A 72,089-nucleotide genomic window follows, 5' to 3' on the forward strand; every position below is an offset into this window, starting at 1 on the left:
GGGGGATCCAACAACCTTTTCTGGCTTCTCAGGCAGACACACACACACACACACACACACACACACACACACACACACGTTTTGTTTTGTTCTTAATAAGGGTAACAATTGTGATTGCTTCTGATTAGACTCAGTCAATAAACTTCTTGCCACCTGAGTTCAGGTCCTCAGCACCCACATACAAAGTCCAGTTCAGTATCCTGTACCTGAAACCCCAGGGATAGGGAGGCAGAGACAAGATCCTGGGGCTGTTGGCCAAAGCAGTATGCTTCAGCTTCCACGAGAAACCATCTCAAAAACTAAGGCAGAGAGGAACTGGGGGAGACAACTCAATATCAACCTTTGGCCCCCCTAAATGCATGTGCACATCTGCACATAAACACTCATGCATGAACACATACAAACGAGATTATGGGTAATGGCTATAAAGTATCAACCAAGAACCTGAGATACCTATGGTAAGAGCATAGAGGTTGGTCGGTGTCTCTGAGGTGACACCTGATGGTCTCAGTGGCTTTATGCTGTAGTCAGGCAGTGCCACCTAATATTGGGGGTTGCTGGAAAAATCCCAAATCTTAACTCAATCGTTATCCTTTCTAACACCCTCAGTCCTAGTACAGCTGCAGGGTCAGGATCTTAAAGGATGGTCTTTCAGTTGGATGGAGTCGGGGCTTGATTCTGAGGTGCCGCTTGACGACAATTGTCAGGCCAGTCTGCTCCAAGTCAGGCAGACTGATGTGGCCAGACAACATTGAACGAAGCATGTGGCCAGAGCTAACCTGCATTGAGTCTTGTTAGAATGTGCTTGTAAGAAAGGGTTGACATTCAGTGTAACTAAGTCTAAACCCCAGCCAAGACTGAACTCAGATCATTTGCATGCTGTTTCTTCTATTGGTTTTTAATCCAACACCTACAAGAGCCACCAAACAATGACAACAAAGACCACAATACACAGCCAGGCGAGTTCTTGCTGGCTTCTTACTGCTAAAGACAGATTAAAAAGGCATTGTTTTCTCTGACATACAAAGTATCTAGTCTCTGACATACAAAGTATCTAGCCACTGGCGTCCATTAAACTTGAGTGAAGCACAAGAGTACTGAAGGGGTGGGGGTATGCTTGAGGAGAAATTTGCATACACATTTCCATTAGGGTTAAAGACATTTAAATCCACATTACGGCTCGGCAGGCAGAATAATGAATGCGCTATTATGGATGAGGTTTAGCGTGTGTTGCCACTGCCTTTGGCGGGTTCAAGTCTTGCTCGGGCTGTAATTTTCAGTGACGCGGTTTTTTCCTCATGCATAGGGTAATAGGCTTTAACCTTCTAAGCTTTCCTGCCAGCCCTTCCCCCCCCTGCTGCGCCATTATATTGAACTTGCAAGCAGGAAGCTCTGTCCAGCTCGCCCAGATTACCGAGGCAATAGACCCGCTGAGGGGGCTGGTGTCAGGATAAGTGTTAGAGAGGGAGCTGCCCCATCTTGGCATGCTGTTCTCATCTTATTAAATACAGCTTTGTGGAAGCAGGGAGCCTGCCTCTCAGTCACACTGGCTCAAGCCTGGTCCAACTGCTGCTGTCAGACAATATGAGAATGGGAAGCACCAGAGCTAACGGCAGGTGCTGCTTCCCACGTGACAAACACAAGTCAGAGGGGCTCTTATTATGAGACTGACTTCATGAGCTGCTTGCGAGCGTGTTTTAGCTTGCTCTTCTAGACGCTTCTCTGAGGCCAAGATCCAATTGAGAAAGCCCAGTGCTTTGGGGGAAATGAAACAAACAGGTTCCCTTACAGTAGCGGCTGGACTCTCTTAGGGCATATAAGTCGAAGGACTGCTGCTGCCCTCCACCTTCCAGTTTCAAGTTCCCTTGGATCTTTCTGTTTTTAAAATATTACATTTTATTAATTCTTTGCAAATTAATTAATGCAAGCACACAATGTATTTTGATCCTAGTCACTTCCCACATCCCCTCCATCCCTTAACTCCTCCCAGATTCACTTTCCACTGCTCCATCCCACCCCCAAATACTCTTTCTCTCTCTCTTTCTTTCTTTCTTTCTTTCTTTCTTTCTTTCTTTCTTTCTTTCTTTCTAATGATCCACCGTGTCCAATTTTTGTTGCCCAAAAAATCAGGGGTGTGGAGCCAGTCAGTGGGTCTTCCTTAAATTCCAGAGTTAACAGTAGTAGCCTGCAAATCTTTCGAGGCATAATCTTAACTCCTCCTTGTCTCAGTATAGCAAGGCAAAGGCAGGGTGTAGACAGACGCAAACGCGAAAACGAACGGATCGAGGTGGAAATAAGTCAATGTTCGGGTTTGAGAGTCTCTGTCTTACTCCAAACATTTACCTTCACGCATGGTTTGGTTAAACATTGCTGCAGAATACATAGGCCACTACATTTAGCAGCTTGCAGCATTGGCCACTGTTTACCACGTGAAGTGGAAGTGTCCCGCAGACTGAGAACACTTTTTTCCCCAGTAGATGGAGCTGTTTGGGGAGGCTTTTGAATAAGGACTTTCATTGGGAGATGTGCGACCATAGAGTGGTAGAGGTGGGCTTAGTGGTTTGACCTTAACTCCCTACTTCCTGGTTGACACCATAAGGCAGTTACCACAGGCTCCCATCACCACAGAACAACCTGTCACCATGTCTGCCACATAGTGATGGGCTGTAACCCCTCAAAGCATGAGACAAAAGAAGGAAATGGAGGAGGAGGGGGAAGGGGGAGGGGGAGGGGGGGAGAACCTTCCTCCCTTAAGTTGTTTCTGTAAGCTATAAAAAAAAAAAAGTAAATGCTACCATTTTCTCTCTGTGCTGGCATCTAAGGGTGAGGCTTGGAAGAATTAAGGTGGCCTAAGGCTCAGTAGAGATGGAACTCTCTCACACAGGGTCTCTTCTACAGTTGTGATCAGATCATGGATGAGACCAGGACACCCAAAATTCTCTTTAAAGTCTTACTAGGGCTGGTGAGATTGATCACGGAGTTCTCAGTGGTTCTCAACTATCCTAATGCTGTGACCCTTTAATACACTTCCTCATGGTGTGGTGACCCCCGACCATAAAATTATTTTTGTGGTGACTGTAATTTTGCTAGTGTTATGAGTCATAATGTAAATGTGTGTTTTCCAGTGGTCTTAGGGGATCCCGTGAAAGGGTTATTTGACCCTGCCCCCAAAAGGGGTTGCAACCCACAAGTTGCGCCCCTGCTTTAGAGGATTTAGTATTTCTCCACGCTTCCTCACTCTGTAAAGTGCTCCTGTCCCACGTGTCTCACATCCTACTTCTCTTCTCCAGCAGAACACTGGCTTGTTTTCTGAGCTTCCTTCCTGTGCTGATCCACATGACTCCATCACTGCTGTACTGGGAATTAGTGTTGTGAATGTTGTATTACTCACTGGCCTACCACACAAAACACAGTTGGCTGTTTGCAACTTTCTCCTCTAACAAGATATACATGGAGATAGATAGATGATAGATAGGTAGATAGATGAGAGAGAGATGATTGATAGGTAGATGATAGATAGATAATAGATTAGAAACATATATGAGAATCCAGTTCCCGCCTACCAAGTGAGTATTAAAAGAGGTTTACAAAAAAATGTATAATTTCCACATGGATTTCTTTTATTTTGGAGGTGATTTTCATTTCTTCCTTTAAAGTCATTGAGATGATCAGTATTGAGAAAATCGAATTCATTGCTTTTATTTTTTATGAATAGATACCTTTAAATCCAGCTTTAATTTCTAATTTAACAAATACTAATAAATAAAACTTATGTAAGCAAAACCCCTTCAAGAATCCTCTGGGGTAAGGACTGTGGGAGGGGGGCAGTGAGGGGGTGTAAAGTGAATGAGTAAAAATTAAAATTAAATTAAAACGAAGAGAACCCACACTGGCTATTAGGATTATAAAGTCGGCGAGAGAGTCAGCACATGGCTACTTGCCGCCGAGCCTGACAACCCAGTTCAGTCCTGAAGATTTACGTAGCTGAAATAAAGGATGGCTCCATGAATCTTCCTCTGAACTGCACATGACACATAGACACACGCATGCAAAGATAAATTAACGACTGACTAAATAAATGTAATTTTAAATGAAAGAATATAAGAGATCCTTGAGCCAGGCAGTGGTAGCACACACCTTTAATTCCAGCACTCGGGAAGCAAAGGCAGGTGGATTGCTGTGAGTTCCAGGCTATTCTGGTCTACAGAGTAAGTTCCAGGATAGCCAGGGCTACACAGAGACACCCAGTCTTGAAAAATCAAAGGGGGAAAAAGATTGTTGAGAGCAAAATGTTGGGGAGCCTTTGAACCTCTTGTGGAGGGGGCTGTGGGTGCCTGAGGACATCTCCCCTTCTCTTGGATAAGCATTGTAGGTACAATCTTCCAGAGTGATTAAATTAATCAACATTCCCTTCACCTAGGAGAGGTCTGCACACTCCACACAAGTAACAAAATGTGGGATTTTGTCTATACTTCATTTTTTATTGTTTTTTTTGTTGTTGTTGTTGTTCTTTTTTTCGGAGCTGGGGACTGAACCCAGGGCCTTGCGCTTCCTAGGCAAGCGCTCTACCACTGAGCTAAATCCCCAGCCCCTTATTTTTTATTGTTTTACGTGTGTGTGTGTGTGTGTGTGTGTGTGTGTGTGTGTGTGTGTGAGTGCGTGGCTTGCCACTTGTACATGGGCACGTGCTAAGGCCAGAGGGTGCCTGATTCCCCGTAATTGGAGTTAAAGGCAGCAGTGAACAGCCCCTTGAGTGAGCCCGGAACTGAACTCAAGTCCTCTGCAGGACCAGCTCACACGTTTAACTGTGGCTCCCTGTGGTGGTTTGAATCGGTGTGGCCCCCCTAGACTCAGGTGCTTGAATGCTTGGCCCACCATGGACGGCACTAATAGGAGGGCCTTGCTGGAGGAAGTGCATCACTGTGGGGGTGGGCTTTGAGGCCTCCTATGGCTTAAACACTGCCCAGGGTGCAATTCCAGCCTCCTCCTGGCTGCCTACAGAAGACAGTCCCCTCCTGGCTGCCTTTGGATCAAGATGTAGAACTCTCCGCTCCTCCAGCACCATATCTGCCTGGATGCCGCCATGCTTCCTACCATGATGATAATGGACAGAACCTCTGAAACTGTGAGCCAGCCCCAATTAAATGCTTGCTTTTATAAGAGTTGCCTTGGTCCTGAGGTCTCTTCCCAGCAACCAAACCCTCAGACACGCCCTCTCTCTAACCTCTCTGTTCATTGTTTTGAAAATTGTCCTTGGCTGCCAGGGGTGGGGGTGAGTGCTATAGGGGGGGTGTGAAGATCAAGGACAACGTGAAGGAACCATCTTTCTCCTTCCATTCTGTAGGTCTCAGGGATTTACCTCAGCTGGGGGGACGGCACCTCCATCTGCACCGCCGTCAAACCAGCCCCCACACTTGTCCTCACAGCCGTTCTATTGGCTTTACCTGGAGCTGAAAAACCTTTTCTGGGCTAAAAGCTGGCACGTGTTTTTCGTTGATGTTGTTGTGTGTTTGTTTTATCGCTTGTTTTAATGGAAAAAAAAAACCCTCAGGGAGAGAGTCATAGATGATCAAGCTTGTTCCTTTCACTGACTAATAATGAAGATGAAGGCCCAAGCGTGAGGTGGTGATCGTGAGGCAGTGCATACGAGAGAACACAGCCTCATCTCGTCAAGCCATAGAGCTCATTCCCTTGACCTGACTGTTGCTGAGTGGGCTAACCTACAGCAAGTATGTTGACACACCAAACGGCGTGGTTAGGATAAGGCTCAATCATGGGAAAGAGGTCCAATGAATGTGTGGGCCAATCCCACTAATTCTGAAGGACTTTAAACCCCCACGAGTCTGAGCTTGTCCTTGGCAATAATGCTAACAATAGAATGTGCACTTCAAAGTGGATGCCAGAGATGAATAGGACTGAAATAGTTTGTTTACTTATTAAAATAACAAGACAGCTTGTTCCTCGAGGAGTTTGTTCCAAACCAGGGAATGTTTCTCTCCCTACCTCCAATGATCAAGAAGGCCTGGGAGGTTTTCGAGTATTGGCTGTTCAGGATGTTGAGTTGTGCAGTATAATGATTCCCACCAGAATGTGGGGGGAAAGCGGCTTTGGAAGTCGGTGTAACATGATAATTCTTCCCCAAGGCCAATTATTTATAACTCTCCTCCGTGGCCTCCTCACCAGCTCCTGCCTCCAGGTTCCTGCTGGCTGTGAGTTCCTATCCTTTGATGATGAAGAGTGTGGTGATTTGAATGAAAACAGCCCTCATGTGTTTGCAGCAGGGACACTGTTAGGAGGTCTGGTCTTGTTGGCATAGGTTTGTCACTGAAGGTGGGCTTTGAGGTTTCAGACTCTCAAGCCAGGCCCAGCGTCATTCTCTCTTCCTGCTGCCTTTGATCCACATGTCAGACTCTTGGCTGCCTCTCCAGTATTATTTCTGCTCACATGCTGCCATGCCTTACACCATGAAGACAATGGACTAAGCCCCTGAACGACAAGCCAGCCCCAGTTAAACTCTTTCCTTTATAGGAGTGCCGTGGTCATGGCATATCTTCAGAGCAATAGAAACCTTAGCATGTAGGCCACAGAAATCCTCTCCTCCCTAACTTGCTTTTTGGGCATGGTGTTTCAGCATAGCAATAGCGACCTAAACTAAGACAGTGCTTGTCCCTCTTTCCACCCAGTGGACAAAAAGACTGTGAAGGAAGTCTTTGCAGCCTCGGGATAGGAGAGAACTATGGGAGGGAAGGGACAGGGACCCACTTCCCACATCAGAGAGGTACAGAGTAAGAGATAAGGCTGCACAGTGTTAGGTCAGTGAGTTCCTGGCACTGTGTAGCATCGTTCTTCCTTGGGCTCATTCTGCAGGAAGCCCCTTCCAGCTCTCTGTAAACTGGTCAGAGCACTGGCCTTGGTGCCCTTAGGCGCTAAGTAAATGTTACTATGAAGAAAGAAAATTGTTGATTGTTTTTTTTTTTTAAAAAAGTGTTAGTTGAGGATATGGCTCTAGAGTAACCAATGCTAGAGGAAGCAACTGTAACCTCCTTTCTTTTCAAAAGTATCCTCCTGTGGGCCTGTTAAGAATTCCAACAGCTGGGGGAAAGGGATGTCTAAAGATTCTTATTATCAATCTGTCATTTCTCTTTTCCATCTCAACTCCTCCCCTTTCAGTGATTTTGTTGCTGTTATGGTAGCAAATGATATCACCCCCTACGCCCCAAAACATTGAAACCAAACCAAGCAGAACAGTAACCATATTTTTAAAAAAAATACTCCCTGGATATTAGTTGAATCCGAGAAAGGCAGTGTCTAGCCGTGCAAACACTAAAGACAGAATGAATTTTTGGAAAGTGCTGTACAGGCTAACCCCGTGTATTCACTGACTCTCACCTCCTTAATAACCCACAAACTCAAGCCTTCTCACAGAAAGCCCAGCAGTCTCACCCCACTTCTCCACCAAGAGTTCCCAGCCAAGAGCTGTAATGAGGTCTCCCGGAGGGCCGGCCCCCATTGTGCTCACTGAAGATGTTGCATATCTGTTGAGCGAGACTCGCCGGACTCAGTTCTCAGGGTGATTCGGTGCATTTCCATCTCTTGTCATTGTTGTTTTGAGTTTGTTTTTCAATTAATCCTCTATCCCAAGACATGTGCTAATCTGCAGTGGGCCCTTGCTCCTGGTGTGAATTACCTGATTTTTACTGTCTCTGAAAACACCGTATGTGTTTGTAAAACATTACTGACGTGCTGGGTAGTGTCAGCCCGAAGTGAAAGACTGCGTGCTGGGGAGGAGGCCAGAATTAACTCACTGTGTTTCAGGTAAATCAACAAGAATTGGAATGGAGACTGGTTTAGTTCTACTCATTTCTAGAGAAATCAGTGTAAATTATGGTAGAACGGTGATTATGTCAGATATTTTATGAAGCTATGGGTTTTCATAATAATTTAAATGACAGCGAGTGATGCTTAGTCCACAGATGAAAGCATGTCTGGGGTCGGTAGGGGAGATGGAGAGACGGCCCAGTGGTTGAGGCACTTGCTGCTAGTCCAGAGGACTCGAGTTGTTTGGCTGCCAGCACCCACATCAGTTGACTCCCAACCACTTGAATCCCTGCTCCAGGGAACTGGACCCCCGTTTCTGGCTTCTACAGACACAGATACACATCATTAAAAATAAATCATTTATTTTTAAAGACTAGGTGTTCAGATGTTAAAGAAAGACTGCTCGGATCCATAATTCTAACACTTGGGAAACTAAACAGGAGGATCACAAGTAACCAACTTGGGTTAACATCGTGAGACCACACATACACACACACACACACACACACACACACACACACACACACACACACACAATCAGTTCCAAAGGGGGAGAAACTATGCTGTTTTCTGGAAAACAGATACAATTAGAGATCTGCTGATCCAGTGAGATAACCCTGAAGGATGTGTATAGCATGCACTCTGTTGTTTACGGAGCCCAGATTTTATAAAAAAAAAAAAAAAAAGCAAAAACAAAAGCCCATTTTATATGTGTGTGTGCGTATAGCAACTCAGAGCAAGTATGGAAACACGCTGTGGATTTTGCACTGTGTTTCAGGAAATTGATAGAAATCCAGTAGCTGTGTTTTCCTGTGTATATGTGTGTGTGAGGGGGAGGGCATGTACACATCAGTGCAGGTGCCCTCGGAGGACAATAAAAATAAAAAAGCCAGTTTACAGATCCCCGAGCTAGATTTCCAGTGACTGTGACCCAGCCGATTTAAATGGTAGGAAGTAAACTCTGGTGCTCAGCAATAGTGTGTGTCCTCTTAGCCACTGAGCAGCTCTGCATCCCTAACACACAGTCGTCTTGTGGTTGTGTTTTAAACAATGAGAGCCACCAGCTACCCAACCTGTACGGCTGAAAAGAACAGCACAGGGTAGACTAGAGACAGACGGGAGGAGGTCCTTTCTACTCCTCTTTCCACACAGTGGACAAAGAGACTGTGAAGGAAGTCTCTGCAGCCTTGGGATAGGAGAGAACTCTGGGAGGGAAGGGACAGGGACCCACTTCCCACATCAGAAATGTATAAAGTAAGAGATAAGGCTGCACGGTGTTAGGTCAGTGAGCTACTGACCAACATGGGCGCAGGGAACTGATCTCCTCTTGACCTCTAGATCACGAACCACATCACCCGCCTCCCTTTCCACACTCTCGGGAGTCTAACACACTCACGCTACGCAAAGAATCTTCAAAATCCTCAAAGATCTTCAAAACTCTAGATGTCTTGGACGGTCTGGGAAATAGTTCCTGTGAGGAGGGAAGCTGGCTCTAAGTTCCAGTTACCTTCACGTCCTTCATGAGTCTCCCGCGTCAGAGAGCAAGTCATGGCTCTACCACTGAAGGCTTCATCACTGTAGGGATAATCACAGCTGGTGCCTGTGTGCCCTGGTCTAGATGTGGGCCAATCTTAAGTTCTTGCATCCTCACATTCCCCCCCTTGGGACAGGAGCTGTGGTTTTCACGTGCATTTTACAGTCGAGGGAACAACAGAAAGTCAAAGGGTAAAGCTAGGCTCATGTGTCCCTACCGTGGTAGACTTACAGGAACATGTGACCGTGCTCATGGCCACTGGGGATCTAGATTCAGGACCTCACACCCACTTAACAAACCCTCTCACTCACTGAACCAACGCCAACCCGTCATTGATTACCTGTGGTTAGCTTCTCTCTTAAGAACTTGACAAGCCCAAAGAATGCATAATCTCTCCGCCTGGTTTCCGTGTTCTATTTAAATCAGGGAGCAGATGTCACCTGTTTAAATACGAACCAGGTTGGCCTCAGCACGCTGGTGAGGGCGGACCACAGAGGTTAAGGAAGCTGAAGCTGCTCGATTCTGGGTGTAACTGTGCTCCTTTGAGGTCTCACTTCCCAATTCCCACAGTCCTTCTCCAAAGAGGAAGAGACAACCCTCCGAAATCTGGGGGCTCAACTCATCTTCCCACCCCCACCAACCCCCAACCAGTCATTTTCCGACAGATATGTCTTCATCAACGCACACCCAAGTTATGGCACCAGGCGGACAGCAAGTTATTTTTAGAAGAGTACTGTATACAATGGGGTTTTAGGGGGGCAGGGGGTTGGAAATGAGAACAAAAAGGAACAGACAATTGCTTTGGGGGACGGCACAGATTAGTACATCATTGCATACTAACAAAGTGCTAATTGCCCCTTTTGACCACGGGCCCAGTTTACAAAGCTTGTGCACAAATGTGCCCTGTGCACTAAATTACAAAACTAACGCTGCATTATTTCTCAGTGCAGCTTGCAAATTCTTGTAGGGCAGGATGTATTAGCATTCATTAAATCAGAGAGACACGGAGAAGAGGAGGGCGGGCGGGAGGGAGGAGAGACAAGAGACAGACAGAGAGACAGAGAGAGGAACAGGTCAACTAATCTTTCGGATCACCAGTGTCGCGACTGTGCACGGACACCACCATTCGGAGCAAACAGCACCTATTTTCTGGACTTGTGCAACGCAGTTTCAAACCAGCGGCGAATAGAAAACTAAAACGTAGCAGCTAAACAATGAGTTAGCATTAATTTTAGCCACCACGTGCTTTGCCGTATGTGCGTGCGTGACGCCACCACGTGCTTTGCCGTACGTAGGTGCATGCGTGACCCCTTACTGAGGGGTGACCAAGCCAAACAGCGTATTCCCCAAAGCAGCAGAGGAATTGCCAAAGGGCAAGGAGGGGTTCACCTACAGAGAGCAAGGGAGGGTTTGGTGCGACGACGGGGGCTCTTAATTTGTACGGCAAAATGTCCCTGAGACATCTCCTAAATACAAAGAAGTAGGCTCAGTCCATACCGATAACGGATGTGCTTAGAGTTTCAAACCTCAGCACCTCAGAAGACCTAGGGATCAACAATTCTGCCATTTCACAGATGTCTGTGGAGTGACTGTTTCTGAGCTAGCCCGGGGCGGATTCACACAGCCTGTCTGCCTTGGCTGGTGCGGCAGGAGACGCAGGTGTGTGGGCATCTTGGCCCCGTGCTGAGTTTGCTCCCTGCAGGGTTATCTCCGGGAGCCGTGGCCTCCGCTGTGCTGTTCGCAGCTAGGCTTTTACTTGAGTTGTTTAGCTTTAGGAACCACCATACTGATGGAGGCTGGGCATTTCTTCCAGCAGTGAATAAGCATGCCTTTCCCTGTGTCCTTGTCAACAAGTGTGGTTTTTCCGAACAGTAGCCATTTTGACTGCGGTCGGGCGGGATCTCCGTGTAGCTTTGGCTTCCATTCCCTTTATGGCTAAGGATGGTCCATTACTGTTCATGCGTCTGATGGCTGTTCTTGGTTGCCGCCTTGACTACGCCTTGAATTCACTAAAATTTCAAACCACGAGGCACGCCCGTGAGGGACTTTTGGTAAATTGGATCACTTGAGACAGGAAGACCCACCCTAAATCTGGGCCACCCCTTCTCCTGGCAGCCAAAGGAAGGGACAGGAAGATAGAAGTTTTTGTTCTCTGTCTGCTTGCCCACACTCTGGTTGATAAATCAGTTCCTTCACTGGTGTTAGAGCTTGATTTTCCTTCGGGATTCTAAACATTCAACCTTGAGGAGTGAACAGCTACTGATCTCTTGGTTTCCCAGCAGTAGAGAGCCAGTGTTGGAATAGCATGTAAGCCACTCTAATAACTCTAATAAATTCTCTCTCTCTCTCTCTCTCTCTCTCTCTCTCTCTCTCTCTCTCTGTCTCTCTGCCTCTGTCTCTGTCTGTGTGTGTGTGTGTGTGTGTTTATATATTCTATCAGTTCTCTTCCTCGAGGGTCCCTTAACACATGCATTAAAAACTGTATACTTTCTTATTTATTGACTGGATCATTTGTCCTTTGGTGTTTACTGGCCAATTTTTTCTTCCATTCTGTAGGCTGTGCCTTCACTCTGGTAATTGCTTCTTTGATCACACAGAGGCTCCTAAACGTGATGCTGTTTCAGTGGACCCCACACACTGCTTTGTAGCTTTTGAGGCAGTTAAAGGGCCACTCCTGCCCCTGTGTTCTTATGTTTCCTTCCCTCTTCTCTGGCACCTCCAGCATTTCAGGGTAGTGTGCAGGCTTTCTCTTCAGTTTGAAGTGAATTTTTGTGAGTGCTAAGAAACATGAACCTAATGTCAACCTCCATCGTGTAGATATCCAGCTTCCTTGCAAACATTTGTTGGAGAAGCCTCTTCTACAAGTTTTTTCTGTTTTTTTTTCAGGATCTGTTTGGGGCACCCTTGCCTAAAATTAAACTGTGGCTGTGTTGATCTGGAGTCCTTCACTTTATTCTGTTAATCTACATGTCTATTTTTTCTACAAATACTATGGGATCTTTAACACTCAGCTTAGAACTGTGTCTGGCCAATTTTGGTCCTGTATGTTTATGTATAAGTTTTTTTTTCTTTTTTTCTTTTTTCTTTTTTTTCGGAGCTGGGGACCGAACCCAGGGCCTTGCACTACCACTGAGCTAAATCCCCAACCCCTATGTATAAGTTTTAAGAGTGTTTTTCTGGTACTGTGCAGAGCGTTTTTGGAATTTTGGTTGGAGATTGTGTTGAATCTACACACCACATTTTTGGTAATATAACGGCTTCACGATATTAATTCTTCCAATTCATGAGCACGAAGGGCCTCTTCACATCTTCTAGTGTCTTATTTCAGAAAGACTTTTTAGCATAGAAAAAAGTGCACACGTGCGTGTATGTGTGCGTGTGCATGTGTCGTTTGTTTTGTTCCATTATTTCTTGGAGGCTAGGCAGACGGGATTGTTTTCCCCCCATTTGGTTTCTCAGAATACCCATTATTAGTATATTAAACAGCTACCGACTTTCGCCTGTTTATTTTGTATCCTGTTACTCAGCTGAAAGGATTTATCAGTTCTAACAGTCTTCTGGCAAAGCATTTAGAGTCACTCCAGGAAAAGGACAAGTCGTCTGCAAATAGGGCTGATTCTATGACTCTCTCTCCTGTTTGTCTCCCCTGCATTTGTTTCACTTACTGGTTGGCCTTGACTAAGATTCCAGGCACTGGATGGAGGGAGTGCAGAAGGGGCACCCTTGTGTCCTTCCTGATCGTAGTGAGGTTGTCCTTGGGGAAGGATTGGTGGGGTGATGTCTTTAATGCATGTGGTGGTTCTGCAAAGTTGCTTTCATGAGCGCTGCCTACTAAAGCTATTGGGCAGATTTCAAAGCTCAGCAGGATTCATTCCCCCCTCCCCTGAGGCTCAGCTCTGGACAGTTGGGGCTGAATTTAACAGCATGGAGGAAACACTGCTGCTGAAATTGGATTGAGCCTCCTCCTCCTCTGATGTAATCAACATGAATATAGGTCCAAATCAAATGGATGACTACTTTCAAAGAAAACTGGACTCCTTCAGTTAACACTGGAAGGAAGGACGTGGCCCCGTGTAGCTTGGTTTCAGGGATCAGAAGTTAGGATATTACTAGGCAGGCTTACAGTTATGAATATAGCGTTTCTTTAAGAGTGCCTTAATTTGTGTGCCAGTGTGTACGTGCATACACACATGCGTGTGGTCGGTCACAGAGGCCAGAGAAGGCATTGGATGCCTGGAGCTGGAGTTACAGGCAATTGTGGGCCTTTCGGTATGGGCTATGAGAGCAAACCCAAGAACTCAGGTCGTCTAGAAGAGCATCAAGTGCTCTTTAACCATCATCCCTACCCCATGAAAAGAACTTTGTAAAACCAGCCCAGTTTTCTGCCCAAGAGAGCCAGTTATGGCTTGAGAGAGAAGTGTGTGTCTGTTTCTAGCTTACTAAATATCTGGGACTATTGTCTGAAACACAGATTTAGGTCACAGAGTTTTAAGACGGAGCAGAAAGCAGACCTTGGACATCAGACCTGGGTAGGAAATGTACCTCCTGGTTTCGTTGGAGTTGAAAAATTATGAAAGGTTAAGGGTTTTATTAGGAACTGAGCCATTCAATTGGGTGGTTTGAGGTTTCACTATCCTTTTTGTTTGTTGGTTGGTTGTAATGAGAGTCTCAGGAAGCCTAGGCTGGTCTCAAACTCACAATGTACTGACGACCTTTGAAATTTGAATCCTGCCTCTGTCTCCTGAGTGCTGGGGGTTAGGGGCAAGCACCACCACATTCATTTAATGCAGTACTGTGGACGGAAGCCAGGCCGCCCACACTAGACAAGCACTCCAGCGATTGAACTACATCCCCAACCTCTGACTGAAGTTTTATAACAATTAAATGATCAGGTCTCTGTAAAGTCCTGCTTCTTTGTCTTTAGAAGTGGGTGAGGAGAAAAACAGACATGGTATGCACTCATTTATAAGTGGATATTAGCCCAAATGCTTGAATTACCCTAAATGCACAGAACACATGAAACTCGAGAAGGATGACCAAAATGCGGATGCTTCACTCCTTCTTTAAAAGGGGAACAAGAATAGGGGAGGGGATAGGGAGGCAAGGTTTAGAACAGAGACTGAAGGAACGCCCATTCGGAGCCTGCCTCACATGTGGCCCATACATATACAGCCACCAAACTAGATAAGATGGATGAAGCTAAGAAGCTCAGGCTAATAGGAACCGGATGTAGATCTCTCCTGAGAGACACAGCCAGAATACAGCAAATACAGAGGCGAACGCCAGCAGCAAACCACTGAACTGAGAACGGGACCCCCGTTGAAGGAATCAGAGAAAGGACTGGAAGAGCTTGAGGGAGCTCGAGACCCCATATGAACAACAATGCCAAGCAACCAGAGCTTCCAGGGACTAAGCCACTACCTAAAGACTATACATGGACTGACCCTGGACTCTGACCTCATAGGTAGCAATGAATAGCCTAGTAAGAGCACCAGTGGAAGGGGAAGCCCTGGGTCCTGCTAAGACTGAACCCCCAGTGAACGTGATTGTTGGGGGGAGGGCAGCAATGGATAGGGAGGGGAACACTCATATAGAAGGGGAGGGGGAGGGGGGGGATGTTGGCCTGGAAACCAGGAAAGGGAATAACAATTGAAATGTAAATAAGAAATACCCAATTTAATAAAGATGGAGAAAAAAAGAAGTGGGTGAGGGACGAACTGGGAGAAGGAAGTAGCCTTTACCTTCAGTTTCCTTGCAAAATAATATCTATTCTCTCTCTCTTTTTTAATGAGATTCTGAATTTTTTCTTGTTATCCAGGCCTTAAGATAAAATGATTTTTTTTTAAGAAAGAAAATGACAAAATCTGAATATTTGAAATCATAAATTGCCCGCTTGGGTTCTTGAGCAATATTACCTGGTAAAGGATCTGGGATAATCTGGATCCGTGGTGTGGTTACACTGGCCACAGAGCCACAGCCACGTCGACGTACAGCTGCTAAGATCTGTAGGAAGAAGCGCACACGTGGACAGAGACCTGACTCTGGGATTGGCCATCTCTTATGGGGCTTCCCACTCACGGTGGCTTCCCACTCACCGCCTCTGTTTGCTTTCGCTCCTGAAGCTTTTAATGACATTCTGAAACTCTCAGCTACAATGTAGCAAATGGGAAATTTCTGTCTCAAGCATCTCCCTGTTTCCCTTTGTCTGGTGTGTGGTCCTCATAGCAGGCGGATGCTAAACTGTCACATTGGGCTTGTTAGTCAAATTATGGTGATTAATGCAAACAGCCAACATGAACTTTGAGCAGTTCTGATGCTCCACAGCCCACGTGCTGGCAGGACGCCATCCTCCCACATCTCCTAAGCGACTCAGACACCTTTCAACACCAAGGAAGCTCGTCCTCAAGCACAGAGCCCGGTGACTTGTAACTGACTCAGACACCTTTCAAAACCCAAAGACAGCTTCCTGGGATTTGATATAAATGTGACGGCCAAGGTCCTTTCAGAAGATAACATTAATGAGGATATTTGAAACCACATGGCTTCAGGTGAAACGCTGTCTTCTCACAGCCCTCCCGCAGGCAGGAGGCTGTGCCTTCCTAGAGCTTTGGAAACACGGTGAAGCTTCCACTGCCCTTCGGTCCTTGTGTGGGCATTTCCTTTAAGTGGCTTTTGCATTTCATTAGTGCATATTCATTGTATACAGTGGTATGTCTCTCGGTATACACGGTCTCTCAAGTATTTCATGCACTTGGAAAGTCACGTCACCCCTCTTAGTTGCTCTCCCACTTCCCCTCCTCCTAGTCTCCTCTGTCCCTAACCCAACCACCTTCTTCTATCATTCATAGATGTTTGTGTACCTATGGTATGAGACATATGTCTTCTCTCTCTCTCTCTCTCTCTCTCTCTCTCTCTATATATATATATATATATATATATATATATATATATATACACTTTCAATTCTATAAAGAATTATATGAATCATGAAAAATAGGCTATTTATCTTTCTGTACATGATTTATTTCATTTAAGTTGATCTCCAGTTGCATATATTTTCTACTATGCAACTGAGTAAAAAATTCTGTTGCTTTTTTACTTTTTGAGCCAAAACTTAGACCACCATATGACCAAGCTATATTACTTCTAGGTATATACCTGAAGGGCACACCCATCTCCATTTCGATACTGGTCTCTGTAGTCACATTGTGGAGTCAGCTAAGGTGTCTGTCAGCAAGGGGGTGGGCTTTAACACAGTAACAGCCCCACCTGCACTCCTGGAGCATCTTCCTGGAATGGTGGACTTATGAGTGTCCACCGCTTTCTTAGACTGAAACAGATATTTTCAAAATTAATAAGAACACTTTCTAGGGGCTGGGGATTTAGCTCAGTGGTAGAGCGCTTACCTAGGAAGCGCAAGGCCCTGGGTTCGGTCCCCAGCTCCGAAAAAAAGAACCAAAAAAAAAAAAAAAAAAAAAAAAAAAGAACACTTTCTAGAAGCTTGGAGAGTGCTTATGATATCGTAAAGACATCCGAAGTCTGAAATTCTCCAGAGACTGTAACTCTCAACCTTGTGAACTAATATGAACTTTGAGCTTTTGCCAAAAGGGATTTCCTGTCGAAAAAGAAACCCAACTATGACAAAAACGTTCCATCAACACAAACTAAAGTGTTTTTTTCTTAAACCAGGGTATCCCCACCGACACACTGCTCTAGAAGTTCATAAAGTGAGTTTAGAAGGGTCAGCTCATGAAAACTTGGATGCTGTGACCTTATCCAGGTGTTCACCGCCCCCACTGCACCCCGACATCCGTCCCCCAAGAGCAGACACAAACTTGGCTTCTTGCTCTACCCCTGTTGTTCACAGCTTGTGCATGCTGGTCATCCATTCAACCATGACCTGTCAGTAGTAACGCCATCATAAGAAAGAGAGCAGGACAAGGACACATGACGTCACATGGACCCATGGAAATGGCTATCCCATCAGTTAGCAAGGTTGTGTGGGGTTCTAACAGACTGAGAAAATGACCTAACACACACACACCTCATTATGCTTTCTGTCTAAGTAAAATCAGGCCTCTGTGAGGTTTCTTTTTTACTTACAATAAAATCCACTTTTAAATATATTTTTACCATTTTGACAGTCATAATTCTCATAGTCAACATCAATCTGGAGAAGAAATTACTCAAAAATGTTTCTCACACCTCATATCAATGGTTCTTCAAACTCCCAGCCCTAGAAATCACTGGTTTATATTTTTTTCTACACCCTTGTCCCTTCAACAATGTAGTGTACATGGTTTCATAGGGAAGGTAACATTTTGGGTGGTAATTCTTTCATTTACTGTAATTACTTTGAATATATCCACTTAGTTGTAATGGATTTCTATGCATATTTGTATATAATTATGTGGGTTTACTTTTAAATGTGTCGATGTATCAATGACTCATTTAAAACTTTCCCTACTAACCATGTATTCATTATTTTGTGTTCAGATTGTCAGGGGATTGCCACAACATATTGTGGAGGTCAAAGGACGTGTTTGCACACGTGGACTTAACTCAGGTCATCAGGTTTAGTGGCAGTGCCTTCTCCCGCTGAGGCACTAGCCCTGCAGTTTAACACTGGGGAGCCTCCTCTTACAGGAGGAAGTTGTGATTTGTTTACCTGTCCACAGGTGAGTTGGAACACGTTTGCCATGTTTTAACATTTTTGTAACACTGAATATATACTTATAAATATTCATATGCAGATTTTTGGGGGAGGGATGACTGATTAATAAGGCAAATATAAATCAGATCTCTGGTGCACACCCGTGAGCCCATCGTGGCAGCGGTGACTCACACCTGTGAGCCCATCATGGAAGCGATGACTCACATCTATGAACCCATCTGTCCAACATGGCAGTGGTGGTGCACACCTGTGAGCCCATCTATCTAACATGTCAACAAGAGGATCAGGAGCTTGGGCAATCCTCAGCTATGGGAAGAGTTGAATCCAAAGTGGCTTCATAAAGACCATGTCGAAAAACTGTGTAAGCCTTACAATAAGTCCTAGCAAATGGATATGACATTACATGAGTAAAATTACTTGTTAGAAAATACATATTAAATCCATATTAAGAAAGTACTAAATACTCATTAAATGGTAAACATTGTTAACTTGCAAGAATCCCGTTACCATGGGGCTGGAGCGATGGCTCAGTGGTTAATAACTCTTGTTCTCACACAGGAACCAGGTTCAGTTCCCAGCATCCTAATCAGACAGTCCACAACTTCCTGTAGCTCCGAGGCATCTGATCCCCTCTTCTGGCTTCCCCGGGCACCTACACACATGTGCACAGACTCACATACATATGTATAAAGTTAACAAAACATTTTAAACTAAAGAGTCCCATTACCAGATTCTAAAACCCGAATTACAGATCACACTTTGAGATGTGAATATGAACTTGATTTCCAGTTCTGCCCAACATCCAAAAGTTAGTACAAGGTGTGTCTACACTGCCAAACTCTTCCAGACACAGTCTGCTTGGGGTGTGTGTGTGTGTGTGTGTGTGTGTGTGCATGTGTGTGTGTGTGTGTGTGAGTATGTGTAGATATGTCCACATGAGTACAGGTGTCCTCATAAGGAATGTCACATCCCTTAGGAGTCAGGGTCCTGATGATTACAGCTCACCTGTGTATGTGCTGGGAACTGTACCTGATCCTCTGCAAGGTATGTTCTTAACCACTGAGCCATCTCTGCAGCCCTGAAGTTTTCTTTGGGAGGCCTGACTTTTGAAGCCAATGCACAGGATCTTACAGGAGGAGAAAGCTTCATCCCCTCTGAGAAATCTGTCATTTCTGCATTGTGGAGCCCTTGCCTCCCTGGTGACAGAAGGCTGTTTGGATGTCACCCTCAGAAACAATAGTGGCTGTGACAGTAAAAGGCACACGGAAGATGGTGTGGCCCAAATCCTGCAACCCTGTTTCCCACTTCAGGGTTGACAAGCTACGAAGAGGCCCGTGGCCTGGGCTTGGGACACAGCTGCTAAAAGCACTTTCTCTGAGTCCTCCTCAGTGGGCCCTCTGCGATGACCAGTGACTGTGAGTACTTCAGACAGGCACAGCTGTGGGCGAGCACAGGGCCATGTTGTTGCATTTCTATAAAGAAAGCTAGCTGTCCATGGATTCGGAGGGCGGAGATGCTGAATGGACCGCTCTTAGATTTTTTTTTCTTTTTTCTTTTTTTCGGAGCTGGGGACCGAACCCAGGGCCTTCCACTTGCTAGGCAAGCACTCTACCACTGAGCTAAATCCCCAACCCCCGCTCTTAGATTTAAAGTATTGTTAGCCGTTTAGAGGCGTAACGAGAGCATCCAGGCAACAGTGACTGGAGTTTACTTTATATGTGTTTTTTTCTGTGCTTCCTATAGGATCATACCAGTATTATTATTGTTGTTGATGTTGTTAAAATTATAATGTTATATGTCAGGATGATTTTAACTAGTCTGTAGCGTGTCTCATATAAACTACGTCATCTGCGGTAAGGCAGATGTAGGGAATAGAACCTTCTAGGCATCGAAGACAGATCTAGGGTTCTCCTTTAGCTGTCTGCTGGGCTTTGGCCACCTCTTGAATTCCCCATCCTTACTTCCACCCCTCGTCCCTGCCCCAGGATTGCACTTACAGCCTAGGACACCAGCCCTGGCAGGACAGTTTTACCTTATGAGGACAAGTCTTGGTGACAGAGTTCAGCACCTGCACACCTTTTTGTCTCTGAGTGAACAGGCTGCAGAAAATCTAAAAGAACAAAACAAAACCAACAACTCCCCACTAATAGCAACTTGATGACTTCTAGTAAGTTAAGTTAGTCTAGCCCCCCAGTCCTCCCATTTATTACTGAAGCATCCCTGCTCAGGATTCCCCGGAGAATTCAGCCAGTTAATGTTAGCAGAATCCATTTCCCCACCTTGCTGCAAACCCTGGCTATTCCCAACTGTATCCACCTTCTTAATCTTGAGAATAAATCAATATTTACACCCTCCACCCTTCTAACAGATATTTAACTTTATTCTATTTGCACCAGAATTATTTAATTTCAGCGCAAATCAGTTTTCAACCAGTTATCATAAATCTGTAATGCCACTACTCAAGAGGCAGAGGAAGGAGGCTCATTGAAAGTTGGAGGCCAGCCTGGTATACTCAATGAGTCCAGGCTAGCCCGGAGCAAAAAGCAAAATCCACCCCCACCCCCAAATCTCCTCTGCTTTCATTTGTAGCCTTTAACTGGAGTTACTACCTTTTCATGGACAAGGGACCTGAAACTGAGGGCCACCATGAGATGCAGGTTTCATCCCCAGGCAGCTTGTGCTGCTCCACTGCACTGGCTACACAGCGGAGGGCAAGGCTTTCCAGAGAGGCAGGTCTGTTCCTGTCACCGCACACGTGAATCCTCCACACACCAGACAGAGCTTGCTCAACATTCTTTGCTGTACGTTGCCATCCCCCTGTCTGGTAAGCTGTGGGAGACACTGAGCAATCCAGAGTGCTGTCCAGAGTGCTGCCTTGGGCCAGGCGCCAGCACGGTCTTGTAGCAGCTTATAGAGGCATGTGGGAAGCCTCCTTCCTTGATTCCTTTGTCATCTGTTTCTTTATGATGCACATGCTGTGTGCTTTCCACCTAACCATATGCTAAGCTCACTGTGTAAAAGAAGTGGGCACGCCTGGTTTCCATTTTTACCTCTGTGTGTGTGTGTGTATGTATTATATGTGTGTGTGTATGTATGTGTGTGTGTCCATGTCTCTGTGTATATTTGTGTGTACGTGTATATGTATATGTGCATATATGTATGCATGTGTATATATGTGTGTATGTATGTGTGTATGTTCATGTATATGTGCATATATGTATGTCTGTGTATGTATGTGTATGTGTGTGTATGTATGTGTGTATGTGGATGTGTACAAGTGTATGTGTGCAAGTGTATGTGTGTATATATGTATGTTGTGTATATATGTATGTATTGTGTGTATCCATATCTCTGTGTATGTCTGCATGTGTATGTATGTGTATGTATAGTATGTATGTGTATATTGTATGTATGATGTATGTATATGTATGCATGCATGTGTGTATTGTATGTATGCATGTGTGTATGTGTGTATGTGTATGTATGTGTATGTGTGTATGCATGTGTATATGTGTATGTGTGTATGTGTGTGTGTGTGTATATATGCATGTGTGTATGTATGTATGTATTATGTATGTGTGTGGAGGCTAGAGGCCAACACTGGAGAGCTTCCTCAGTTGTTCCCCACCTTACTTTTGGAGACAGAGTCTCTCCCTGAACAGCTCACTGTTTTATCCGGACTGGCTGGACAGAAAGCACCACATCTATTTGCCTGACTCTGCCTCTAAGTCTAGGATTCTGGGTACGATGCACACACTCAGCTTCCTTTTAAATGTTGGTTCCTAGCCTCGAACTCAGGTCCTTGTGCTTACATGGTGAACACTTTCTGACTGACGTGCCTTCCCAGCCTCTCCACGCTTGTTTCCTTGTGTCCATTCTCATTAGTGAGAGCGCCTACTGACCAACGCCCTGACGAGCCAGCTTTAATGGAATGTGAAGCAATCTCCAATCCTGGATAGTGAAATCCAAATAGGCTTTTCCCTGTGTTTACATTTGGCCCCGAGGGTCATACAACTTTTAAAAAATGACTTTTGTCTTGGTATCTATGTAAAAGGAGTCAAGAAGGCTCATCCAAAGTCATGCACTCTTTGGTGGAAGGCCTTCAGAACGTGTTTCATGTTGAAATGTACAGTATCATTGTAATCAGTTGGTTCTTAGATACACAGTTGACGTGAGAAATGAGGGAGACTCAGGATGGGTGAACCTTGAGACAGTGTGATACTGGAGCTTTGGCCTTCTGTTTCTCCAAGTAAGATGCCACTGAATGGTATCTAAGCACTTCAAGCAATAATACTTACTAGGCTGTGTTAGCTGAAACACAATTTCATAATTTCACAATCTGAAACACACAAAAGAGCTGTTCTCACCATAGTTACACCCATGTGTATTTTGCTGATGTTAGAAGTGCTTTTTTAGGAAGAGCAAGAGAGAGATCATCTAAGTGTATAAAACAACAGCCTTCTAAACGTACAAGTGGACATTTTGGCAGATATCTTAAATCCCAGCAAGACACCAGAATGAGCTAATACTAGAAGGAGACTTGTGTCTTAATAACAAGATGCCTTCCCGTGTTAGCTATGAAGGATTGGGGATCCAGAAGCGGGAAGTTAAAGCAAGAGGTTTGTTTTTTGTCTACACATTACATGGTTGTTCGAGTGTATAAACTACACACATACACATGTACATGACTGTGTGATGGACCTGTCCTTGCTGGTTGGAAAGGTTGCCCTGTGTTTCTGTTCTCTCCTCCCCTTTCCCATCCCCCTTGACTGCTGCTCTCTGCATCCGAGCAGAGCAAAGCTGGAGAGAGGGGGCTTTGGGGACGAGGTTAGGACTTCTTACTGCAATTCACACCTTTCCCGAAGAGATTCCTAAGAAGCTCGGTAATTGGCAAATGATGTTTTATTGAATTGGTCTCCTCAAATTGTCAGTGGGACAGAGTGAGAATTTGCTACATGCCCTGCCAGCAGCCTGCTGCTGCTGCTGCTGCTCTAAAAGGGCCTCTGTAGACTCTGCAAGAAAGGTGAGGCCATTAAGAGCTGTCCCGGGGTCTCAGGATGTGTCTCTTCTCCCTTGCCTTCCTTTTGCCTGTATCGCACCTCCAGTACCTGTGTGCCAGGAGCTCATTTATATACATATTGAATACACACACATACACACACATGCACACACACATACGCTCACATATACATGTATACAACCACATACATGTAAACACACACAACACACATACATATACACACATACTCACACACACACTCATGTATACATGTACACAACCACATACATATAAACACACACAACACACATACATATACACACACATTCACGTATACACATACACAACCACATACATATAAACACATACATACACACATACATATACGCACACTCACATATACATGTACACAACCACATACATATAAACACACACATACACACATGTTTACACACACACACGTATACATGTACACAACCACATACATATAAACTCATACATACACACACACTCACGTATACATGTACACAACCACATACATATAAACACACATACACACATACATACATACATACATACATACATACACACACATACACACACACACACACACACACACACACACTTTCAAGTAAAGCTTGAGGAATACACTTTAAAACATGGCTTAGGAGCCAGGTAATCTGTTTTCTCCAGGCTACAGCACTGTAATCTGAAGCAAGCTACCTCTTTTTTTTCGTGTCTCTACTGTGTAAGGTGGTTTTCTTTCTTAATTTTTTTAAACTATTTTTACTTTCTGCGTGCAATTATTTTGCCTGAATGTATGTCTGTGTGCCACGAGTGTGCATCTGATCCCCTGAAGGTGGAGTTGCAGATGATTGGGAGCCACCACCGTACCGCTGTTGGTGAGTTCAAGTCCTAAACCGCAGTCCTCTGCAAAAGCAGCCAGTGCTCTAGACCATTGAACCATCTCCCTAGCCCCATAGTGGCAGACATATATATATATATATATATATATATATATATATATATATATATATATATATATATATATATGGATGGATGGAATGAACACATTGCTATCCAGCTAAGAGCCAGGGCCTGGCACATGCTCAGTGCACGTTTTCACTGTGCTGTCCTTTGTGGGAAGTTCTAGGCATGAACACCTTCACAGTGATGTTCAAGTAAGGAGCTATGGCCTGCAGCCCAGATTGACTGGGTGTCCTTGCGTGGGTGGAGTTGAGTGAAATGTGTGTGGCTTACCATTTGTTCTCAGATGAGTTCGAGCCCTGAGAACAGCTTAGGAACTGGGAGGTCCTGGCCTCTGGGTGCCCTTTTGAAGGAGGTAAGGTTAAATGTCAGGTGCCAGGTGCTGAACGTTACCGTGAGTTCAGTGAGTAGAGAAGCAGAGCCTTTGAAGTTCTCTCCTGGTCCATACCCTTCTGATACACCCTGCAGTGCTGTTTCTGGAGCTCTCTCTTGTGATTCTCTCCTGGGAAGAAGGTGGGCGGAGACCGCTGATGGGATTCCCCATCAACCCCAACGAAGGGCACTTGATGGTCCCTGTCCGTAAGTTCTGTTTGTTTCTTTTTAAAATTAAGATTGATTTGTTTTTATGGGCATGACGGTTTGCCTACATGTTTCTATGGGACCCCACATGTGAGTCTAGGATTTATAGAGGCCGAAGAGAGTGGGACCCTCTGAAACCAGCATTACAGAGAGTCATGAGCCTCTGTGTGATTGCTGGGAGCCAAACGATGGTCGTCTAAAAATGCAGTCGACGCTCTGATCACGGAGCTCGCTCTCTCTCTCTCTCTCTCTCTCTCTCTCTCTCTCTCTCTCTCTCCAGCTCCCCCTTGGCTTCCTCCCCCACCCCTTGCCTCAGTTGTGGTGACTCTAGCCTTCTTCTTTACCTCTGAGTTTCAACCTCAAGTGAACTCTAGCTTCCAAGTCAATATGGCCACCCCGGGTGGGAGCTTTGCCCACACCTAGGTAGAGATGCCAGCCTATGGGGAGGCATCTGCGCTCCGCTTTTCAAATTTGCCTTTTAAAACTATACATGTGTTTTCATTACTATATTGAGAATTTCGTTTAAGAGTACTTCATTGCCAATAGTTCCCCCTTCTCTCTCCTCCCTCCAACTCTCGACATGCCCCCTCTGAAATGTATGGTTCCTTTTTTTAAATTATTGTTCCCCCCCCCTCTCTCTCTCCCCGTGTGTGTGTGTGTGTGTGTGTGTGTGTGTGTGTGTGTGTGTGTACAACCTTCTGAGTCCATTCGGTTTTCCTTGTATGTGTACGTTTTTAGGGTTGACCGCCAGAGATTGGATAACCAGTTAAGGGGCTCTTCCCTGCAGAAGATGTCTCTCCCTTTCTCGGCGGTAGTCATTAGTTTCCGATTGCTCTTCATCTAGGGGTGCAGCTCCATGATAATTTTCTACTCCATGTTGGCATGTCAGCTGGTGGTGTTCCTGTGAAGGACTTGGTTAAGCAACCTGTTGTTGAGATGTCTTGGGTGCGGCATCCTGCCATATATGGGAAACGCTGTGTTACAGCGGATGTCCTGGTCTTCTAGCTCACCCCCCAGACTATTGAGGTAAATAATTAAAAAGGACGGAATGGTTCCCACGCATACCCTGGCGGTCGCTCTCTCGCTAGTCCCAGCTCTGGCGGGCCACTGGAACTAGTGCTAATTACCTCAGCAGCTCCACACTGTCCCCAAGTACTCTCTGACCCCACAGTCCTCGAGTCCACTCCAGCGCAACACCCCGCCCTCACTCACGGCACCCTTGGTGAATTGCCACCACGCCAGGCATACACATCCCAATTCCGTGGCAGGCCCAGTGCATCCGGCCACCTCACACTCTCCTCAATAAGTCGCCACATGAAAGACCACACCACACGATATCCTCTGATCCAATTGATAAGATATAATTTGCCCATCCAGACAGCACAAAATCCTGTACACATCCATCCCCTAAACATAGTCATAGCAACCTATAACTGTGCACAGAGAAGAATCTTAACATCTGCCGCCATGTTCTTTCAGCTCCCTCTTCCTTGCTTCCTCTCTCTTCTAAAACTTTTCTCCCATCCATCCTTCCTTCTCGTCCAATGACAGGCCTTGTTCGTTCTATCCTGTACCTACCTTTACCTGCATACTGACATCAACCCACACGGGACCATTCTCCCATCATGTTCCCTGAGTCTTAAGGATCATGTTGTAGATGTGTCAATTGGGGTTTGGTGCTCTGCGACCAGTTGATCTGTGTATTTTGATGATTTCTTTAATAGCCCCATCTGTTAGAAGTATTGAGCAGTGAGAGCTGTGGCTATCTGTGGGTGTAAGGATGAATATTTAGAGTGCATTAGAAGTTGTGCTAATTGCTTGGGCAAGGCAGCAGCAGTGGTTCTCCTGTAGCATCTCACACAGACAGTCGGCCAGGTTTACCTCGAATGTCTTCCCTCCTGTTGAGGAAGCCTTGAGTCACATCAGAGAGCTGTGGTCACCACCAGGATAGCATGCCACTGTTGCACCTTTAGGGAGATCTCAGAGTGCCGGCCACTGTGGCCTGCAGGCGTCACAGCTGGGCACGCTGCTTGCTCCCCTGACAGTTTGCATGGCACCCTCTGGTATTATGAGAGCTAGCTCTTAAAGAGAAGGCTTTGTCAGAGGAAATGCAAGTTCAGACTTTGGTCTTCTCTGGGTCACAAGGACAAGAACTGTGTTGTGCACACAAACTCTCTTCTAGGCCCAATATAGCCTTATTAATAGACAATAGTAGCTTCTTAGATATGGTACATCCCGGATTGGAGGTGAAGGGTCACAAAGGTTCTGCTGAGAGAGGACTATTTCCACAACTGAGAAGACCCACTCATTGGTCTCTACACCCTCAGGAGAAAGCCCACTCATCGGTCTATTCAGGAAGAAACTTTCCCCTTCACCATTCAATAGAACGAATGGTTCTCGGTAGCACGCATGCAGCCGGGACCTCAACTCTGTGCAGCACAAATGCACAGGTGGACAAGTTTTAGGAGAAATAACAAATTAGAAAAGAAGAAAAGAAATAGTATTTCACCACACACATTACACAATTTGTGAAATGCCAAAGAAGCCAACAAAAGCCAATATTTGGAGGTGCTAATGGAATACCAAAGATTTCTGCCCATCTAAGGTGGGAGGATCCCAATCTTCAATCATAAGTAGAAACTTGCTGTGTGTGTGTGTGTGTGTGTGTGTGTGTGTGTGTGTGTCTGTGTCTGTGTCTGTGTCTGTGTCTGTGTGTCTGTGTGTGACTGTGTGTGTCTCCATATGTATGTCTGTATGCATGTGTCTGTATATATGTCTGTGTCTGTATCTGTGTGTGTGTGTGTGTGTGTGTGTGTGTGTTTTACAGTTAGACCAGTTAGAGGTCAACTGCAGGGGCCAGACCTCAGGGGCTATCCATCTTGTTTTTATTGAGACACAGTCTCTCACTAGTCTGGATCAAGACTGGCTGCTGTCTCTGTTTCCCAGTGTAGGATGTAGGAGCCCCTCCTCCTCCTTCCAGTCTCTCTCTCTCTCTCTCTCTCTCTCTCTCTCTCTCTCTCTCTCTCTCTCTCTCTCAAAGTCTTGTAACTGAACTGGGAACAGAGACAATGACAGTAAATTGATCAAGACAGTTAGTAGTGACAGATCGAACAGATGTGTGTAGCTTGTATAGTAAACATCTAAGAGGCAGCACTCATTCACTCATCCACTCATCCACTCATCCACTCATCCACTCATCCACTCATCCACTCATTCACTCATCCACTCATTCACTCATTCACTCATTCATTCACTCATCCACTCATCCACTCATTCACTCATCCACTCATCCACTCATTCACTCATCCACTCATCCACTCATTCACTCATTCACTCATTCATTCACTCATCCACTCATTCACTCATTCACTCATCCACTCATCCACTCATCCACCCATTCACTCATTCACTCATTCACTCATTCACTCATTCACTCATTCATTCACTCATCCACTCATTCACTCATTCACTCATTCATTCACTCATCCACTCATCCACTCATTCACTCATTCACTCATTCACTCATTCATTCACTCATCCACTCATTCACTCATCCACTCATCCACTCATCCACTCATCCACCCATTCACTCATTCACTCATCCACTCATCCACTCATTCACTCATCCACTCATCCACTCATCCACTCATCCACCCATTCACTCATCCACTCATCCACTCATTCACTCATCCACTCATTCACTCATTCACTCATTCACTCATCCACTCATTCACTCATCCACTCATTCACTCATTCACTCATCCACTCATCCACCCATTCACTCATCCACTCATCCACTCATTCACTCATCCACTCATTCACTCATTCACTCATTCACTCATTCACTCATCCACTCATTCACTCATCCACTCATTCACTCATTCACTCATTCACTCATTCACTCATTCACTCATCCACTCATTCACTCATCCACTCAACCACTCACTCACTTATGGACATTTGTAGTTCTGACTGACACTATCAGGCAAAACCTGCAGCCATGGTTATTGTTTAGAAAAGGGAAACTGTAATATTGGCTGTAAGATCAGCCCTGAGTGCTGTGGGGAAAACTCCTCAAGAGATATGAGGAAAACAGGACTTTGGAAAGAGATACGCCATCGAGACCCTCAGCTTCTCGACAGGCAGCTTTGCTTCTGTGACTTTCAGTTCTGGGAACTAAGGTTGTCTGAAGAAGCAAACAGTAGTGGGTCTTCAGAAGTCCAGTAGAAAATCATCTGCTTATGCCTGTTAACTACAGGGAACTCCAAGCTCCCCTTTCAGGAGAAGCAGGCTTCCCCTAGAGTCTACACCTTGAAGGTAAGTACCCTGGGCAGGAAGCTGTGTACCCAGAAATGTGGTGTCATTGATCTTCCTCTTTGAAATGCAGATTCACCCACAAGTGACTCAAAGACACTTCAAAGGAGTGGCAACCCCGTAGGATAAGGTCACTTATCTTGCAGAAGAATTTAGTTTGGAAATTAGTCATCATCATGCAGGATAACCTTTTTTCATTCCCTGCCCACCTTCTGCACAGCTGATTTCTAATAAGTCCCCCCCCAGCCCCCCACCAAGAAGTTATAGGAAAAAAAACTCACCTCTGGTCAACTTCACAAGATTTTAGAAATGTATCTGAGGCTTGTGACTGGGATTTTGCTTTTGGTGATCTGCTGGTATCTTGTAGTCCTTGCGAAGATGAGACCAGGAGACCCTCTTCGCCTTGTTACTGCCTGGCTATACTGTGTGTACCAGAGATAATGTGATACAGACTCGAGCTTCGCCCATCTCTTCTAACGGTGTTAATAGGTGGACTAGAGGAATAAGAATACAGCTGTTAACTATCTCAGAAGTGTGTGTGTGTGTGTGTGTGTGTGTGTGTGTGTGTGTGTGAGCGTGTTCCACTGAGTTCAACTGGATAATGACAAAGAGGAAAATCAGGTTGCGTGTTGGTGTAGATGCCCGGCTGCACGGCAGACAGCACCGATGTCATAATCCAGGCATCAGTGTCAGGGAGTAGACGATGTCATAATCCAGGCATCAGTGTCAGGGAGTAGAGTCGTTTTGAGGGCTGGAGTGTTACTCATTAGCAGAAAGCTGGACTAGCATGCCCAAGAACAAGTTTAATTCCTAACACTCGTAAAAAATAGAATAATTAATAAAATGCAATATACATTTTTTTTCTGTCTTTAGTAAAATTATACTATTGAACTATTTGTAGTCATTACGCATCCTTGGACTGACAGAATATAAAATGGAGAAAAACAAGACTCACCTCTTTCCCCCTCCCCCCTCCATTTCCTCCCCTCCCCTCTCCCTCCCCCTCCCTCCCTCTCTCTCTCTCTCTCTCTCTCTCTCTCTCTCTCCCTTCCTCTCTCTCTTACATTCTATCTTGGTACTGTCCATTCTGGTTTCCATTTTTACACTTGTAGATTAATGAATAACTAACGAAGGATATCAACCAAAGAATCATACACCGTGAAACCTAGTTCGTCCTTCCAACCCTGTAACCACCTCTTCCCGCCTGCCAGGAAGGAAGTACTCCAAGCCTTAAGCACCCGTATTATACTTTTATTCTCATGTAGTATATTCTGTGTTTCCATGGCACTTGGTTCATATCTTAGAACACTCATGTGTGCTAAATTATATCCACTCGTAATTTTCTAGTGCATAGTCTCATGTCTGCATTTCATATTGTCTTTCCTGACTTCTTGGCCCCTCCTATCCAGCTTCTGGGGAAGAGAGGGTTAGTTTTCTTAAGGGTATAGCCTCTGGTAGGTAGACCGTGTTCCATGGAGGGCCCTACTCCCACGAGTATATTGGCTGCACCAATTGAACATGGTGGGTTATAAAAAAGAAAGAAGAAACCAAGTTGGAAGGGATGAGGAGGTGAGAGGATCTGGTTGAGGGGTGACCTGAGGGGGAAGAAGGGGGAGGGAAATATGATCAAAATACATTCTGTGGAGTTCTCAATCCTCCATGTTTTAAAGGTACAGACTTTCCTGATGGGTGGCAGGAGAGAAGAATTGATGCAGATTCTCTGTTTCTGAGAGGGGAACCTTGTGGCAAGGGCTGGGAGTGCCCCAGAGGAGGTGGCAGGCAGATAAGGACCTCCATTCTCCCAGCAACCTGAGAGCGGTAGGGGTGGGGCTGCTCAGTTGCTGACTCAGGTCCCCACCCAGTGGGACACTTTGGATTCAGCTTTGAGATGCCAGGAGCAGAGAGGTTGATCTTGAGACTGTCCATGGAGCCTTTGAAAGCTCCCCTCCCCCATGCCACCACCGTGTGACAGTCTGAGTTCTTCAGGAACTCAGTACTTAGACAGGAAAGTGTTAGTGTAGAGTCTACGCGCGCAAGTACACACACACACACACACACACACACACACACACACACACACACACGCATCTCCTATGAGAGACATGGTTCTGACCCCACACTTTCCACTGTTCCCTCTGACTCCAAAGACTTGGTGGATGTGAGGGCACCTGGCTGCAGCATCTGTCACCCCACTGGTCTCCAGGGTTGACTCAGCTGATCTGGCTGGCTAGGCCTGTGTCCCCTTCCTCACCATTTCCTGTGTTGGCGCTCCAAGAACTATGCCTTCAGTGCAAGAGGATGACCTTCCCTAAGGAGAAGAGGACAGGGGGTCGGTCAAGGGTCTACAACAGCTATGTCCTCTGCCAAAACCTCAAGACGAGCTCTTGAAGTGAGAGTCCCCTGAAAGAAATGTTTGCGTTTGCATGTGTGTGCCCGTGTGTGTATGTGTGTGTGTATGTGCATTTGCATGTGCTTGTGCAAGTCCGTGTGTGTGCCTGTGTGTGTATGTGTGTGTGTACATTTGCATGTGCGTGTGCAAGTCCATGGGTGTGTGTGCCTGTGTGTGTGTGTGCATTTGTGTGTGCTTGCACAAGTTCGAGTGTGTGTGTGTCACACGCACATGCCTGGAACTGGAGTTATAGATGGCTGTAAGCTGCTATGTAGGCGCTAGGGCCCCACCCTTTTATCTTCTGCAATAGTAAGTGCTCTTAACCACTGAGCCATCTTTCCAAGCCTGAAATTTTGATCTAGGATATACTCCATAAAACAGTAGATTTAGAAGTTTCTATAGAACACTTTGTAATGTTGAGACTGGTCCCTCAAGGAAGGCATGGTGGGAGGACCCTGAGGCAGGTAGTCACAGGTGTCCACAGTATCCTAGGCTCTTAGGATGCTGTCACCCAGATATCCATGGTGAGTCTCCTCCATAGGAACACCGTACTCAACAGAGGAGAGTTTCCATGTTACTAAACCCAGTCAAGGTGACAGGGAAGACTGACCACCACACGCGGGACTCTTGCCCTACCACTTCAGATCATACAGAGTTATGATTACTGTTCTAAAAATGACGGGTTTTGCTCTTGTTGCCACAGTGAATGAAACTGCTTTGCTGAGATCTTTGCTGGATATTGACAGACCAAGGAGATGGGACAGAGAGCTCAGAAGTAAACCCACACACCCGTAGTTAGCCATTCGTGACAATGTGGCCAGAATGCAGGACAGAGAAGGGATAGGAAAGAAAAGTCTCTGATAGATGCTGTGGAGGAACCTGGATAGCTACATGCAGAAGGACAAAAATAGACCTGATATGCACACCATACACAAAATTACCTCAAAATGACCTAAAATTGTGATAGAAGACCTGACACTATGAAGCTACCAGGAGAAAATATAGGGGGGAAATGTTGCCTGACACTGACCTAGGCAATGCTTTGTGGAGTTTAACACTTAAAGTCCAAGTGAGACAAGCAAAGAAGGATACTAGAGGAATCCCAGCTAAAGAAAGATTCCACATCACAAGGCGAATGGTCCAGGGTGGGAAACCAGCATGAGGAATGCAAGGAAACACAGGCCATGTGTCTGGTAAGGGGTTGCTCTATAAACGTTCCGGAAACACAAGCAACTGAACAGTGAAAAGGTTTGTTGTTGTTTTTTGTTTGTTTGTTTGTTTGTTTTAAACCAAACCAAACCAACCAAAAAAAAAAAAAGAAAGAAAAGAAAAGAAAAGAAAAAAACGGGACAGCCAGCAGGTACCTGGGAGAACGCTCAACTTCACTAATCAGCAGGGAAATCAAAATCATAATGAAATGCTAACTTGGGCCTGTCGGGTGGCTATTATGAGAAAGATACAATGTGGGCAGAATAGACCCCTGAGGTACTAATTGTGGGGGTGTAAATTGCTAAAGTTATTTTTGGGAAATGCTATGAAAAAAAAAAGTCTTCAAAAAAATAAAAATAAATAAAAATTATTTCTGTAATCCAGGAGTGCTACTTTGTGCAAAAGGCCTGCCTGTGTTGGTCTGGCTGGCCTTGAACTCATAAGGAGTCCAGTCTGTGTCTGACTGCCGAGTGCTGGGATTGAGGGTTTATGACACCACACTTGGGTTCACTTCTAATATAAGGAAATGTTTCCATATGAGAAGGGTGATAACAGACATTGTGCAGTAGAGAAAAGGACAGCCCTGTTTGATCGCTCTTAGACTAGAATATGAAACTGTCAGATTCATGAAAACAGAGAGCAGAATGGTGTTTCCCAGGGGTAAAGGGCAAGGGAGGAAATACATGCATGCATATGTACATATATGCATACACACATGCATACATGCATACATATACACACATGCATACATACACACATGCATACACACAACCCCACATACATAGATTGCATGCATATGTATATGATCTATAGGATAAATTCCCAGAAGTGGAATTACTGGGTCAAAGGTTAAATGCATTTTAAGTGTGGATAAAGAATGCCAAATCGCCCTCTGTGTGGGCTGTGCCGTTTGCACCCCTACCAGCAATGCATGACAGCGCCTGCTTCTTTGCAGCTTTGCCAACAGAGTGATTTTAAACTTCTGGGGTGGTGCCAACCAGATAGGTGAGAAGTGCTGTTTCGATGTAATCTCGCTTTTCTTTGCCTCTTATTGTGAGCGAAATGGAGACTCATTACACACACAGAGGGAGGGATGGGGAGACAGAAGAGGAAGTGGGAGAGCAAGAGAAGAATGCACACGTAGGCCATTTGTATTTATTTTCCCTCAAACATGTTTCTTCTCAGCGTCCAGAGGTTCTTTATATAAGTGGTTAGTTCTTTGTGACAACTATTTTCGAGTTCCCTCTTTTATTTACCTATTTGTGAAAGATGTTTATGTGGTGAGACACGCCTTTAATCCCGGCACTTAGGATGAATTTGAGGCCATCCCAGTCTAGAGGGCAAGTTTGAGGACAGCCGGGGCTACAACATGTGACCCCATCAGAAATAAATGAGCAAGTAACCATAAAATAAAAGTTATGGTGGTATGCAATGGCTATCTCTGGGCTTTGAGAAATCTTTGGACTTCTCTATGTCCAAAATCACCAGAGTCCCCTGGTTCCTCTCATCCCTCAGCACAGATCGGAGGAGGCGTTTGTTGTGCTTATTTGTGAACAAAGAAGTCTAGGATTTTTATTAGGCTTCCTCATTCCTAATTCCTCTCAGAATGTGACTTAAAACCTAAACTCTCCTTCTAGGTGTTACTTTGAAAACCTTTACGTGGGGTGTTTGCGACAGCTACCATTCAGGCTTTGTTACAAATTTCCTTTTTAAATGGTAACATAACTGGGGTTGTTACAAGGAAACTTTCACCAAAAATACCATCCTACCTGCTGAGGAGTGAGATTTTTAAGGATGCTTTAAGTAGACACAAAATTGCCTAGGCTTAGTAGACACTATGTTTGCATTTGAACGAGTATAAAACAGTATCTCCCAAATGCTATAAACGCAGATCCTCCTGGAAGCCAAAATGTTCAAACTGCCAGGACCAGGCACACCATGTACAGACGTCAGCAAATGTCCCTTTTAATTGAACGCTCAAAAGGACATCTGCAGGCAAGCAGAGAGGCCCTGTGGTGGCCACGTTGGACTGCATTAAGGGACACCTGGAAGGTATGGCAGTCCCTTCATTCCTGTCTCTCTCTTTCTCTCTGCCAGGGCCAGCAGGGAGGGAGCGAGTGACGTGTCTATTGAGGACTAGGAAAAATACTCTGTTTGGGAGCCAGTCCTCTGAAGGAGGATGACCCAGTTGAAGCCTCCTCATACTGAACTCCCACAGCAGGGAGGCTGCCCTCCATCCACCCTGGCTAACCGGTTAGTGCGATTCACAAATGGCTTACTCAAGGTCACCTTTCTGGTGTAGAGGTTCTAAGGGATCCTCTAGAATCCACGCTGACTCATTGGTGAGTGCTGTCTCCTGGGCTGTGTGCAATGTTGAGTGTCACCACTTATGTCTGCCATGGATATAGGAGAGAGAGCTGGCACCATGCATCCCAGTGCAAGACATAACAAACTACTTTACAGAATCAAAGCCTGACGTAGCTACCAGGATGTCTCAGAATCTAAACACCACAGTTTTAAAAGGCTACGCTCTTTTGCCAGAAGGAGACATTGTTTATCTAGAAGGCTAAATTCCTGTTTGACTCTTCTTAGCTTTTGATTCTCCCTCAAACCCAGTGTTCTGGATCTTCTGCTGTGCCTCAAGCAATTGTTTTCTGCTTAGTACAACGGACTGCACTGCACACAGAAGGTTACATTGTGAATACTACTTTGCAGGTGTTCACACATTCATTTAAAACATTCATTAAGTGCCCATTTGGGTGCTCAGAATCAAAGAGTGATTAGATATTGTCTCAAATGCATAAGATTTTCCCCACAAATATATTCATAAAAAATGTTAGATATTTGTAGAGTATGCTATTTTCATGGTTTCTTAATTTGTGGCCCATGCTTCTTTACTTAAAAATATGATAGCTATTTTACTTTGTATTTAACTACATCAATGTGGCACTCGGTGATGTAATAAGGAAGCCGAGTTAAAGCTGCCCGTGTCCCTTCGTCTTTTCATGATGTCCAGTCTGAAAACTTTGCTTCACTCCAAATTTTGAGTTTTTTCTTTTTGTCTCTTTTTTCTAAACTATTTAAATTTCTAGTTTACATTTGAGTCAGTTACCACTTGGGCTACTGCTTGGGTAAAGGTTGGGTTTCAAGAGGATCTTCCTTCTTCCCCCACCCCTTCCTCTTTCCTCTATCCCTTCCCCATCCCTCTCCCCTTCCCACTCCCTTCTTCCTGGCCAACAGAGATCCAATTGCCCAAGAACCAACTGCTGGAGAGGGTACTGCTCCTTCATCGAGATCCATCTGGACTTGCGTGAGAACTCAGATGAGCATGTTCGTGTGGCTTCTGTGTTCTTCTCAGTCGAGTGTGTTTGTGTGGCTTCTGTGTTCTTTTGTTCCATTGATCTCTGCCTCTTTCTCTCTCCTCAGCATAACAGTCTTGATTACTGCGCACTGGACTTGAAGTATTGTAGTTGGTTCTGCCCGCTTTCTTTTCCTCCTCCTTCTCCACCCCTCCCCGTCCTCTTCTTCCTTTAACTATTCCAGGCCGTTTGCTTAGCCATCTGTAGTTTTTTAAGAAATGTTTTCTGTATTAAAAATCTTGCCAAAGCCAAGCGTGGAGACACATGCCTTTTAACTCGGCACTCCAGAGGCAGAAGTGACTTCTCTGTGAGTTTGAGGACAACCTGGTTTACATCCTCAAGTCCCAGGCTAACCAGGACTGGAGAGTGAGACCCTGACTCAAAAAACAAAAAAACAAAAAAAAAGAAACAAAACAACAGAAAAAAACTCTCAGAAATTTACCAAGATATTGGTAAAAATTGTGTTAATTCTGTGTTTGTGTTGGTGAAAAACTTCCATTTTATTTGTTAAGCCACCACCCAGGAGACACGGAATGCCTGTTGCCTTGGATAGACCTTTGGGGATTTTGTTCATTAGCCCCAGGTAATTTTCAACATCTAAGTCCTGTATGGACTTAATTAGATTTACAGTCAAGTGTTTTGTGGGCAACTTGTGGACAGTATTATCTCGTTACCTTTGAGAGCCAGGAGTTCATTACTAGTCTATAAAAATGTATTTAACTGCTGTGTTTTTATACACTGAGCTCCCGGGATAGGAACATGGAATCCCATGTTAATTCTGGGCGTACAGTTTAAGTCTTTCCTACAGAGATGGAGCAGTTTTCCTTCCTTTCTCACCTATAGGTCTTTTGTTTTCCTGGGTTGCATTATTACCTTGGATATCGATCTATTTGGAGTTAGTGGAAAAAGTAAAATAAAACAGGTTTTCTTGCCGTGTTCCTGATCTTGCGGTGAATTCTTTATATATATATATATAAATATGTATGTATCATATATGTGTGTGTGATATATCTCATATATTATATATCATATACACCATGTACATAATATGTCATATATCATATATCATATGTCATAATCGTACATCATATGTATATATATGTATATATATAACTATAGAAACTAAATACTTTTATATTGACTGATGCAATCACATGATACTTCTTCTTTAGTCATGGGAACATGGTGTGCTTCAATGACTGGTTTTCAAATATTTAATCCAGATTTGCCTTCCCTGGGATAAATCCTACTTATTCATAAGGTACAGTTTTTTTAAATATATATCTTACATGTTTTTGAGTATTACTCCTATATGGGAGAGGCAGACGTTCCGGCTTCTGAGCTGTCCTCCACTAAAGGCAGCAGGGAGGGGACCATGTCACTGTCAGTAGAAACGGAAGGTTCCAAGCCAGTATTTTCCCATCTGTGACTAACCACAGGCAGGAACACCGAACACCTTACTGCAGCCTTGAGGGTAGATGACTGCATTCCCACTCATTGTTTTCTGGCCTGGGAAGGGGTTTGTGATGGTCGCATCTGCTGAGTTTGGTTAGAGTAGAGACGATATTATCTCAACATTTGTTTGCCAGGGCAACCCACTTCTCACGGCTTTCCCAGATCCCCAGGTTTGTCTACACCACATCTGGAGATTTATGAGGCAAAAAACAAAATCCACAGACTCACTGTCACATGTTCCCCTGAGTCTCAGGTTTCCTCCTCTGCCTTCCTCCCTGCGTTCTTCCTAGGATACAAATAAGAACTCTGCTAACTTTCAAACTCAATTTTTTAAAAAAAAATGTTTTGATCTTAGTTTGGAAACACCAAAAGCAAGTGTTCTATTCTAGACCAACCTCTGTGATATTGTGTGTCTACGTCATCACTGCTGCTATCTGGGGCCAGGGGACTCTTGCTTGGTGGGTGACTTCTGTGTGATTTGTAGATGATCTAAAGTCATCTGCTGTTTCCTACAGTGCCTGGATGTTCCCCATCAGATCCCTTGGCTAAGGTAGCTGGAATTATGGGCATGACCCTGCTGAAAGCTACATTTTTTTTGGCCACTACTTTAAAAAATAATAACAGAAAGAGTTGATGAGGAAAACTGGATGTATGACCAAGAGAGAAGAGTGACCGTGGTTGATGGCCAGAACTCGGAGGCTAAGTTAGACCACGTCGAGGCCAGCATAGGTGACATAGTGAGTTCAAGGCCAGCTTGGACAGCTTAGCAAGACCCTGTCTCCAAATACAAGGATAAAAAAGGACCAGTAATGTAACTGAGGAGTACAGTGCCTGACCTGTTTATACTTGGGTCTGTCCCCCCACAGTACAAGCGAAAAGCTAGCTTTCAAAGAGCACTGCCTTGTGCTCTGTTGTTTTCCTGTCTCTTCCTAAAATGGTATTTTAAAGAAGACAACAGCAGCATCCAAGGGGGACTTTTCTCTTTGAAAATTGTCCCACTGGCTGGAACATTGCCTCACTTAGCACCTTTTCTAGTTGTGGGACCTCCAAGGACCTGCCGTGGCCAGTGGAGATTTCCCAGTGGGCGGAGAGACGTGTTAGCCTCAGGTGCTCAGCCCATTGCTTCCCACACAGCCAGTCAAATAAGAGGAAGAGAATTACATTTCACAGTTTATATCTCAGTGTCAAGTCTAGAGGGCGAGGGCAGCAGGCCAACCTCTCTAGAAGGAACCTTCATTCATTTGTTGGTGATGGAGTGGAAAGACCTTTGCTCGCCCAGTGGACAATGGAAACGTGTTTGGAGTTAGGATTTATATATAGTGGAAGGTGATAGGGACCATCTTCAATTTCTCCACCTGTTCTCAAACTCAAGGGTCCTGAACTACAAAAGAGTAGGGACAGGAAGACATTGAATGCACTCAGTGTATCTCTTAAAGAGCTGTGTGACCTCCAGCAAGTCACCCATCTCTTATCTATGGAATGAGAATCTTATAGTAGATAACTTAAAACAATAGATTAATTAATATGCATTAAAACCTGAGAACACTGCCCTGCTCGGGACACAGGACAGAGAAGGCTTTCAGGAATAGGGAAGGTGGCTCACTGGGTAAAAAGCACTTACCACAGAAGCCTGAGAAACAGAGTTTGAATCTCCAAAACCCATACATACAGACAGACAGACAGACAGACAGACAGACAGACATGTAATACAAACATATCCATGCCTTAATGGGGAGAAGGGAGGTCCAGACAACAGAAAAACAGCAGAGTCCTTGCCTCAAGCAAGGTACAAGTGAACACTGGCACCCAAAGTCGTCTTCTACTTGAGCATGCATAGCGTGGTGTACATGCACATGCCTGCATTTGCACATGTGAATGTGTGTGCACATGCATACAGACACACACACACACACACACACACACACAGAGCTCAGCTATGACAATAACTTTGAAAGCAGGGAGGCTTTGATTTCTAACAACAGAGCAAGTTAAGTGTTATCTCGTGAAGCTCAGAGTTTCAGATAAACCCTACGTATGAAAGTAATAGACAAGACTTTTATGTGAATTAAAAACAAAACTTAGTGTTTGGAACCTGATGGCCCCATCTAAAAGAAAATACCTTCCAGTGCTGAGCATAATTAGCTCAGTGGTAAAGTGATTGCTTAGTATGTATGAAGCCCCAGGTTCAATTCCCACCACTGCCAAAATCAGAGTTAAAAAGACATTCAGATGAAATGGTTCTAGAATTACCTCCTGGGTCCTGCAATTTCAGGGCAACAGAGGATCAGCCCTGGGTTGAATTCATCAGAAGTCCAATGTGTTGGGATCTAATAGAAATCTGTCGCTTTCTTTTCTTGAATTTTTCTCTTCCTCAGAGCAGCCCATCAATCATCAGTGAGATTCCATCACTAGAATGTATGCTCAGCATCCCTGCCCTACTGCAGTGCACATGGTCTGAGGAAGGACTATGGCTGCCCCATGGTCCTGTGTATACTACCTAATACCATGTGCGACCCATGAAGAAACCTCGAAAGTTATCTGTTAGTGGGTGAAGGAATGAATGTGAGGGAACTGTCAGCCCCAAAGGAGCTCTTTGGGTTTCGTTTTGTTTTTTATTTAATTTTAAAAGTTTAGTGGGCTAAATGCATGCAGTGTTTCTTAGGGTCTCTAGATCTTAGGATCTTCTTCAAAAACTATTTTGGACATCATAAATCCGCATTGCTTCCCATATCCCTTTTCATCTTTCTTAAAAATTGTGTGTGTGTGTGTGTGTGTGTGTGTGTGTGTGCGCGCCAGGGTGGATGTTGGTCCTCTCCGTCTACCTACTTTGAGACAGAATCTCTTGATGCTTGCTTCTGCACACACCAAGCTACCTGACCTGAGAGCTTCTGGGTATTCTCCTGTCTCCGCATCTCATTATAGGAGCACTGGTATTACAGGGGACATGTGTAATCCCAGGTCTGAGAGATGTCCCAGCATCTTGCTTTTACTTTTAAGGGATAGGATCTTACTATTAGCACAGACTGGTCTTGAACTCTTGACCCTCCTGCCTCTGCCTCCCAAAGGCTTTGGTATAGCACAAATATGAGCTGATACATACTTCGAAAGAACAGTCATTGGGGTTTGAGGTTTAACTCAGTGGTGAAACACTTGCTGAATGTGTACAGATCCCAAGGACAGTCCTTGACACAATTTAATGATGATGATGATGGTGATGATGATGAAGAGGAGGGGGAGAAAGAGGAGAAGGAAGAGGAGTAGAAGGAGGAAGAGGAGGAGGAAGAGAAGGAGGAGGAAGAAGAAGAGGAGGAGAAAGAAGAGGAGAATGGGGGAGAAAGAGGAGGAAGAGGAGGAGGAGAAGGATAAGGAGAGGGAGAGGAAGGAGGAGAAGGAGAAGGAGAAGGAGAAGGAGAAGAAGAAGAAGAAGAAGAAGAAGAAGAAGAAGAAGAAGAAGAAGAAGAAGAAGAAGAAGAAGAAGAAGAAGAAGAAGAAGAAGAAGGTGGTGATGGTGGTGATGGTGGTGATGGTGGTGATGGTGGTGATGGTGATGGTGGTGATGGTGGTGGTGGTGGTGATGGTGGTGATGGTGGTGGTGGTGGTGGTGGTGATGGTGGTGATGGTGGTGGTGGTGGTGATGGTGGTGATGGTGGTGATGGTGGTGATGGTGATAATAAATCCTCTATCTGCCCTTTCTGTGCAACAGAAAGAACCTCCCTACAGGTGCAGTCTCCATAATCACACCCCATTCTTGACCTAGGAACAAGTCCATTATACTCCACACTGTGATCTGAATCCCAAAGCCAGTTAGAGCCCAGCCCTAAGATCAAACCAGTGTCCAGACTTTGCAGGGTTAAAGATCACACATCACCAGTTTGAGCCAGAAGAAGTCAGGAAACCTCCTAACTAAGGATGTGTCCATGAGCCGATTCTGCAACCTGGGGTTCAGTCCCCTTTTCTGTGAATGGTGGGAGGTTGAGCTTGAAGACCTCCGCGGGACTTTCCAACTCGAAACAAGTGTGGTCGCTGACAGTTGTCTGTCTCCCAGGCTTCAAGTCAGCTGCCTCTGAACAGTGTAGTTATTAGAAGGACGCTGGGACCAACTTAACAACAGACACCTCACAGAGATCTGGAACTTCCTATGTACCCGTCGTCGCACTAAACCTCTTATACATGGCACCTCTTTCCATTGATGATGAAAAACCAGCGTTAATTTATTCAAGTTCTCAGACCTAGTGAAGGCTCTCTACTGTGTTCTCAGTCCTGTCATGACTACTGCTCATTGACAAAAGTCCCTTATAAAAGAAGGACCTTAAACAGTGCCACTGTAGTTGACTCTGAAACTGTAGCTCCATTTATATGCATAAATGACTTCTCTGTCAAAGTTGTTCTTTATACATTTTATTTTGGGATTTTTTAAAAGTGCCTGGTTAAGCTTTCTTATATTTTGCTAAGTAATTATGAGCCCAGCACGATAATTGTATTGGTACGTTGTTGCTGTAAAATTATATATATATATATATATATATATATATATATATATATATATCACTCTGCCAGTTCCTGCAAGTTCCCATATCGGAGGATCCTCGTGCTCTGGCTGTGTCTCTGTTACTGCTTTCACACACCATCCCCTTGGCGGTTGTTACCACGTGTGAGACTCACACAATGTTCCATGGGCCGTGCTAGCATGGCCCACACCATGCTAGCCCCAAGCATTCTACAGACTAGCACGGCTTCCTGTCACAAATTCTGTTCACACTCCCAGCACCCGGTGAAATCATTACTCAGCAAACTGGAACCCAAGATGTATGTGTTAAATGTTCAACGTCCAGTACATCCGCACAATTAACTTACAACCAACTGATAAGATACAACTGCCCACCTAGACACACAAAGCCCTGTACACATCCATCCCTTAAGGACATTCATAACAACCTGTAAAGGTACAGAGAGGAATCGTAACATCAGCCTCCATGTTCTCTCCACTGTTTCTCCAGCCTCCCTCCAGTCTCCTCCTCTCTCTAAAACTTTTATCCCACCCATCCTTCCTTCTCATCTAATGACAGGCCTTGTTCTATCTCATACCTGCCTTCACCTGTATGACATCCTACAGTACATATTGGAAAAATAAGAAGATAAACAAATTCCACATTCAACATGTGCTTGAAGACAAACGTCTGCCTGAGTGTTGGTGAAAAAAATAAAACTGCAGTTCAGGGATGCTAGTTACCTAAAAAAAAAGTGTTAATTCTGATATTTTGAGCCCTGTAGCATATCTAAAATATTTTCTAGCAGGTTTAAGAAAAGTATTTTCATCTGTCTTTCCCTTTCCTCTTCCTTCCTCCCCCTGCTCCCCTCCCTTCATTCCCCTTCCTTCTATTCAGCCTATGAGTCTCTGGATAGTTCAGTATTCCTTTTAGAAATTTCTATTGGTATGGTATTAAGGAAACAGTTGAAATAACGTTTTAGCTGACTGAAGACCAACATTGAACATGTGCTTCCGAATTTGTGACAGAATTTGCTGTTGCCAGAGCTCGTCCTTGGTAGGGGCATCTTTCATAGTCATGTCCAAGGCGACTCTTGGAGACTCTTGAACAGATCTCTATTCACTTCTTTGTACAATGTGTCATGGGTACAGTGACCATCTGTTTTGAGTGAGAGAGAACAAGGCAATGAGAATAAATATCTTTTAAAGACAGGGACAGAATTCTGGAAATCTGCCTCATATTACCAAGTCCAAGAGGTCTCCTTCCTCTCTACACAACAGCGAGCTGTGGCCTTTCTCCTTTTCCAGTTTCCCTTCACAGGCATTCTTCCTGCTGCCCCTTCTAAATGAAGCTGTTGCCAGAGCCAACGTCCTGGAGCCTGCCCTCACTTACTGCTGCTCAGATATCGTTGGAACACGGCAGCTATAAGGGAACAAGACGTAGATGGTGAGAGAGGAAAAACCTAGAAGAAACCAAGAACAAAGAACTACATGTGCTGGCTGGTTGTGTGTGTCAACTTGACACGAGCTGGAGTTATCACAGAGAAAGGAGCCTCCCTTGAGCAAATGCCTCCAGGAGACCCAGCTGCAAGGCATTTTCTTAATTAGTGATCAATGGGGGAGCACCCAGTCCACTGTGGGTGGGACCATCCCTAGGCTGGTGGTCCTGGGTTCTATAAGAAAGCAAGCTGAGCAAGCCAGGGGAAGCAAGCCAGTAAGCAGCACCCCACCATGGCCTCCACATCAGCTCTGCCTCCAGGAACTCCTGTGTGAGTTCCAGTCCTGATCTCCTCTGGTGATGTCCAGCAATATGGAAGTGTGAGCTGAATAAACCCTTTCCTCCCCAACTTGCTTCTTGGTCATGATGTTTTGGGCAGGAGTAGGACCCCTGACTAAGACGCTACACACAGCATCTGACATTTAGATCAAGCAAACTGCCTAGGTTACTTACAGACTTTCATGTTTTGAGTAAAGAGTCTTTCTTGAGGACAAGAGGTCCACATGGTTTCAAGTAGGAGAGTGTGTAAGTTTGCCATTATTTCCAGAAAGGGAAGCGTTTATGAGCCAAATTTTCACAGAGTATTAGCTCGACAAGAGCAAATCCGCTTTGTTTTGACTTTGAAATGCATCTGGAACTCTTGAGGGTTTCTATACCCATCCAGCTCTGTCTCCAACCTACTGGTGTGGGCGCCACTTCTGCCCCTGGATACTGCGGGGCTGGACCCCATCTTTGTCATTTTTACCACCTGTACTCTCATTCTCACGAGGCAACAGGAACTGGTTGGAGTCGTGTGGGCTTCAAAGCAAGACCAAGATGCATCGAAATGATGAAAAGTAGATTTTTTTCAACAGCCCCCATTAAAAGTTGTTGGGAAAATCCACACCCCTTGAGTGTTTTATGATTTCAGTTTGACTGGTACCTCATTTCTTATGATTAGCTTGGGCAAGAGGTGTCGCGTTAAAGCAAATGAAAATTGTATTGGCCCAGAAGACACGGTGATCACAGACATTTGTGCTGAACAATGAATTGAAGTCTAATTAATGGTCCTCTTCCCTTCAAGCCCAGAGCTCTGTGGGGCATATACTTAAACAACATTCGAAGGTCAGAATTCTTTCAGAGAAGCAGATTATCTCGAGATTGGAGCATTTTCTTGTTTCCCAGAACTATATTTCAGACTAACCAGCCCTCCTCCCATGAGTCAGTCTCCAGGACAAATTATGTACACCCGTAATTTGATAGAAAACCCATCTTATCGATAGATCACAGGATGGTACTGTAGAATCAACTTAGGCACTAATGAACTCTGACCTCCGACTTCCAGAGTCCACCGTGGCCCAGGGGGTTGTACCCACAGTTCAGATGTTCATAATGTCAAATTTATGCGCCATGAATTTTAGTGGTAGACACCTGCAACACATCCCGTCTTAAAAATAAACTCTCTTGTTCTCCAGGCAAAGGTGTTGGAGACGATGCACTTGTTCTTCTGACAAACAAGGTCCGTGAGAAACGGATGCAGAGAACATAGCACAGTCCTCGTGTGGGCTTTCAGAGCGCCCTTCCTTTTCCCTCACATCAGTCCATATACCACTCAGTGCCCCAGCGGCTCGTGCCTAACCAGCTACTTGAATAGAAGTCGACATCTGCCGTTGTCAGCGGTCCAGGGGCTCCTCACTCTGTGGTTTCTGCCTGTAAAAATGGTGCTGTAATCAAAACAATCTGAGACCCAACTTAGTCAAGTGTTTTTTTTTCCTTTTGATGTTTAAATCCCTTTACTTTAATAACATGCATTCGTACTGTATTTCTGTTTTCCCTGCTCCCTGTTGAGTCTCCCTGTCGATGCAAAGGACTGGGGTGTCTTTTAACCCCATTTTCCTCACCTCACTGTTGATGATGCTTTCTTATGTCTTACATGGCTGCATTAGAATACAGGTTCTCCCACAGTAATGTTCACATTACAGTAAAGTGTGTGTGTGTGTGTGTGTGTGTGTGTGTGTGCCTGTGTGCCTGCGTGCATGTGTGTGTGTGTAAGTCAGAAGACAACCTTGAGTGTTGTTATTCAGGCACCAAATATCTTCCTTCTAGACTGGCCAGCCAGAAAGCCTCAGGTGTCTGCCTGTCTCCACCTCTCCAATGCTGGGATTAAAACACAAACTGCCAACTCTGGCTTCTGGTGGGTCCTGGGGCTCAAACGTAGGTCTTCAGGCTCACGAGATAGTCAGGCTCACGAGGCAGTCACTCCACTGACTGTACTTTCTTCCCAGCCCTGTGTATTGCCCATTTCTTTTGGGTCCTGGAGTGCCTATGCTAATTTCTGTTTCTCTCTACATAATTTTGCTTTGCTTTGGTTAACAGCAGTCTTGTTGGTTGATTGAGTGAAAGAAAGTCGTAAATCAGTCTGCAGTCATTATGTTGGTCACTCACGTCTCCTTTAGATGTTCGAACATCCAACTGGCATTTACCAGTCTCTTACTACTACGGAAGAATTTGGAAACAGAAGCTCGGGCCTGCTTCCCCATGGAAGTCCTCCACTACGCAGTCCACAGGTCAGTCCTCTACCCGACAGCTCTCAAGCCGGGAGGACCCTTCCCCCTCTCCTCTGTGAGCCTGGTGATCAATTTCTTGTCTCTCATCCCTGACCATTCCTCAGCTCACACTCTTGCTTTGGTCAAGCACACTTTCCAACATCTTCCTAAGAAAATATTTTTTTAAGAGGTAAATTTGGGGGTGTTGACATCTGAAAATACAAGCATCTTACTTTCGTTTTTGGTATCAATAATTTCACTGAATATCGAGTTTCAGATTGGATGTTATTTTCCTTACAACTTTGCTGAAAGGCAAGTGTAAGGCTCATGCCCATGACCCCAGTACTCTAGAGTCTGAGGCAGCGGGATCATGAGTATGTGGACATTGACTCACGCTACCTACAGAGGTCCTATCTTGACAACAGGTAGACAACAGAAAAAGCCAATACATAAGTAGAATTGGAGGCATTTCTCCAGTGTCTCCTAGTGGTTAGTACCGCTCTGTGACATACTAAAGAGTCTCTCACCCCCTGGCCACTCTGCGTTTGCACATTTACTTTTGAAATGTGGTGGCACTCTGTCTCAGGTAGGCTCATTGGGTGGATTTTGCCTATCTAGAAATGTATTTATTTCTTTCCTCACACAATTAATATTTAGAGCGTCTTCCTCAGGCTAGGTGTCATCCTGGGAAGCATGCACATTTGGTGTCACAACCCCCTTAGTGCTCACAGGCTACAGAGAATCTTGGCTCCGGGATGCTCATGATGGAAGGCCTCCATAGCATCCTGCATTACCTACTCGGTCTCCTACGCTGAAATAGCCCGAGGTTGATTTTTACAGAACAAGTTTTTCCTTCACAGTTTTGGAGACTAAGACTAAGGCGTCAGCAGATCTGATGTCAGATGGGGGGACAGGTTTCTGGGTCTAGATGATTCAGTGAAGCTTGCTCTATCCATGCGTGAATGGGCAGAGGTCTCTCTCTGGCCTCTAGAAGGAAACTAAACACCATTCCTTTGGGAATCAGTGTTCCAAAATATAAATATTGGGAGACGCTGGGACTTCAGACAAGGCCTTTTCTTCCACTGTCTGTGTTACCTGAGACAGTCTCTTGCATGGTGACAGATTTTGGAGCAGGGATTGGTAGACAGTGTGATATACAAACAGGGGGTACCTAAAGACAGCCGTGACTTTGTTACCAAATACACCAGCTGTAAAGTCTGTCACTTGTCCTCGGTGACCTCATGGTGAGACTTAGTTTCATCTATTAACTATTTTATCCTTCTCAGAGGAAAAAGTATCTTTACATTTGAAATAATTGACACTTCTTTTCGCTATTGTTCGCCCTGTGGGAAGAAAACGTAATGAAGTGCTTTCCTGTTTTAAGCCTGTTTCCCTGGGATTCCGATGATTTTAGAAAATCTCTTTTTCCTAATTATAGTTGCAGGGGTTAAGTAGCACCTCACATATGACAGCCACACTCTCAGGGTTACACAGCACCTCATGTATGACAGCCATGCACTCAGGGGTCACACAGCACCTCACATGTGACATCCACACTCTCAGTGGTTAAATAGTACTTCACATATGACAGCCACACTCTCAGGGTCACACAGCACCTCACATATGACAGCCATACACTCAGGGGTCACACAGCACCTCACGTATGACAGCCATGCACTCAGGAGTCACACAGCACCTCACATATGACAGCCATGCACTCAAGGGTCACACAGTGCCTCACATGTGACATCTACACACTCAGCCATCTGGCTACATCTCGGGCTTCATTTTTCCTCCATATAATGAAACCAACCAAACGAACCCTAAATCCTGATTCCTTGGCCATTGCCTTGCACTCTATTATGTCTCTCCCCAAAGAATATAAAAGACTGTGTTGGGAGTTCACTAAGAGTTTTTTCTGTAGATAACCTTAAAAATAATTAAAAAGACTTAGTTTCGGATGCCACTATTCTTAGATCCAGAGATGCCCTAGTTCGTGGCTACATCTTTATTTGAGAAAAAAGGCAAAAACCATTTGCTAACTTCATATTCACTGTCAGACTTAACCCAGGGCTTGTTTAATATTGTTTAAAATCTCTAGTGTAATCGTGCACCAAATAATGCATAAATTCTTATTAATTATCTCTTCCCTGTTGCTCAAGAGACTCAAATACATGAAAAATTATGGGCTTTTTCTTTTTTCATTTGTGTGTGTGAGTATGTGTGTGTAAGAATGAGTGTGCATGTGCATGTGTGTATGTGTGCATGTGTGTATGGGTGAAAGTGTGTGAGCATGTGTGTATGTGCATGTGTGTGTATGTGTGAGTGTGTGAGCATGTGTGTGTGCATGTGTGTATGTGTGTGAGTGTGTGAGCATGTGTGTATGTGTCTATGTTGTGTGAGTGTGTGAGAGTCTGAGTGAGTGAGTGTGTGAATGTGTATGTGTGTGTAGTTGTGTGAGTATGTGAGAGTATGAGTGAGTGTGTTAGCAAGTGTGTGAGTGTGTATATGTGTGTGTTGTGTGAGTGTGTGAATGTATGAATGAGTGTGTGAGTGAGTGTGTGAGTGTATGTGCACGTGTGTGAGAGTGTATGTATGAGTGCCAGTTGTGTGAGTGTATGTGTGTGAGTTGTATGAGTGTGTGTGAGTGTGAGTTGTATGTGTGTGCGAGTATGTGTATGTGTATGTGTTGTGTGAGTACGTGTAAGTGTATGAATGAGTGTGTGAGTGTATGTGCACGCATGTGTGTATGAGTGTGAGTTGTGTGAGAGTGTGTGTGTGTGTGTGTGTGTGTGTGTGTGTGTGCCTGGGCACCTGTAGAGGGTGTTGCACATGGGTACATGTACATGTGTTTGTGGAGAATCTAGGTTTATGTTGAGAATCTGTCTCCATTGATCTCCCACCTTATACAGCAGGTGTGGCCTCTCTCCATCAAGCCCAATGCTTGTCAATAGTGGGTTTCAAAACCAGATTGCTCTGGAGATCCTGTCTCTACCCTTGAGACTGGAATCACAGGTGGGCTGTCATAGCCACATGTCATTTACAGGGTTCTAGGAACACAAATTCCAGTCCTCAGGCTTGCATGGCAAACACTTCAGGGTGACGAGGGTGTCATGCACCTAACGTGCTGAGTACTCTGACTTCAGAGCTTCGGACAGCTGAGGGGAAGTGGCCAGCAGACCCAGTGTCTTCAGAATTCACTGTGTTCTAGGAAGAGAGCCACTTTTCAGGGGGTATCCCTCTCTTGTTCTTTTACCTCCTGCTGTATAGCTAAAACTCCCAAAACTGTTTGGAAAGGTAACATGTCCCCTAAGTACTGTAGTCTGGCTTTTGTTGTGCGAAGATGGTTTCTTTACTAAGTGTTAAAGATCAAGGGTGAAATGTTTTCCTTGCCCTGTGTGTTAGTTCACAGTTGCTACTATAAGGCTACACCATAAATTTGGTGGCTTAAGACAATGCTGTCTTGGTTAGGCTTCCCATTGCTGTGAACAGACACCATGACCAAGGCAACTCTTATAAGGTCAGCATTTAATCGGGGCTGGCTTACAGGTTCAGAGGTTCAGTCCATTATCATCAAGCGGGGAGCATGGCAGCATCCAGGCAGGCATGGTGCAGGAGGAGCTGAGAGTTCTACATCTTCCTCTGAAGACCTCTAGGAAACACTGACTTCCAAACAGCTAGGAGAAGGGTCTCCAAGCCCAGCCCCCCAGTGACACACTTCCTCCAACAAGGCCACACCTCCTAATCGAGCCAACTATATTCAAACCACCACATATGCAAATTCATTTTCTTGGTGCCTTGAGTTAAACTATCTTTGTACTCCTGGGTAGACTATTTATTGCGGTTAATCTATAAGTCAGGAAGAAACACAACAAGTAGAAAGGATGGTGGGAAGAAAGAATAAAAAAAAGAAAAGGAAGGAAAAAGAATGAAGGATGAAGGTAGAGAATGATAGATGAAGCTGGATAATGGGTACACATGATAGATAGATAGATAGATAGATAGATAGATAGATAGATAGATAGATAGATAGATAGATAGATAGATAGATTTATAAGGAGGATTGATTCACATGATTGTAAAAGCCTTAAATTTTCTCCAAAGGACATCCTGTCTGCAATTTGAAGAAACAAAGGACCAGCATAATGCCCTCACCTGACTGGGAAGACCTCAAATCCAGGGAATCTGGTGGTGCAACTCTCTACTCAAAGACCCGAGGATCTGTAGGACTATTGGCAAAAGTCCTAGAGTCCAGAACTGTTGTCCTGATATCCAAAGGTAGAGGAGCAGAACATCCTAATCCTTCAGAGACTGAGAAAATTAGCCTTTCTGTTCCAAGCGGTCCCCACTGACTAGAAGATACTGGATCACACAGGAGAGCAAATCTTCCACACTTGGTAGTGTGTGTGTGTGTGTGTGTGAGAGAGAGAGAGAGAGAGAGAGAGAGAGAGAGAGAGAGAGAGAGAGAGAGAGAGTTGGCATTTAGTCTAGGTTTCTTCTCACAGTTACCTGGCAACAGCTAAGTATGCCTGACTCACTATAAAAGGAGCTGTTTGCCCCTTCTCTTCCTCTTGCCTTCTTGCTCTTGCTCTCCTGCCCTTGCTCCCTTATCCTCTTCCCCCTTTCTCCCCTTCCTCTCTCCCCTCCACACGCTCATGGCTGTCCTCTCCTCCTCCTCCTCCTCCTCCTCCTCTTCTCTCTCTCTCTTTCTGTCTCTCTCTCTCTCATACACACACACCCATACGCACGTGCACGCGCACGCACACACACACAAGTGCATACACACACTCAAGTGTACACACAGGTACACACATACCACACAGGTGCACACACAGGCACACATGCACATGCCCACAACACACACAGAGACAGAGGTGTTCCCTTGATTGCATTAACTGTGGCTAACAGTGCATAGCATTAGCACTTCCGCAGTGTTTGATAAATGTGATCGGTTTCAACTGGGGCAACACGATACTGGGGAACTCTTAAGTCAGAATTTCCCTCTTCCACTCCACAGTTCCCTCGGCGAGCAGCGAGATGACGGGGAAACTCCCTGACAAGTCTGGTTTGCTAAGGAATCGCAGAAGAGAGCCGAGGAGATGCGAAGAGGAGGAAGCCAGTCAGTCACATTCGCTTTTCCACTTCTGCCCAACGTCAGCCACGACTGTTGTTGGTCTGTGACATTTCACTCTTGCTTGTTCGTTTGTCTGCTTGCTCGCTTGCTCCTTTTACAGCAGGTGGCATAAACTGGGCTGCGCAAACATGGAAATACGACTGGAGACCAAAATAAACCTCAGTGTCCTAAAGGGAAGTGAAACGCATATACCAGAGAGGACCGGAACGTGAGCTGAGTAATGGCAGTTTTACTCTGGGCACTTGATCTGAAACGATGGAAATTGTAGAGTAGCCAGCGGACTTTCGTGCAACCTTGAAGTCTGGCTGACTAAGCTGGAATAAGGACCATTTGGACAGGCCAGGAGAGCCAACTGTTCGGTGCTCGGCGTAACCGAGTCGGCAGGTTGCTGATGACTTTAAGGAGCTGCGAGGAGGGGGTTCCATTATGTCGTCAAATGCCGCGACCCACATTGATTCTGAGCAAATAAGAAGGCATGCCACACGTGAACGCTCACACGCACACACGGAGCAGATGCTAACGATATATTTTTATTGATTTTTTTAACCTAGGCTGCCTCATAACATCTATGGGTTAATGAAAATATACCTCTGAGAGTGGGTTACCCAGCTCTTTCTAAACTCACCTTTATGGAGTTATGATGCATTTCACCATACCTGCCGGGTATTTCAACCCTCGAGGGAAATGTAACCCAGCCTCACACAGGACAGAAGTCATGACTTTTCTCTTCCGTGCCACACTTCTGTCAGCTAACATAAGGGTCCCCAAGTCCACCCACACTGTCCCCATGAGGAGCTCCTTTTGGGGTAGACAAAGTATTCTGTTGTGTGTTTCGCCTTTACCCACATGGCAGCTGGAAAAGAGAGAGCTTTGTTAAAGAACATGAGGTTAGAATGTCAAAGAAATGTCTGCCTCTTCTCTCTTCCTCATAGGGCCATTCCAATGACGATGTGGAATCAATCTATGTGTCTATCAGCTGCCAGTTGAGCAAAGATCTCGTGCAAAGCTGCAGATGTACATTGATGAACACCATGTCTAGTGAATTCCGAGGTAGCCTGTGCTAACCCCCACATCACTATGGCAGAGTAGGAACGCCCTTAACTGAGGTAGCCTGTGCTAACCCCAGATCACTATGTAGTGGAGGATGACTTTGAAATCTGGTCTCCCTGCTTCCGCCCACCAAATGCTGGGATTATAGGTTTGTGCCATCGTACCATTCCATGCTCTGCTGGGGATCGAACCCAGGGCCTCATGTGTGCTAGGCAAGCACCTACCGTCTGAGCCACATCCCTATCCCCCGTTATCTATCTTTCATCTTCAGTAGAGGGTACACAGTCTTCCATCTTGACCAGTCGGCGCGCGGAAAGTCTTCTCCCCGCGAACACGTAGCTCTGCTGCAACCCCAGAAACTCAAAAGCCACAAGAGCTCCATTCTGCTTCCGGTACCACAGAGCACGTGTTTGAGCCGAGCATCGACTGTGTGGCATCAGCTGGGAGAGCCGACAGCAGCTCTTGTCTGTGGGCCACGCAGTGAGCCTTTTGGGATTCTATCTCCATTTGTAAGACCCTCCTGGGCTCTTCCTCTGTCAGGGATCCTGTGTGTCCCGACCACGGGTTGAAGGGCCGTCTTCAGCTGAGCGTACTTGTAGCCCTCGGTCCTTTTCACAGGTGCCTTGCCCCCATCCCCTGCTGGCACCAGGCATTCTCTCCTCAGGAGGCGACTCCTGATGCCACGTGCTTTCTGAATCGATTATACAGACTCGGGACGGCCTGGACGCCCTAAACTCCTCTTTTATTTTTGACTCCCCCATAAAAAGCAGATCGCCATGCTGTCTTGAGTAGAAACGTTGGGCCAACCTCGGCTCATTCGCATCATTTCCTGGTTCAAGCCTGCCCTCTATTCTCTTCAGGAAGATGGCATCGGTCTGGATCCTGTCTTCAGCCTGCCGAGATAACAGATAGCCCTTCCTAGCTCATCCCCTCTTGGGTGTGACTGTGAGATTTTATCAGTTATTAATGTTTATTTCTTTTTAAAGGCGTCTAGCCTGGTATCGCTGTGACTGCACTATTTGCAAACTTGCTTTGTGGTTTTATTGATAGCGCTCTGGTGGAGAGCTCTCTGTTAATATATGCAAACTCACAGTTCCTGAGGAGCTTTCCAGCTCTGCTAATGAGCGGATTAACAAGAGCACCGCAATGTATTTAACCTGCAGCACTAGCTCTGTTTCAATAAGACTTCAACAGCCTATTAAATGGAGTGGGGGGCTCAATTAACCCACACAAAGGCCACTCTACCCACCGTGGCAGGGACGACCACATTTAGCATCTGCCTGAGCAGCTTGTTGGAAGCTGGGGATAAAGAGAGTGACGTGCTCTCGCCTGGAGCTATGATATAACTGAAATGGTGATTCTGGATCATCTGGGCTGACTGAATAGCTGACAGCATTGAAACCTACGAGTATCTCGCCATATGACAGTTTATAAAAGAAGAAGGAGAAAAAAAAAACAACTCCGAGTATTCAATGGTCACTCTGTCCCCCCTGTGCCTTATTCCAGGGGACTTCCCTCATTGTCCCCGGGTCAGCTTGTAGGAGACACGGATTGTGGATTTGGGGATGGTGAGTGTTAGGGTGTGATAGATTGTAGTTGGGGATGGGGATGGACACAAAGATAGACAGCCCAAGAGGTGCGCTATATTCCACTCAAAGAGCATCTCCTTCCGTAGTCGGCAGCTTGAACTGAACTCTCATCTTTCAGGACCGTGCTTCTCTCCTAGCCACTTCTTTCTGGAAATGGGCAAGCGAGAAATGCATCAACCAGATTCCTCTAAGCTGCCCCTTAAATCTTGTTAGGGTAGTGGCCCTGCATTGCTGACAGAGTAAGCTGCCTGCCAGGACATCCAAGTTCCGATAACAGCAGGACTTGAGTCGGAAAGCCAGGCCGACTAAGTCGATAGCCATTCATTGGCTTAGGGTGACCTGAATCTTTTATGGTGACGACACCCAAGTCCCTGACCGTGTCCTACTTGTGGAAATTCTCTGTATGAAAGTTGCAAACTTATTTAGGAAAATAATTAAAGATGTTAGGGGTTGATGCTCCTTCCTTTTAAATTCTAGGTGGAGTAACTCAAAACTCAGCAATGTGTTACTACAGGTTGACCTGTGGCTCTGGTTTTATTCTGCCTTTCTGTTCCTTTGCCGTATTAAATGTCAGTGGGTGGCCTTACTCTGATTTGCACCCCATTGCTAGCCTCCCTCCAGTGCACTGTCACCCCCTGGCTTGACATTGATTACTGAGCCCATCCCTGTATGGGATGCAAGTCTCCCATGGGCCAAAGCCTAGTTTTGCTTACAGCTACTCATCAAGTGTCTCTAACCATTTCTAGTCTCTTTGGGTATCAATAAAGACTTGTAGGATAAATGGTCACAAAGAAGAAACATAGCTTGTAGACTGACTGGCTTTAGAACCGTAACCAAAGGATTCACTGGGTAAGATTCTTATATTGGACCTTCCACCCTCAAAAAATTAGAAGGGAGGGTTGGGGATTTAGCTCAGTGGTAGAGCATGTGCTTGCCTAGGAAGCACAAGGCCCTGGGTTCAGTCCCCAGCTCCGAAAAAAAAAGAAAAGATAAAAAAAAATTAGAAGGGAAAAAAATCAGTAAGTTCAAGTAAGGAACAAGTAAGGACAAGAAGCTGCATGAAGTCACCAGAGTAGAGTGGTCACCAGCTACCCCTTCTCCAGCTTCCTGTGCCACACCGCTGGTGAGGGAACAAGAAGGGGGAATTTTCAACACTATTCATTCTATATCATGGACCTTGTGCCTACTAGACCTGCATCTCTCTCGTCATGTTCAAAGCTCTATTTTATTCAGCAAAAGTCAGAGAGACAAACTCATGAGTTACTTCACAGAGGAGGTGTGCACTGGAGCTGGTAGGAATCCTCTTTGGATTTCGTGGTAAGAAGGTTGATACCTGTAGTCATTGCTGGTCTTGTATAGATGTTGAGAGTCTTACGTTTCCAAGATAAGAAAGAACACTTGTGTGTATGTACCCTAGAGAGTCAGGAGCCCTCCTTTGTTTGCTAACCAAAGAGTCTCCTTCAATATAGATCCCAATAGTACTCCTGCCTATGAGCCAAACGGACCTGGAAAGCACGCTTTCTCTGGTAATGACATCACTTCTACACAAATGGCACAAGTGCCCTCTGTGTGCTCCTCTTCCCCTTATTAGTGAAAGGTCTGAAAATGCCATGACAGGCATCACATGAGCATCCATTCTTACCTAATGTCTGGTCGCCCAGACACCAAGTCTGTCCTCCATTCTCAGAGATGTTCCCAGGCGGTTCATGAAGAAGCTTGTTTGATATTTTGGGTTCTGGATTTTAGTTGTGTAAAGGACTGAGTCAGACTAGTAAGTGTCTCACGGTGCAGCAATTCCACACTGAGGCATTCCCAGTTCATACTAGAGAGTACTTGAGAAGATAACTCGTTCTTTAGCATTTCTAGTCCACCTGCCATGCAACAGACTCTCTCGGGACTTGACTTTTGAGTAAAATCTCCCAATGTCTGAAAGATTGACATTGGTCTAATTCCCATTGGGTCCCGAGGAGATATGGCGGCCTCCACCAGCACTGTTCAAGGCAGTATCGATCATGTTTAATCAACAAGATTTTCCTTGTATGTGAACACGATCTCCTACTCTGTAATGTAAACCCATTGCCACGAGTTTGTTTTGTGGAACTGAACTTCTCCTCTTAATTCAAACACAAAAACTGGATAGGGCTCAGCTGGTAGAATGTTTGCCTAACATGCTAGACCTTGGGATTTCAGGCCCAGGGCACTCCATAGACTCTGCAAGTTGGTACTCTCCTGAAATCCCAAGTGGTCAATCCTGAAAACCTACATACAAGTACATCATACAGACTGAGCAGGTTGGAGTTAGGTATTTAGGTGTGTGTGTGTGTGTGTGTGTGTGTGTGTGTGTGTGTGTAATACACGTATGTGTGCATGCACAACAACAACTAATGAAAAAGGAGGGCATGAATTTGAAAGAAAGCAAGGAAGGACATTTGGCAGGAGAAATAAAAGGGGGAAATGCTATAATTATAATCTCAAAAGGTAAGATAAATGGTTTAAGAATTCCTTTAAATGAATTAAGTTCAGTTACAGCGCAATGTGAGTGTGGCCCCGTGACTGACGTGGATAGCTTCTCAGGGGGGCTCTGCACCTCGGGCTCCTTCTGTGACCTAGCTGCCTTTCAGTTTCTGTGTTGCATTGTATTTCCTCTCTTAGCTGCTCCCCGAAGAGATACCGACCCTCAGAGTAAACGTAAGATTCCAACCCAAGGGAGTCTCTGTTGCTCTGCAAAGCAGTGGTAGAAATCCCCATGCCGTTGGCTTAGTGTCCCAAAAGAACCAAAGACAGAGAGCTGTCCAGGGCCTGGCATGGAGGAGACCCGCAATAAACTCCCAAGGTCACCCTGCTTTTGCTGCTGTCGGTCTCGGCTCCTGGGAACCCCGGTCAGTAGTGTTGGTCAGTTACTGTTGTGTTAGGTTATGGCAAACCTGTGACTCAATGTGGCTCACCTACCTGCTGCCACTCATCCTCTTCCCTCTATCCTCCTCCCCAGGGTCTCTCTCACCCTGCACAGACCATCCTCACTCATTCATTCCCTCCGTTCAGGAAAGAACAGAATCCATGGGAAACCCAGGGGAAAAGCAGCCCAGGCAGAGGTTGAAGACCCCAGGGGACTCAGGCATTCGAGGGCATCACTGTTAAACTTCAGGTCAGCCTGCACGATAAAGAAGAACCAACTGGCTAAGTTTAGGAGCAGGTGAGACAATTCTGCATTTACTGGGGTGCTCGAAAGAGGAAGCGTCACATCTGGAAATAACATGAAGAAAAGGGAACCATGACAGGAGAGATTGAAGCAAAGAAATGGTGAATACCTCGCTACTGTTTTAATAGCGAAAGACCTCGTTTGCAGGTATAAGAAATGTGTTTGGAACTCAGAATGTCACCGAGCACATCTATAAAGCTGTTTTTACTTCCCCGGGTAGAAAGAGCTAGTCTAATAAACTGACAAAACCTTCAGGCTTTGGAGGATGGTGGGGAGTAAGAGAATACATTATATACTCAACCCTGAGGAGGGTTGTTCTAGGTTGGTCCCTGGTTCTGTAATGAACATCACGACCCAGAGCAGCTTAGAGGAGAACAGGGTTTATTACACTTTACAGATCATAGTCCATTGTCAAGGGATGCCAGGGCAGGAACTCAAGTAGGAACCTGGATGCAGGGACTGAAGCAGAGACCACAGAGAGCTCACTAGCTTGCTTTCGGGCTTATGTACAACATATGCAGCATAATTCTACAGCTCAGGCTACTTACCTAGGGATGACACTGCCCACAGTGGGCTGGGCCCTTGTCTGTCAATTAGCAAGCCAGAAAATGGCTCCACAGACATGGCCCACAGGACAGTCTGATGGAGACAGCTCTTCAGCTGAGAGTCCCACCTCCCAGGTCTGTCAAGTTGACGATCAGGATGAGCCACCACCAGGTTTCTCTGTTTGTTCCCTGTATGTGTTTGAATGCACCATTCTTTCTTATTATTTTGTTGTTGTTTGAAAAACTGTTTTGCTTAATTTAGTTAGTACACTGATTGGAAAGCATCTGTGCACAAGGAACAGTGTGTCTAGATAGAAGACAGAACTTGCTAAGGACTCCTAGAAAACTCCTGCTCACTTCTCTTACAATATCCTGCTTTGCCCAGGATGCTGAGTAACAGTCCCCTCCCCAGGCGGGCGAGGCCAATTTTCCTACTTCTGTAGGTTGTTCAGATAGAATCTGTGTGGTGTGTGTGTGTGTGTGTGTGTGTGTGTGTGTGTGTGTGTGTGTGGTATGTGTGGTGTGTGTGTGGTGTGTGTGTGTGTGTGTCTGTGGTATGTGTGGTGTGTGTGTGGTGTGTGTGTATGTGTGTGTAGTGTGTGGTGTGTGGTTTGTGGTGTGTATGTATGGTATGTGTGTGTCTGTGGTATGTATGGTGTGTGTGGTGTGTGTGTGGTTGTATTGTGTGTGTGTATAATGTGTGTGTAGGTGTGTGTGTAGTGTGTGGTGTGTGTGTAGTGTGTGTATGTGCATGGTATGTGTAGTGTGTGTGGTGTGGTGCATGTGTGTGGTGTGTGTGTATATATTGTGTGTATGTGTAGTGTGTGTGGTATGTGTGGTATGTGTGGTGTGTGTGTAGTGTGTGGTGTGGGATGTGTGTGGTGTGTATGTGGTGTGTGGTGTGTGTGTGTGGTGTATGTGTGTGTGTGTGTGTGTGGTGTGTGTGGTGTGTGTGTCGTGTGTGTGTGTGTGTGTGTGTGTGTGGTGTGTGGTATGTGTGTGTGTGTGGTGTGTGTAGTGTGTGTGTGTATATGTAAGAGTAAGACAACCTCAGCTATCCTTCCCTATACTCTGCCTACCATGCCTACAAACTCTTACATGGCCTGAACTCATCCAATGTCTAGACTGGCTGGATGGTAAGATCACCGGGCCTACCTGTCTGTGCCTCCCTGGTGCTGGGTTAGGAGCACGAAGTTGTGCTAGACATTTTTACACGGATGCGGGGACTCAAACTCAGGTCCCTGCGTATGCATGACTAGCACTTTGCTAACTGACTCGTCCCACAAGCCCTTCCTCCGTGATTTTTAGTTAAGAGATGATTTTGTAGGTGGGGGTGGTGGTGGTGATTCACGCCTTTAATCCCAGCACTTGGGAGGCAGAGGCAGGCAGATCTCTGAGTTCAAGACCAGCCTGGTCTACAGAGCAAGTTCCAGGACAGCCAGGGCAACACAGGGAAACTCTGTCTCAAAAACAAAACAAAAAACAGAGAGAAGGGGGGGGGGAGAGAGAAAGAGACAGAGACAGAGGGAGAGACAGAGACAGAGAGAGAGACAGAGAGAGAGAGAGAGAGAGAGAGAGAGAGAGAGAGAGAGAGAGAGAGAGAGAGAGAGGGAGAGAGGAGTTTGTTTCTTAAACAGAGGTACAGAGACACATTAACCCAGAAACTACAAGGTTCAGCTGCTGTTGTGACATTACCTGACAGTGATGTTTTATTTAACAGCAGTAACGCATCCTCCCCTCTTTTCTCAGACTTTGTTATTTTGTTATTCTTTTTCACTAGCATGAATAGGTTCGTCAGGTTAAGCAGAAGACAATGTTTCATCTCCGTGTTTATTTGGGTGTGCCTGCGTGTTTATTACTCACTTCACTGCATGATCCTTGCTGTGAATAATTTTGGTGGCAGGGAAGTGACATGATATATGTCAGGTCGGTAGCTAGGAAACTACTTCAGGAAGCACAGGAACTTCATCAAGCAAGGTGCTACCTATTGCTTATGGACCTAAATGGGAGGGTCGCGCACTTAAATTGGTGGGAGAAGTCTGGTTCACGGCTCCCTCCAAATGCGAATGAAGGGAGCCTTGGATTTGGGTTAAGGATGAGAGTGCCGTGCTCCTGTGTGTTTTGATAGGCCCACTGCAGCCTGTTCAGCTGGGGACAGGGCTGGCCATCTGCTGAGATGCACTTTGTACCTCGGGTCTTTGTGTCGAGGTATATTATTATTCCAAATTGTTGGAAGGCAGTCTTGCACGAGGTGAGGTTTTGAATTCCTGATGGTGCGTGAATTTTTATCCCCGAGGTTTCTTCTCTGGGGGATGAATGGGTTTGCTGGCCAGAAAGGAGGCTGAATTCCTACATCAGGTTAAAGGCTGCTGACACAAGGGTGTTTGGTTAGCAGCCTGCCCCAAGGGCTTCATGTGCACAGCGACAAAGCCGCCCTCCCTCCCCAGCCCAAGCTTGGCAGTGGCCAGTCGCTCCTGCAAGCCTCATGGAAACAAAGCAGAAATCAATCTAGCTTTCACCTAAAAGTACATCAAGCCAAAACCAAAGCCCCTGGTCTTCATTAAGGCCTCCTGCTCAACCAAGCAGGCCACCGTCTCCAGGTTCATTTTTGCAGGTTTCGCTCTTGCTTTAACCTTCCCATTGGCCCTAATCAATCACCCCTTCTTTAAATTCTCTATGGTTCATTCATCACTTTGCTAAAGCTGACAAAATAGAGACCCGACAAGGATGGACTGATAACTGTTGTCTCTCTATCCTGGGAGTCTAGGAGTCTAAGACCATGGTATCAGCAAGGCTGGTGTCTTCCAAGAGCCTTTCCTTGGCTCTCAAGTAAACATCTTCTCCCCATCTCGTCAGGACTTCATAAGTATGTTGCCACCCTAACAGTGCCTTATAGGAACATTAATCATAATGGATTTGGGCTCATATGTCTGACCTCATTTGACCCCAGCCTCCTCTCTAAGTCCCAAATACAGTCATGAAAACCTCACAGACAGTTACAGGAGGCAGTACTGGGCTCAGGATGTCAACATACAAATTTGGGAGAAGAGGAATGGGTACACAGTTAACCCCCACTGCATGGTCGGTCTTCTAGGTGTTTCTCAAGCCTGGCGGTGACGTGTCTGATCCCATCAGTCATCTTTGCCTTGCCTTGACAATATTTCTGGATTTAAATTCAGTATCTAGCCAAGGCTAGTCTTACATGAGCCCTGGCTGCAAGCCCAGTGGCAAGAAAAGACAAAGGGACAATGACGGGCCCAAGCTTTATTCAAGAAAAGACTTTCGTGTAAGGAACCAGGGGTCCCGGTTCATGGACGGGTTGAGGCAGGCAGAGGAAAAGAAAGGAGAAGAGCAGAGGGGACTAACATTTTTCTTCTTTTGCCCAGCAGTTGGCCATTGCTAGGGGTGGCTGAGGAAAAAAAAATCTATCCTGAATCTGGCCATGCACAACACGATTTGAAATAACCTGGCGTTGCGAGGTGGCTCTTTCTAAGCCGAACGGTTCATTCTGGCAAGTCTTGCTAACAGCTGAGGAGCAACGGCTGGGTTGCTTGTTAGCCCCAGCAATTAAATAACAATCATTCAGGAACGGTATAGGGACCAGTTGGGAGGGATACAATGCTGCACATTGGGCATACAGTTGCCCGGACCTGCCGTGCTATGCCGATAAGGCAGCAGATGGTCTAATAGACTCCATCATTGAGCAGTTAAATTGGTAGGGTCTTAGTTTAATAATCTTGTGTTCTAATGATCTAGGCGCCTGATGAAAGGCAGGGCAATTACTTGTTCTTGTAATAATGCCCAGTTGGCCTGGACGGAAGGGCCACTCACTCCTGCATGGTGTGATATAATTAACTCCCGCTCCTCAGAAACATGGCTAGAGAGGCTAGTTTGATAATACACATCTCACCTTGACGCTAAAAATCTAAAAGCATTTTCCAAGTTGAAAATGGGTCTTAAGTATTTAAAACACAGGAAGATGGAAAATCCTATAACCCTATGCTGGTGTAGCACGTCTGCTTCTCTTCCAATCATTATGTCACAGGAGTCGAGAAATGGTGGCAGAAAATAGAAGGCACTTGTGTGTGAACCATTTGCAGGTGAGGAAGTCACTCAAGAGCTTCCCAGGCCTCGGAGAATATCTTGACCCAAGCAAAGGTCAGAGGACACCGAATCCTAGGTCGGGGTCGTTTGGTGATGTAGGCTGCAGACCCAGTCTACCAAATATTCTCTCCTGGCTGCTTTGCAAAACATCTCATTAGTGCTTCAGATATGTGGTATGACTTATGTGATCCATGAGCTAAAATTATAACTTGCATTTTTCACCTCTTAAACCTCTTTCTGGAGGTAAATTGAAGTGTGTGAACATTGTTAAAATATGAGTATGGATGACACTTTAGTCTTCCCTACGATATGATGTAATTTAGATCAAGCAAGACACCAATGCATATGCTAAATACCACCTTCCTCAGACATCAGCGCACAAGACCAGCACAGCAACTGACTTTATACCAACAGCTAGCATGTAGTAAAGGAAGGGTAGCACGCCTTTAATCCTAGCACTTGAAAGGCCAGCCTGGTCTACGTGGTGAGTTCGAGGCCAGCCAGAGCTACATGGTGAGCCCCTTTCTGGAAAACAGCAGCAACAGCAAAAAGGTAGAACACATGCAGCAGTGAAGAACTACTCATATAAAATGAAATGCTCACAAGAATAGACTTTAAGAAGAAAGTATGTGAGGCTGGAGCGACGTCTCTGTGTTGAAACTGCTTACAGCTCTTGCGAGGGCCAATCTGAGCTCCTATACTTATATCAAGTGGCTTCGTCCATCTGTAACTCTAGCCCCAGGGAATGGGACGCCCTCTTCTGGTACACACGACCCAAAGGCATGGCATACAGTCACACGGATTCACATAAATAATATTTAGGCCTTAATTTGCTGTCCTCCTGTTGCAATAAGACACCATGAGCAAAAGCAACCGGGTAGGGAAAATGTTTATTTCATCTTATAACTCTTAAGCTACAATCTGTCACTTAGGGAAGTCAAGGCAGGAACCGGAAGGCAGAAACTAAAGCAGAGGCCATGGAGGGTGCTGCCTTCTGGGTTGTTCCTCATGGCAAGCACTCGGCCTACTTTCTTATGGCTCCCAGGATCTCTTGCCCATTGGTGATCCTCCTGCCTCACCGACTTACACACGGGCATCTTCTCAGTTAAGGTTCCCTCTTTCCAGATGAGCCTAGGTTCTGCTAGGTTGACAAAATGCTCATCAGTTGGGGGTGAGGGGGAGACAGGGATCGAGAAACTGAGACAGAGAGACAGACAGACACAGAGAGAAAAACAGAGAGAGAGAGAGAGAGAGAGAGAGAGAGAGAGAGAGAGAGAGAGTTGGCTTATCTTGGTGAGGTGCCATCTCAGTCCAGGTTTTGGCTTATCTTGGTGAGGTGCCATCTCAGTCTAGGTTTATGCTGGGTCTTTGGGGGACCCTACAGTAGCTTGCCAATGTAGCAGGCACCCGTAGGCTCAGATCACAGAGTTCCGTACCACATGCTCACAGACCCTTGGTGCAGGTTCAGTAACCTCCCAATCTTACAAAAGTAGAATTTGTCGTTTACAGCATATAGATTAGCCAAGTTCTTTATAGCCTCGTGAGTTTGAAATCCATATTGATTACAGTGTTGCCTACAATACTTGGGCACTGCAAAGAGAACAGCTCTCTCTCTCTCTCTGTGTCATCTCCTTACAATTTCATAGAAGATGGGAGTAGAGCCTTCAACGCATGCTTCCAGTATAGCCTTCTGGGTGGGTTTTGTTCCTAATAGGAAGGGAGGGGAATTTTACTCAGTCACCCTCCTTCCTGAGGATGCTCTCTGCAGGCCTCGGCTTCGGTCGGCCTCTTTCCCGTGGGGCTTCAGCTTCTCCTCCTTATTCTACTCTGAGTTATTTTCAAGCTTCGTTTGTTATGTTTTTGGTCTGTAGAAAGGCCATATGGTGTGAAGCAACAAAATAAAAAATAGAGTTTCCTAATCAGGAGTCATAGAGGTCTGTTCTGAACTCTGCCTCAACCATGCAGTTGGTTATCAACCAAATTAATTACTATAAACGTGTGGACCATCATCTGATAGTGGGTAATTTAGTCTGACTTGAGACTTAAGACCAAATCTTGGGCGGTCCCTAAGCCACTGGCTCAGAGTCAGTGCCAGCTTCAAAGTCTCACTTTCTCGCCAGCTCTACCTGCTACAGGAGTCCGGACAGCTGCAGCAGATGTGGGTTTCCGTTTTCCACTGAGAACTGACACACCGCTCAGCAGGGGTTAGGGCTCTGTTTCTTTTGGGTTGATGTTTGCAGCCTCCTGGCTTCCAGCTCTTATGACACGTTTGTTTATTTGGAGACACAACACGTTATTTCTCAAACTGGGAAAAAAACCCTCAAGGCAAAAACTATTCTTCATATGTCTAAGAACATTCTCAACCCCAGCTTCCCTCAACCCAACCAAAAAAGTCAGAGAAGGAAAAAAATAAAAGAGCACTTCCAAACAAAAAGGGAAGTATAACTGACAATCTTCTATGGGGAAAGATGATTTCATGGTGGTTCTGCCTTCCACAGCGAAGGTCTAAGTGTTGGGACATTTTCAAAGCTGTGCACAACCCTTTGGAACTGTTGGTGGGGAGTCAGACGGCTCGGGGTGAACAGGAGCAGAGAGTGGATATTGTGTTTTGGTTGCTAATGAAGTCTCATAGATTTAATTTCAGTGTTTTCTTGGAAATTCCACATCAGGGAGTCTTGGCTTGCCTAGTGGTGCAGCTGGCACATTGGGGCCGAGTTTGTCTCCTGCCCAGGTGGCTGTCAGGGTGTGGCTGGCTATACCGTCAGCACCAACTGAACTGCCTCAGAGAGCAAGGCTCTTACGCACTCGATAGCATTGGACCATGTGATTTTGGAAAGCATGCTAAGGGGGATTGCTTGTAGGAGGGTTGTTCAAAATGCTGTCCTGCTGGCTAACACAGAGCATCTATACAGAGAAGAAATCTCTCAGTAAACCCATCGGGGAGACATTTGCACTCATCTTCGATGACTTGGCACCTATTCTCAGATTTAATGAGTGTGCTAAGTGTACAGAGCCTGGGCTACCGTAGAACCTCATTGTAAACGCACCTGTTAAACAAGAGAACGGAGAATTGACGAAGCCAGGATTGGCGGCCTATGCTTCTAACCCCAGCACTTGGGAGGCAGAGGCGGGTGGTTCTCTGTAAGATCTAGGCCAGCCTTCTCTTATATTTTTGGTTGTGAGCCTAGCCTTTAATGGCTGAGCCATCTCTCCAGCCCTAGGCCAGCCTTCTCTACAGGGTGAGTCCTAGGCTATCCAAAGCTATAGAGTGGAACCCTGTCTCAGGAAAGAAAGGAGGGAGGGAGGAGAAAAGAAAACGACTGGATGAGGGGCTAGAGAGAGCCCAGCATTACAGCTTGCTGTGATTGAGGACGACTGGGGTTTGGTTCCCAGCATCATGTCCGGCAGCTCACAACCACCTGGAACTCGGTCTTTAAGGGACTCGATGCCTTGTTCTGGATTTTGCTGGTGGATGCACCCCAGCACATATATAACACACACACACACACACACACACACACACACACACACACACACACACACAATAGATATTTTGTATAAATAGATAAATGAAAGAATTTGAACCAAGTTTCCTACACTGATTAACACAATAAAGCAACCATCCATGGCTGAAAGATTAAGAAACCTGAGCAGGAAAGACACGAACCTCAGGCGTCTTCGTCACTTGCCGGGTGTGTGGCAGATCATCTACCGCCTAACTATCTTTTGCACCAGCTTCGGGATACTGTGTGAGATTGGTCTCGCTGTTCCTATAGGCATCACCGTGTCTTACGGGCATAGCCAGTAAAACAGAAGCAATGTCATCGACAGCAATTAGGTGCATTTTATTTGTAAGCGAAGTTTCTCGGATAAAATCTGAGCCAAATGATGCGTTAGCAAATTCTGTCCAACTTTTGGAGATGAAATAGCGCCAATCCCTTTCAACTTTTCCCAGGAATTTTAAGGGAGCACCTGTTTACCAATGCGCTCTGAGGCTGGTGGCAATGTGGTAACACGAAAGCAAAGCGTTGATGGGAAAGAAAAGTATTGCTCCCTGTCTTGAATACTCACAGAGGGAAAAGTCGTTCTTTAAAAAGTTGAATCTAATATCAATGAGTAAAAAAAAAAATCTAGTTAAAAGTAACAGAGAACATAGCCATTCCTCAGCTAACCCCAGGGTTTCCCATGTTGGTTTAACATTTAAAAGCTGGCAACGGGGCTGGAGAGATTGTTCAGCCATTAGGAATGCTTGCTGTTCTTGCAGAGGACCGGAGTTCAGCCAGTGACAGGCAGCTCGCCCCTGCACTGGACTCCAGTTCTAGGGGATCCCATGCCTCTGTCCTCTGTAAGAACCCGTGTATGTCCACACACAGACAGACACACACTTGTGATTAAAAGTACTAAGGACAATTATTTACAGGTCAGCGAGTGACCATGCTGGGATTTTTAAAAATCCGACACCATCACGGCAGGTACAGAGGAAACGTACAATTCAACAAAAACAGACTTGCATTGTGAGAAAAGTAGCTGAAGCCAAAATCAACAAAATAAATAACTTCAAAAGAATGAAAAGAAAGTTTAAGTCTGAAATTAACAAGAGAGAGAAAAGGAAGAAATAATCCATTAGCTCGATTGAGGAAACTAAACTTCTTCTAATACTTGAACATAACAGACAAGCCTCTCAGCTGCTCGCCCACTACACTTGAGTAAGATTGGGAGACACTTGGTTAGGCTCAGATGACATATATGCCAGGTATGAGAGGGGAGCCCGCCCTGATTACCTGAGGTTTGAGCCCAGGTCTCACATGGTTCGTGGAAAGAACCAGATGCAAGTTAGTCTCTGACCTCCACATCCTCCTGTGTGCATACCCACAGATCCATGGAGATAAAATATATTACAGATTTTTTAAAAAAGAAAGTATAGATAGGTTTGGAGGTTTATGCCTACAGCCCCAGCACTCGGGAGGGACATAGAGGAGGAGAAAGAATTCAAGATAATCCTCACCTTAGAGGTCAAGGCTAGTCTGGGATACGTGAGACACTGTGGCATTGCCTCGAAAAGCTAAATTCCTCTAAAAAGAAAAATAAAAGAGGCAAAAAGGCCACATAGACCAAAACCCAAGGAGAAAACTGAAGAGTTTATGTGAGATACATCGTGTGCAAGACTGCCAGGCTCAGGTCACACAAGCTCTCTAGACTCAGCAACACCAGACCACCGCTCACAGAGGCCACAGCACGCTCCGATCAAAACGCACAATGACAATACTCCAAGATCACACACTGGGAAATCATCACTCAATGGTGTGCATCTGAAAGATTCCTAAACCAAACCTCGGGGAACCAAACACAGAAAAAAAATTTAAACTGTGGAAGAACCCGTTTTCAAAAAAACGAAAAGATGATAATGTTGTTTTCCTCCTTCCAACTCTCTCTTTTCATGGGAATAGGGGAATTTAACTTGAGAAACATATTAAGAAACAAGAATCATTAAAATATGTACATGCATACATGCTTATATACATACTGTATAAAATAATTTTTTTAATTTTGGAAACTCGTTAGCACACTTTCAGTTCTGTAATTTTATTTGTTGTTTGTTTGGTTGGTTAGTTGGTTAATTGGTTGGTTGGTTGGTTAGTTGGTTGGTTGGTTGGTTGGTTAGTTGGTTAGTTGGTTGGTTGGTTGGTGAGTTGGTTGGTTGGTTGGTTAGTTGGTTGGTTGGTCAGTTGGTTGGTTAGTTGGTTGGTTGGTTAGTTGGTTAGCTGGTTGGTTGTTTGGTTGGTTGGTTGGTTGTTTGGTTGTTTGTTTGTTTGGTTGGTTGGTTGGTTAGTTGGTTGGTTGGTTGGTTGGTTGGTTGGTTGTTTGGTTGGTTGGTTGGTCGGTTTTTCAAGGCAGGGTTTCTCTCTGTAGACCAGACTGCCTTCTGACTCAGAGATCTGCCTGCCTCTGCCTCCCAAATGCTGGGACTAAAGGTGTGTGCTACCACACCTGGCTCTAGTGGTATTTTAAATGAGAAAACGGTTAAAAAACAATGCCAAAAAAGCTAACAAAAATATTAAAGTATCTGGGAAACCACACAATCACAGAAGGACCGGAGGCAGTGCTGTGACTTGCTGTGCTTTCCAAATGGGAAATACCAATAAGGCATTTAAAGTGATCAGCACAGACATCAGTTGCTTCCTATGTGCATCTCATTTTAATTCAACATATCGACTTGAGGTCCGACTGAGAGAATATGTAAAAGCAGAAGAGATGGTTGGAGAAGTTCATCATAGACGCTGAGATTAACACTAATTACAGAAGTCACACTAACGAAATAATCATAGAAGTTGCCCCAGAGAGACGAGATCACTCAGGAAACGAAGACACAGTAATGCAGCGTTCTGATGTTGGGAAGGGACCAGGAGCACATCGCAGGAAGGCCACTGGGCAGCCACACGCAAAGATGGATGTTTCTAACCTGTAAACAGACTTGAACCAAAGATCTAAATGTAGAAACGAGATCATGAAGGTTAAGTTTCAGAACTAAATGTGTAGAAGAAGATTGGGACTAGAATAACTTAACATACAAAATCCCAATTCAAACTTAATGGTTATATCTGTTTAAAATTTTCGAAATGTTTTAAAAGCAAAGTTTAGGGGAAACTCCAGGAGTCAGAGTTGCAGAACCTTTGCCTGGCAAATACAAGTTCAACCCCGACACAAGGCAAAAAAGCCACGGGGACAACTGAAGAGAAAACACAACGTATCGTAGGTAAGTCTTTAACATTTGAAATAAGAATGAGTACATAACTTATTATGAAAATGTCAATCTAATAAAATGATTAATAAACCTGAAGAGACAGATCACACAATTAAGTACAATTGATCAGTAACTATAACAGCAATAGCAGTGGCTCAAACTGCCACACAGTCAAAGGTATTGAGAAATTATCACGTTCGTGGTTAAAGGTATGTAGAAGTCAGTACTCGTGAGGCAGAGCCATGTGGATCTCTGAGACCAAGACCACCCTGGTCTACATGGTTACATAGTGAGTCCTAAACCAGCCAGAGCTATCCAGTGATATCCAGCCCCCACCCCAAAATGTATATACTAACCCAGGCGTAGCTGCACATGCTCGTAAATGCAGCATTGGGAACAGAGACACGGGGATCCTGGGAGCTTGGTGGCCAGCCGTCCTAGCCAAGACGGCTGAATTCAATTTCAAGACTCTGTCTCAAAGGAGCAGGAGTTAGCCAGAGAACGAGAGGAGATTTTGGTCATCCAATCCTCTTCCAATTTTGCAGGCACGGGTGCATGTGCATGTACACGCATGTAAAAGAGGATCCCTTTAGAAAATTAGGACGGTAAATGAATAAATGAAGAGAAGCTAGAAAGGAGTGCAGAGGTGTGTAGGATGTGCTCCACTTGCCAAATGGTTTCATGTTAAACAAAAACACTCCACTAACGATGAGATGGTTCTCAAACCTGGCTTTTCTCACCCCTGGGCCGGGAGCCGTGTTCACAGCTCCTTCCTTCCTCTCTACTCATGCTGATTTCTTTACTCCCACCACCCACACTGTGAAGGAAACAGGTGCTGTCTGTAACTCAGAAAATATCCAAGCCTCCCACCTAGGTAGCACCTTGGTGCGCTTCTTCCATGGCCCCCAAAACCAGAATGTGGAAGCAACGAGGTTCTCGGATGACTGTGATCAGATGACTGTGATCCAGCTGAGTATCAATTCACCCCCGGGACTCTGGCTCTGAGGGCTCAGGGACCGAGCAAAAGAGCTCTTTTCTTTCAGAGACTGAGAACGAAACAGTTCGGAATACAAGAGTCTGGGGAGGTCCCATGGTTGTGGGAAGGGAGTGTTTCCTGAGCGAGACCCCAGCCACAACGAGTTCTGCCATCACTACTGAAGGCCCACTGTGTCCTCAGCGTCCTCCTGCGGTCCAGTTGCTTCTCTACTTCAAGGTTCAAGGTGGTTTTCTGGCTTTTGTTGTAAGGTCTTCGTGTGTGTGCCGTTGATTTATCTCTGTAGGGGTATTTAGGGAAAAGGGAAACCACTTAGGAAAACTGAAAACCAGAACAACACCAATAAGGGACCGGTATTGAAGACTGAGAGGAAGGAAAGGACTTCTGTTGCTGACTTAGGCATGGTTTCATGTAGGCCATGCTGGCCTTCGTCTCTCTATGCAGCCATGAAACACCTTGACCTTCTGATACTTCTGCTTCTGTATCTTAAGCGCTGGCTTCGAGGGCTCCCTACATACTTGATTTTCTGCGGTGCTGGGAGTCCAACCCAAGGCTTTGTGTACACAAGGCAAGCACTCTTACCAAGTGAGCTCCAGCCCCAGCCCAGGGCATCCGCTCGTTCTGACTGTTGTTTCAGGATTTATTTATCTTTGTTTTATGAGTATAGGTGCTAATCTTGCACGTATTATCTGCAGGACGTGCATGCAGTGCCCTCCACAGTCAGAAGAAAATATCAGGTCCTCGGGAACCATTTACCCAGATGACTGCTAACTGCTACCTGGGTGCTGGGATTCGGACAAGGGTCCTCTGAAAGAGCATCCCGTGCTCTGAACCACTGAAGCATCTCTCCAGCCCTGCCGTTAGTCTTTTAATGTGGCTCCCTCTTATGAGTTTGTGGGTGAGGAGAGCTATTCACACACCATTTCACAGAGATATACTAAGCTTTCATTGCACAGAACTTCCTGGACTTTCTGCATTATTCCATACTATGGACTCTAAAACTGTGATCTGCGTTTTGGACAGGGAACTCGGATTTGACACTCTCATGTGTCCACGGAAAGCACTCCTGCCCAAGAGTCCCCTGAACGCTTGCACAGCAAGTCTGGAAAGAGCAACACAGGGCAGAAGGCAGATCGAGGGGAGGGGAGGCAGAGGAAGCTGAAGGAACCAAAGGAGAGGGAAGCAGGGATGGGGGGACTTGGTTCTGTGAACACAGCCTTGATTCCCCTAGGTGCTCTGTGTTGAATGTTGCTGATCTTCACTGCTTCAGGGTTTCCAACTACAGACTTGCCAGCAGTGGTCTGCTAACAGCTCACACTGGAGTCCTCTTTGTCCTGCCTGAAGAGACCAGCCTCGCCTTCCAACTGCACACGCTCGGCAGAGCCTACCCTAGGTTTAGTTAAAAGCTAACTGGAGCCCATGGTGCATCTTGTGCCATCACTCATCAGAGCACATTTTTAAGGAAAAAATAAATCTAAGCCACCCAGGAAAGGGGGCTTCTGGCCAGAGAAGCCGCGGTAACCAGGAATAGAGTTAAGAACCTCTGGAGGAGGTGTGGAAGTAGCCAAACTCCGCATCTTGTTATAACTGCTAACAATTTTTTTTTTTGAGAATATTGAACAGGTGCTGCAGACGTGGGAACCACAATGCCAGCGGCATTAACAGAGGAGTTGGGCATCGTTTCTCTCAGACCTTTTTCCCTTTTCTTTCTCTCTGTAGCAGAAGGCAAGGGGAAGGGTGCGGGGGAGGGGTGCTGCTGCTGACATAAGCAAGGTTCTGGTTTCTCCTGGGGGATTCCTGGGCCCTGGGTCCTGTTTGCTGCAGAAGATGGGGGTGGGGTATAAAAAAAACAAGAGTTACCCCAAAGTGTGCCACTCTTTAGACTAAGAGTATATAGGCCACGCGGGGCCTGGAGGTGGGGGAAGAACGCAGCACCATGTGCGCTAGTGTGGCATTGAGCTGTGCCCACTCACCACCTGTGGCCCTTAGCGCGCTCCGCTTCCCCCAGTCTGTAGGGTGTAAAGAAAAACAGCCAGAAAAAATGACCTGACCCCCGCCCTCAGGAGTGCTTGGGAGCGATGCTTTCCCATGCTTTGGGACATGGCCGTGCACATTTTGTTAGCCTCTTGGTAACTAGGAAGTCACTCATCTCAGCCTGCCTGGGTCTGAAGTGGAAAGGATTCTGCAGAGGTCAGGCACACACTGCCTCCAGGCCAATGGTGAGGGATAGCCGGGCCTTTCCTGGGGCCTTTAAAGGCCACGGGCATCAGAGTGGTTAGCTAATGCATCAGGCAGCCAGCGACTCTGCAGCCGAGGGACCTGTCCACGGGGGACTGCGGGCTGACTGTCAGCCTGAACCACTCATACACAAGGAGACCCAATGCACTTGGAAGGCAGAGACAGGAGGATTGCGGTAATTCTGAGGCCAGCCTGAGCCAAGTGAGGGTTTGTCTCAAACAACAAAAGAAGAAGAGAATAAAGGGGCAGGACAGGAGGGAGGGGAGGGCAGAACAGGAGGGAGGGGAGGGCAGGACAGGAGGGAGGGGAGGGCAGGATAGGAGGGACGGGAGGGGAGGAGTGGAGGGAGGGGAGGGCAGGACAGGAGGGAGGGCGGAACAGGACAGGAAGTGTCAGGAAGGGAGAGGAAAGGGGAGGAATCTGACTTTTTTGACTGTTCCCAGTGGGGCACTTCAGCTACACCCTATAGTTCACAGCCTTGGTGATTATTTACGAAAAATGAACATGCAAATACAGCATTTAGAGACTAAAGAGACAAACATACCAAGTATCCTGGTATTTTCCCCTTGCCAGGATCACATGCCCACCACTTACACCTCTATCTAATAGACATCTCGACAGTTTCTTATAAACATTTTATTTTCAGAGTGATTTGGGAGTTTTGTGTG

The 72,089-nt window shown here is 45.5% G+C and overlaps 1 protein-coding gene across 1 annotated transcript; it reads left to right on the plus strand.

The window, feature by feature from the left end:
- Positions 1-24,350: 24,350 nt before the first annotated feature.
- Positions 24,351-54,066, plus strand: LOC148004375 (uncharacterized). The gene is made up of 4 exons (XM_087564295.1): positions 24,351-24,591; positions 45,737-45,847; positions 49,931-50,104; positions 50,844-54,066. The coding sequence occupies exons 1-4, from the start codon at positions 24,543-24,545 to the stop codon at positions 51,005-51,007; spliced, it is 498 nt and encodes a 165-aa protein (XP_087420421.1). The 5' UTR covers positions 24,351-24,542; the 3' UTR covers positions 51,008-54,066.
- The last annotated feature ends 18,023 nt before the right edge of the window (positions 54,067-72,089 follow it).

This window comes from Rattus norvegicus, chromosome 8 (assembly GCF_021556685.1).
Source record: "Rattus norvegicus strain SHRSP/BbbUtx chromosome 8, alternate assembly SHRSP_T2T, whole genome shotgun sequence".
Lineage (NCBI taxonomy): Eukaryota > Metazoa > Chordata > Mammalia > Rodentia > Muridae > Rattus > Rattus norvegicus.

Bases quoted from the DNA above. Each gene is read 5' to 3' on its own strand.
- LOC148004375 (XM_087564295.1), top strand. From the start codon at position 24,543: ATGGGATTCCCCATCAACCCCAACGAAGGGCACTTGATGGTCCCTGTC. The intron at 24,592-45,736 runs GTAAGTTCTGTT...CGTCTCCTTTAG, and splicing joins GCACTTGATGGTCCCTGTCC to ATGTTCGAACATCCAACTGG. The intron at 50,105-50,843 runs GTAGAGGAGCAG...TCCACTCCACAG, and splicing joins TGTTGTCCTGATATCCAAAG to TTCCCTCGGCGAGCAGCGAG.